Below are 72,089 nucleotides of genomic sequence, written 5' to 3'. Positions count from 1 at the left end.
TCATTCCCAACATTACAAAACGTTATAAAATCGTCATTTTGTCAACAAATAAAATTTTTCGGACAATTTTTTCCTTAAACAAAAATAAAAAAATCCTCCCCTATTATCACTATTATTCCCTGCATCATCAGTCATCACTACTACCACCACCACACCATTCTTCATCCATCAATTAATCCTAAACCCATCACAACACCAACAATAGCAACAGCAACTCAATTTTAAAATGAAAAAAAAATATTTGTGTGATGGAACAGTCATCACCTTCTTGAGCTTCCCAAAGGCATAAATTAGCCCATTATATGAATGAATATTAGGGGTCGACCCAAAATCAGATCCAATTGCGTCAAAAGTCTGGTAGACACGATCAAGGTTCCATATATTTGCACAACCTAAAATGATGCAGTTTAGAGCAGCAACAGATTTATAAGGATTCTTTGCACGACTTAAATTCTCCAATTGAAAAAAAAAACCTAAATGAAACAACATGATTACATCAAACTGTAAATGAAAACCAAAAACTTAATAAAAAAGACAATTTGAAATATATGCTATATTGATTAGCTAATATTGATGATTCAATTCAATAAAAGGCAAGACATATAGTATCTAAAGTCTCAAAACCTTTCTTGGAGCATGCAATAGAGGGGTAGTGTTGCTGCCGTCCGTCACCGTCGCGATTGAAGGAAAGAGGAGGAAGAAGCGACGGCACGGAAGCTACTGCCATCGCCGTCACTGTCGAAGCTGTGACTGAGGAGAGAACATATCGAGCGAGGAGGAAAAGCAGAGCCCCTCACCACCAAAAGCTCGACGACGGTGATGGATCCCGATGCCGACAGAATAGCTCCCCACCGTCACTCTTCCCTGCCGTCACCTCCTCCTTCTTCCTTTCCTTTCTTCTCCCTTTGTTCCTCTCTTCTCTCATTCTCTCTCTCATCTCCTTGTTTTGTCTCTCTCTCTAGTCACGACACAATGGCAACAGTAACCGCGGCGGCCGCACTCTTCCCCGCCGTCACCTCCCTTTTCTTCCTTTCATTTTTTTCTTCTTCCCCTCTATTTCTCTCTTCTTTCGTTTGTCTTTTGCTTTGTTTTTTTTGTTTTCTTTTTTAGGTAGTAATAAGGGGTGGGGTGGGGTGATTTTTTTAATATTTTTTATTTTTATTTAAAGGGTAAAATTGTCTAAAAAAATTTTGTTTATGAACAAAAGGATGATTTTATAATGTTTTGTAACGTTAAGGATAATTTTAATAACAAAAAAAGGTCAGGGACGAATTTGATTTTCACCCCAGACCTTAGGGACGAAAATAGTACTTAACCCTACTTCTGGTTATATGATAACATTTATTGGGAGAGTTGTCTCGTGGCAATCCTGATTTTAGAAATGTGTTGTTTATTCTACTACAGAGGCAGAATACATTGCTGTTGTTGAAGTTTCTAAGAAACTCTTGTGGATGAAGAAATTTCTACAAGAGTTATGTATCAATCAAGAGACATTTGTGTTATTTTGTGACAGTCAAAGTGCTATTCATCTCAGTAAGAATCCTTCATTCCACATCGAAGTACATAGAGGTGAGGTATCATTGACGTCAAGCGCTTGAGATGAAGTCATATGCCTTTGAGAAAGTCCATACTAATAATAATGGTTCAAATATGATGGCTATGAGTTTACCTACAATGAAGTTTGATTCCTGCAAAAAGAATACGGGTTTGATGGAGTAGTTTATCCTTACTTAAATTAGTAAGGAGGAGATTTGTTGGTGGGTCCCCAACTAGGTGAGCCCACAAGTTAGAAACAAAAATAAATAAATAAATAAAAGAAAAAAATTGGCTTATGAGAGAGAGAGAGTGTGCATCCATTCAAAAAGAAAGAAAACAGAGAATGAGAGAGGTAAAATTGACGAAGAAAAGAAGTAAAATTGGAGAAAAAATGCATGATATTTTGATCCGATTGAATGGTAAATTTGCTCTATTTTTTAACGAAATTTTAGTATGTTATTTCTGATGTTGAAATGAACATTATGATATAACTTACTAATTGTGTTGTCTTTTCTTTTATTCGATTTGAGATACCCACTTTGTGGAAGGTTTATGTTAATTCCATCAGTTTTAATTATATATTTTTTTATTGTTGAGATGCCCTAATGCTACTAGAAAGACTGATTGTGTACCCATTATTTTGATAGTAAAATATTTCACTAGATTTTTTGATAATAAAATTCTAATGTTTAATTATTTAATTTTTACTAATGTATTTACTGCTTAAAATATTTTTTATATTACCTATTTAATCATATAAATTATAAAAAAATTATTTTTAGTGCTTTTAATGTTAGACAAATTCTTATTAAACATCAATTTTCTCAACAAAGTTTTACTATTAAAAAGAGAAATTAAGAGAGATAGACCAAAAAAGATGAGAAGTAATTTTGTTTATTCTTTCATTGTGTATTACTGAGTGATGGAGAGGATTTTTATATTAGTTATAACCTCTCTCTTAAAATATCTCTAACTAGCACTTAGTTTAATAAGAAAACTATTGAAAAAGACTCTACTACCCTTTATATAGTTTTTATCCTTTTGATGAATTTAAAATGGTATTAAAAAGAATTTATTTGATCAATTTATATTATTTATGACAATTTATAACCCAATTGGAATATTTATTAGAAAACAATCGACAAAGTCTATTATAATTTATAAATAGTTGAGTTTCTTAAATATGTCAGAATTTTCTCCCTTATTCGATGCTATGAGTAAGAAGTATACATAATTTCTATGTGAAGAACTAATATTTCAACTTTAATTTATACTTTTTGGATTTATACTAATTTAAACATTGGAATATAGTTTCTATCTCAAGAAAAATCCTCACAGAATAATATTAATTTTTTATCCCAATTCTTAAGTAAAATACCTTTTTAGACAACTAGGTGTAAATCTAGAATTCACTTTAGAATATATAGAGTTGGCCATGACACTTAAATAACAACCCAAATAACTATCATTTGCCACTACGTTTCATGCTTTTAGAACAAACTGCTTTATTTACTATTTATGTATATATCTCTCTCACTTGGATGATCTCAAAATTTTGGAGGAAAATAAAAAACAGAATAATAAAGAAAAGACTATATATATATAGAAAAAATATAAGGAGACAATAAATTTAACAAACAATGCAGTTATACATACAGTAACCTCCCTTTTTTATTTTTTTATTTTATTGAACTAATTTTAAAGTCTATTGTTAACATTGTTTACGAAAGTCATTATCTACATGCTAACAAAACCGATATATATATATATATATATATATATATATATATATATATATATATATATACCATAGCTAAAAAGTATAATGCAATTCCAATTACTACATGATAATTTAATAGACTATGGTCCTTTTACTTATTCTCGTTGATTATTACCATAAGGAATATAGGAAGATTATTCTCTTATTTGAGGAAACGCAACATTTACCAAATATGAAGAAACAAGGGCTTGGCCACAACCAGATCCTATATCCTTCACTACTCCTTTTAACTCAGCAACTTTTGGATTCTCATTACTTGTTTTTGTTTGGCACTCCATAATGGATGCTTTCTTGAGATTTAGGTTGAGTGTGAAAATCTCAGGCTCTTAAATACACGACCCCAGACTCATCTTTGGAGATACCAATAACCCTAGTTTTGTTTCACTTCTTATTGTAGGGACCAGAAGTAGTGTAAAAATATTATTCGTACACTAAAATTAATTATCGATATATTTATGTATAAATACATGTGTAATTTAATTTATTTTCAATGTGTATTTATATTTTAATAAATATTTTATACTAATAACTAATTTTAGTATATACGTAGCATAATCGAAACTTGAAAATAGCAACCTTTACAAATAATACTTGTATATATAGATATATACAATGTGTGCATGTTCTAATAAAATTTACGGTAATATTATGAAAATATTAATCCAAAGATATTTTATTTTACATAATATTCATAATTTTATACGTATAATATTTATAATTATATATTTATTATATTTAATATAATTTAATTATTCCAATAGTATTTCTAATAAAATTTACGATAATGTTAAAAAAATAATAATTTAAAATTATTTTATTTTTTATAATATTCATAATTTTATGCATGTAACATCTATAATTATACATTTATTATATCCAGTATGATTTAGTTACTCCAATAATATTTAAGAAATATAAAATAAGATAATTTTAGACTACTTTAATTTAAGCTAATTTTTTATTATTTTTTAATTTTTTTGTAAAATTTATTTATAATCTTTAATGACAAATGCTAATGCACTCCTCAAAAAGTAAGGATGGAGTAAAATATTTTTTAAAAATTTATTTAATATTAAAAGTAGAAAAATAAAAAATAAAAAACAAAACACTCTAAATAAAAATTTAAGATTCTTTTAAATTAATAGGAAGTATAGCACTCTTTATTTAATAAAAAATGTTTAAGCATAGGCCTTATAGATTGCATAAAAAGAAATTAGATAGTAACAAATATGATGAGTATACGTAACAAATATTTCTTGAAAATAAGTCATTTAATTTTAAGTGCTATTGATTAAGATGTGGATTACACTGTTAATTGTGCACCATGCTTCATGCTTGGCTATTATATTGAGCCACAAGTGGGTGTGGTTTCTTCAGAATTAAATTTGGGCGGATATAATGACAAAATGCACAATCAAATGAAATTTATTTCTTTTTCTATATATGTACATATTCCGTAATTAATAAATTCAAAATCTATTAGCTCACCTCTATATAAATTTCATATATAATCAATTTTAAATGAATAAATTTGAGAAAATAATAAAGAAGCGAGCAGTGATTATATAAGATGCATTTTATTTAAAATGTATAGTTTTGTGGTTTTTTTTTTTTATTGTCTTTCTATTAATAAGTTGGCTTTAAAATAGAGGAAAAGATCAGAATAATATATCTTGAGAATTTATAATCTTTAAATCAGTATCTAGTGTAGTCACAAAAAAAATCAGTATCTAATCTACGGTAAATTATATTAACAGTTGCTGAAAATCGTCGCCAAATTTAATCTCCGCGCCTATAACCATAATGGTTAAGTGAGATGTCGACTTTTGATTTTGCGACGGTTTAAAACTGCTATTAATAAAAAAAATACCGCTAATATTTTGCGTCTCCTTCTAGTGCTAGTGTACTTTTGATGAAAGAGTGAAAACAAAAGATGAGTTTTTATTGTCTCATTGGCTTTTAATTGAAGAACACAAGAACAAAACAGTAGTACCTTAGTTAATGGAATGATTGAAACAAGGTAGGTAGTATGATTCACTATTAACTTAAGATGTGAGATTAATTTTGTAATTTTAGGAGTGGTTCAAAATAATGCAAGACTAGCTTATAATTCACTATATTGGGGACCCCATTATTTTTAATATAAGGTGGCTTGGGTTGTGACATGAAATGGGTACCCACATTGATGTTCAATTTCTTGGAGAATACCTACTTTACCTATCCCCAATACATTATTTACACTCCAATGAAATCTTTGAAGACCAACATACTTCTAAGATGTCCCATTCTCCAAAAACCCACGAGCACTCGTCTCAACCAAATTTAATAAGATGTTCCATAACCCAAAGCATTATTTAGATTGCTTGGTAAATGGTCCCCATTACCCTCTCTCCAAGTAGAATAAATTGATAAACAATATGAGCAACTAGAGTTAATGTTTGGAGGAAAAAAAAAAAGAGTCCATGCCCCAAAAACCAAAGGAAAAGTTAATTTGAAGTTTTTTATTTGATAAAAATATGAAAGAATCAATTTTTTAAGTCTTTTTTTTGTACATTTTTTTAAATTAGTGATGTTAATAAAACAAGTATTCTTAAGAAAAATAAAGCATAATTTACGTGCAATGCACATGATAAAACAAAAAAAATGGATTAATTATTATAGTTATTTTGATTTAAAAGATTATTAAATATATGATTTATTCTAAAATAAGGAAATTTAATATAAAAGAAGCAAAACAATTCATAAATACGTGAAGTTTGATTATAATTTTTTAATAACTCATATTAAAAAAATAAAATTTTTTGTTAATGAATTGAGTATTTTGCCGTTTTTAATTTTTATATTAGCTTTTTGTTAAAAATAATTATTAAAAGTGTTAATTCATCTTTCTAATTATTCTCCTAATAAATTATAAAAGTGCTATGGCATACAAAAAATATATTAGCAAATTAACCATTGTGTATTTGATTATAAATAAATGTATTGTTTAATTTATTTTTACTATATATTTATATTTTTTATATGAATGGTTAATTTTATTTTCTACACATAATATAGTTGAATAAACTAGCATAAAATATTTTGGGTGAAACATAATTAGATCCTTAGCTTTGAATTGGATAATTTAATCTAAAATGAAAAATTGGATCCTTTAAATTGAAGAGAGTACCAAATATTGGTAGGTCCTATAAAAGTTTATGGAGACATTCAAATTAATAATTAAAAAAAGTGCCTTTAGTCATGTAAGTTATTTTTAATCTCAAACTAAACTTATTTTGATAAAAGATTAAAAGCGATTAAGAAATCATTTTTAATGTTTTCATTTTATGGGATTATTTAATTTTTGAATATTTGTTTTCAGTTGTTAAACATTTTTATTTCTAAAATTTATAAGAATCAATTAAAGTGCAACAAGCAATATCATATATATGAAGTAAACATATAAATAATAGTTGCCATTAAAATAAAAAAAGGTAAAAAAAAAACTAAAAAATAGTTGTGGTGTCTTTAACATAAAATAAAACATTTCGTGGCCTTCAATTAGGGCCTAAAACAATCAATCAATTAAATCCATTTGGTATGGTGCACATATATATATGGGACCCAGTTGCAATACTGAGCAATCATGAAGCTGATGCAACTCAATATATTTTAATTTCTAGTTTATAATTTTAATTTTATTTTTTTTTCCCACTTACCAATATCTGTCGCTTGATGGGTAGTAAGGCCTCCTCAATCAATGGCACGGATACAAATCATTTATTTTGTTAATCGCATAAACAATACCACTCCATTCAATCCCTTATGATTCTTCATGATTTCAATTACACTTGTTAAGAAAAATACCCTTATATTCTTTTATACCAATTTCAAAGATTACATAATATATATTTTTTTGTTACCGACGAAATACGAGATTGAAACTTTCGATACCTATTTATACAGAATGAAGACTAAATCTCTATTTTGGTCTCTGAGATTCATGTAATTATTTATTTTAGTCTTTAAAATTTAAAATTATATTTATATTGGTCTTCTAGATTCAAGTTCCGGCACCAATGTGGTCCCTCGACTTTTTCCGACGATGACTAGACAAACAAAATGCTGTGATGGCACCTTCGCTGCCACGCTGAATGATGGGTAAACAACGTCGTTTATCCTTGGCATCCAAACAATCAGAAATGTCGTCGCTTTGTGTATAAAGAGAGAAGAAACGATGAAAACCCAAAATAAAGTATTCTTCTTCTTCTCTACCTCCACTATTTTTCATTTCTTACTTGTTTGGGCGCCAAGAGTAAACAACGTCGTTTACTCATCATCCAGCATAATAGGGAGGGTGCTATATCAGAACTCCGTTTGTCTAGTCATCGCTGGAAAGAGTTGAAGGACCATATTGGTGCCCGGACTTAAATCTAGAGGACTAGTATGGATAATTTTAAATTTCGAAGGCCAAATTAAGTAATCGCGTGAATGTTAGGAATCAAAATGAATATTTAGTCAATGAATGAACTAATCATTTATACAACCTAAATTGATAATGGAATATCTCTAATTAATTAATATTAATTAAAGTGTTGAAAGAGCACATATAATATGGCCTTAAAAGACTGATTTATGTAATTGTAAAAAATTATGGGAACACATAAGAACAAGCAAAATCATCATTCCATTTTCTTCCTTTTTGAAAAACCCAACAGAACAATATATATCTAGGAAAAACAAAACTTGGAGATTTCAATAGAATAGAGTTTGAACTTTGAAGAAGAGCCAGCAAATTCAGTTGCTCGAGGAAGGAATTGAGGAGAGAGCACTCAAAACAAAACTGTGAATTCATTTATCAAAAATGGCAAATAAAAACAACCCGGTCAATACGGTCAAACTTTTGCATACCCTATGAAAGTATCAATCTCATTCTTAGTAGTTAGTACTATCTTACACATTAGTTTTCATTTTCATATCTTATTCAATAATAGTATAATCGTATACTAGTAAGGTATATAAAATAAAAATGAGTATAAAACTACATGCATGTAAATAAAATATCAAATCTCCCTTTCTTGCACCCTCTTCTACGTTTTCTAGCCCCTTAATACTGCATATATATTAAATAATTAATTAACATTGAGATTAAATTTAGACTAATTTTTGTTAATAACATAGTGGTAAGAATCAGATTGGACCGATCGATTCGATTAAAAAATCGATAAATCAGATCCAACCGATTTAGTCTGATGTTATGATCGTTTAAAGATAAAAACCAGTAAGAACTAGTCAAAATTGGTAGAAAATTAGTTCAGAATTGTTCTATAAAAAATTTTAAAATTGTTAAAAATGTAATTTAAATCTAGGTCTTTCTTATTATTGCATACTCCCCATGTCACTAAATTATGTTACTCCGTGTTATTTTATATGTTATATAGTAAAAATATACAATAATTTTGTTAATATTATTTTAATTTTATACTCATTTATATTTAAATTAATTATATTTTTTATTATTCATAATTATTGATATAAATGTTATAAAACATATATAAATAAAAATATCAAATATTTTTATTAATTATAATATTATTATTTGTTATGATGATATGATATTTTATTAAATATTATTTTTAATAAATATATATAGTATATAATAATATAATAAATATAAATGAATTAGTTAGTTATTGAAATAAAAAACAGTTCCTTTAGTATAAAAATAAAATAAAAAAAATACTAAAATTTTATATACTTATTTAATAATAACTAAATGATAACTTGTTGATTATAATTTATTAAAATTTAATTGTTTTTAAATATTAATAAAAATATATATTTTAAATTTTATGATTTTAACTATTTTTTAATTTTTATTTATATAAGGCTGATTCTATTGATTTAACTAATAATTTATCAATTAAATTAATAAACTAATAACTTGACTAATTCGATTCTAATCAATACGGTCAATAAAAATCTTTGCTTAAAAGTTGACAGAAACACAAAAGAGGCAAATAGAAAACACTGAAATAAGGGGGTTTAAAGATGATTTTGTGTCATTGACCTGCCTAATCTTTCTCCTTCATTCATAATTGTCTCCATTATTATTCTTCTTATGTTCTCTCATTCAAACTTAATTATTTACAATTTCAAAATTTTCACCCCCTTTTATAATATTGAGAATTTATTTATTATTTTTACCTTTGTGCCCATTAAAGAATGAAAATGGCATATTACCAATCATCCTTTCCCCTATGTAGGAAACACCCATCATTGCCCCCAACAATCCTTTTCAACCTTAGAAACCTGAGCTTCTAAGATATTCATATTCCCCTCCCTTCTTCCATTCCATTCTTCCATTCTTTCCTTTTTCACTTTTTCATTTCCTTTTTTCTTTTTTCTTTTCTTTTCCTTCTCACTTTATTCTTCCACAGACACACACACATATCCTCTCTCTCTCTCTCTCTCTCAATTTAAATATCCCCTTCCTCTATAACCATCTCTTCCCCTTCCCCTCCCCCTCCTCCTCCTTCTTCTTCTTCTTCTTTGGTCACACTCTAACCATCCAACCAACCAACCAACCATCCTTTTTTTATTAATTAAATTATTATTATTGTTATTAATTAAAACAAAATTCTATTCCGAAAGAGGCATCTTCTATCCATAAACGGGAAACTGAAAACCGCAGCAGCTTGTTGAATTGAATGGATCCTTCATCCACGAACTCTGTGAACGGATTCTACTCGTTTCTAACACGAGGGATCGACGATCTAGAGAGAGTGTTCTTGAGCACCAACTTCATGTCAATCCAGTTTCTTCAAAGAGCGTTGTCTCTTCTCCGATCCTTCCACACGCAATTGACCCTTCTCGTTCAGAAGCTCCACCTTCCCGTCGGTGACAAGTGGCTCGACGAGTACATGGACGAGAGCTCTAAGCTCTGGGAAGCATGCCACGTCATCAAGTCAGGAATCTCCGGCATCGACAACTACTACTCCGCCGCATTGAACATCACTTCCTCTCTTGACTCTCACCGCCACATCACCCCTCAGCTCTCTCGTCAGGTCATAAACAAAACAAACAAAGCTCGATCTTTTCTCTTACCCTTTTACGACTTTTTCTTGAAAACCAAGCAAAGACACAACCTTGGCAATTGTTTATGTTTTAACTACCTACCTAACTATCTATTTACTCTCTCTGTTTCTGTTCTGTTCTTCCCCTGTTTTTGACTGATTCTGAGATTGTGTTTGATTGTGTTTTCAGGTTATGAGAGCAATCTCGGGGTGTAGAAGAGAGGCAGTGGGGTTAGAGGAAGAAAACAGGGCGTTAATGGAAACGAGGATTCAGCCTTTGTCGCTACGATTCGAAGAGAGGGTGTCGATAGAGTCGAAGCTGAACGGGTTCAATGGATTCAGGGGAGTGCTATATGCAATGAGGAACGTGAGCTCGTTACTTCTGATGATTCTACTATACGGATTGGTGTACTGCTACCCTGAATCATCATCGGATTTTGTGGTGGGAGGGTACGAAGGGTGCTTGTTTCTGGGGTCGGCGTTTATGATATCGACGGCGAGGCTGCAGCAGCGGGTGGCGGCGGAGATCGGGAGGATGAGGGGGGCGGTGGCGCCGGGGATGATGCTATATGAATTCAGGAGGTCAAAGGCGGCGATGGAGGAGCTGAGGGTGGAGCTTGAGAGGCAGCAGGGTGCGGTGGTGGAGTGGGAAGCAGAGGTTGGAATAAGGGAGAGAGTGGAGAATCTGAGAGGGTGTTTTGGTGTTCTGAGATCTGGTGCTGATAACATTGTTGGACAGCTTGATGATTTCTTTGATGAGATTGTTGAAGGAAGGAAGAAGCTTTTGGACTTTTGCAGCCATAGGTAAAAAAACAGAAAAAAGAAGAAAAAGAAAAAAAAGAAAAGAATAGAAACAACAGTGTGTTGAGTAAAAGGAAAAAAAAAATGAAACAAGAACAAGGTAGAGAGAATAGATGATGATGGGGGTGGTTGTATCTTTTTAATTTATTAACCCTTTTTTATTTTATATTCCCCCCCCCCCCCCCCCCCCCCACCTCCTCTTCTTTCTCAGTCTTTCTTATTTATTTTCGTTTTTTTTTCAAGTTACAGTTATGGTAGTTAGAACTTGAAACTTTTGGTGCTACTCTTCTATAGCTATTGTTCTGCTATGGTCTTTCCTTCTGGCAGAGACCTGTGGAGAAGAAGATTCTCAAGTTCAATGTGGTTCTGGGTGGATTAGTTCGTTTGATTGAAAGGAACATCGACAATAGGGTTGATTCAATGATTACATTCTTGCATGAGAGATAAATTTCTTTTCAAAACTTGGGTTTCTTCTCCAATTACTGTCATGGGAGAAGAAAGAGACAAATGTGTAACTGTTAAGTGAGTAACTATAATAGTAAAAAGAGAAAACAAAGGTTAAAAAGAACCCCACTATATTCCACAAAAGAAGGTAAAATACTAATGGCTAAACAGTGTCAGGTTAATTTTAAATTCCTTTTCTTGTTTTTTTCTTTAATCTTATTTTATTTTTGAAAGTTTTAAACATTGAAATGAATATGGAAGAGTGCTTAGAAAATGACTAATCATAGTCCTGAAAGAAGAATAAATGGAAAGGGAGGCTTAAGATTGAGGATGGCATTTCTGAGATTCCTGAAATGGCTTTAATGTCAAAGGTAGCTTCTTTTGCTCTTTGGAAGCTTTTGTCTGATATTGAAAGCAACAATGGAGATGATGATCATGATGATGATGATGAAAAATTCTCACCACATTCTCTCCCATATCACTGACAAGTCTCTCTCTATCTCTCTCTGAATTTTGTTCTGTTTCAAAATTCTTCAACTTCCCCTTTTTGGGGGCATTGGGATGTTTAATATATGACACTAAAATTTCAGAGGTCACTTTCCCATTTCTAACCGTATCTCATGCTTTTTGTCCCTTGCCGGAAATTCATGCCTTGCCTCCTTATAAGGGTTCCAATATGAGTGATGCTTTAAAACCAGACAATAAAATAATGCCCAAAGTGCAAGCAAACAGACAAAAGAAGAAACCAGCATTAATTATATTGGCTATATAATCCAGCATGCTTCATGACACAGTAGCAGAAATGGTGCTCAGAACCAGCCACCCTCCCATAAAGCAATGCCTTGGCTGCAACAACCATTAATTAAAAGTTACCATTGTCAATGTACCTTTAACCATAGTAAATCTATTAAACCTTGGTTGGTAAAATAGGATAGTGGTACTCCCATTTAATTCCTATGGCTTTCAAAATAACACATGTATCATTAGGCTTGGCAAATAGGAACTGGTTGGAGAAAATTTAGGTAACCTAATCTCATGCAATACTTAAAATAAACAGAGGAAATTAGTGAACAATTGACACTTTGTGAACACATATAGCTGCAAAAAATAATGGTTGAATAATTTGACAATCTCAAAGACAGAAGTAAGGGGGTTGGTTGGCAAGTGTGATGTGTAGCTATGGTACCATTTGACTTACATTTGCATGTATAATTTACAGAAGCAAGCTTCATAAAGATGAGCAAGGATAAAATTGAGAAACTGAGGGATTGAGATGCAAAATTAAATAATTAGTTGATAGGCCGAGAGGTAGTACAATGATGTGTCATGGATGAATTGGAGGCTGCCATTTTCACAACTTCAAATGAAAAAATTTTCTCTAAATGCCTCAGTCTGATTTCTGAGCTTGGAGACTTGGAGTTGTAAGACTCAGTCAAAATCATTGAACAATCATATCTTCCTTCTTGTAAAATGCTCCTGGGCATCCCACTCCGTTGAAAGAGTCACTATGATCTCAATCATCTTTTAAGCAGCCTGTTCATGTCATTGTAGGAGGAGTACCTGAATATTGATGAAATGAAAAGACCTTAGAACAAGTTCAAAAATAAAATCTATAGGGGTATGCTATAACCATGAGAAAATACAAATATATGCTTTCTTTGCATCAATTCCCTTTGGCTCCGTTTGGTTAGTGTATCTTGTGAGACATAGACACAAAATGATTGACGCAGAATATTAATGTCTACGTTTGGCAAAACAAATGCACAAGACACAAAAAATTTTAAAAAGTTTGTAATACCCTCATCATCTACCCTCACCACCACCCCTGATTTTCTATCTACCACCACCAATATCCCTTTTCCACCACCATTCATAACCAAAAACCAATAAGACAATAATCCAGATGAGAAAATTCCAATAATCAACAACAGATTCAATAAACTATACCAACACCACGATTTGGGCGGCACAATATCAGAACCTGAATTCATATTACTAGGAGGTCCTAATAAGAACAATCACATTGCTGCCTTTGTGGTAGCTTCAAAACAAGTTGCAACTTCAGACCACAAGAAAAAAGATGCAGATTGGTGGTCAATGGGATTCACAATCATCTGTCATGAGTTTGACCATAACAAAATAAAACTGTATGCTCATTTTACTTGTTAAATATTTGACCATAATAAAATTGAATGCTTCTTAATGATAGAGGCGTTGAAAAATAAAGGCTAATATTAATGATAGATACAGAAATGATAATGAGTGGAAGAAAACTAAATCAAAGCTGCAATCATCTCATAAAAGCGCGAGGAATTATCAAGATTCACAATACTGTTGAAAATAGTAAGCTTGTGAAAGTGATTGCACCCAACATTAGAAAAATTTGCGCAAGTCAAACTAGAACCTAATAATATTGGTCATAGCATACCCTCAAAATCAGAGTATTTACTTGTTCCCCTAAAATGGAACCACTTCTCCCTCTCCATGTTCGATCGGAACATTCACACGGGCTAGTTCGGAATGCACAATAGCCCGACCCGACCCGGCCGATTAAAGCATCGGGGGGGGGGGGGGGGGGAAGTTTCGGTTTTGTTTCAGAGGAATTAGGGTTTTGGGTTGGTGATAAAGGAAAAATGGGAACAGGATTACTTTCTCATTTTCAGAAGCTACGGGTGCACATGAGCATCACCACACTTAAACCTCAACTTAATATTTTACTAGTATTTAGGACCCTCACAAAACTATCTTAAATAAGTGAAATTAACGTTATATTATCTACACGTTTTAATTTTAGTATGGAGGTTAAAATGGCTAGGATCCGTTATAAAGATCAGGTGTGTTTTACTTGTATGTAATGTCAGCAAAAGAGGAATCAGGTAATGCGAGTGGGAGGAGTCTTATCGGACGGTCCGATTTACTGCCTACAACACGAACCATCCGAGTTATTAACCGTAGCTACGTGTCGCAAGCGCCTTGTTCCTCGGGACGGTGCCCTCTTAACCGACATACCTCCTTTACTCCATTTACACCTATCTTCGAGTTTTTCTCAAAATTTCATTTTCATCCTCACCAACAGCCATTCTCTCATCTTCTTCATCCTTCAACAAATTCGACTATCTTTACTTCATCCAAAACTAATTAAAATGCTAAAAAAAAAATAGAAAAATATTGATTATCCTAAATTTCATATTGTAAATTATCTCAACTATAATGATTATATACGTGTATTTATTAATTTTTTTATATTTCAGAATCATTATTATTGTTGTTAGAAATTTAATTATAATTATTATTGGAGATAGTTCAACTTATGAATATATATAGCAGCCACATTATTATTATTATTATTATTATTATTATTATTATTATTATTATTATTATTATTATTTTAAAATTATAATTATTATTGTTATAAATTTTAATTATAATTGTTGCCCGTAGTTTTAACTTAGAATATACATTATTATTATTATTATTATTATTATTATTATTATTATTATTATATTTCAAAAATATAATTATTATTGCTAGAAATTTAATTATAATTATTGTTGTTAGTAGTTCAAGTTAGGAGCATATATCAGTGACATTATTATTATTATTATTATTATTATTATTATTGTTGTTGTTGTTAGAAATTTAAGAATATATATGTTTAAATAATGGTTAGAAATATATATATATATATATATATATATATATATATATATATATATATATATATATATATATATGGTTAGAGAATATTTTAATCAATGATAATATTTGAATTAGAGTAATATGATAGATTAATAAAAAATATATGTTTAGAATTTTTTGTAATAATTTTAAAAATTATAATTAATTATTTAACTTTTATAATTAATTTTGGAAATTATAACTTTATGAATTATAGTAATTTTTCTTAACAGTAAATAAAGTAAATGGGTGCCAAATTTTTTGAAATAATGTTAATGATTTTGATTAATAATTCGTGATTTTGGCAGTATCGAACAGTACAGTTGGGGATCGGTATGACTGTACAAAATTCTAATCCTTTTTATAAATATAGTCAATTACGTACCTGCACTCATATATTTCGAAAATTTTGGAACATGCATGGCTTCCAAATCCAACACTCGCATGAAAGATGGCTCCTTAAACGGCACTTCGTTCGCGAGTGCATTTACCACGTCTGTCACATTTGGAGCCACAGTGCCGTCACCTTGATTTTTATCTCTGTCTGGACCAACAACTTCGTAATTGCTTTCGAACTCTTCTTCACTGTCACTATTGTAATCTTCTCGTACAATATTTTGGCCCGCCTCAAATTGTTTGAATTCAATGTACAACTCGATGAACGAGATTCGGCCACGACTTTCAATATACATTAAAAACATCTCTTGCATACTCACTTCGTCCGTTACATATTTGGTTTCAAATTGGATGAATCCACCAAACACCGGTATGGGATATCTATATAAAATACATGATATTTTTCTTGACATCTCAGAATCTATCTTCTCACAGATCACACCTTTGAGCTCTTCAAATGAGATTGTGAAGGGAATAACAACATCTAACAGATTTTCACAAATAAATTTCTCTCCTTCATATGTTTGTAATAAAATCTGACCAAAGTAATATACTTTTAAAAGAACTCTATCATCCATTTCTCTCATTCACCTAAATAAAAACAGAAACTTCACTACCAAAATTTTTTACTTCATATCACAGAAGAGAAAACATGGGTAGAAGAAAGGAGAAGAAGAAGCCGAGCAAGAATAAGAACACGGGATCTAAAATTTTCTTTACGAGTTACACGGGTCATATATATATATGACCCTAGAATATATATATGACCCCGCGATTACTTTCAGCTCATTCAAAAATAAATTATAATAATCAACTCGGACAATGCGATTTGATATATGAATTTCTAAAAAAAGATAAATATATATATACAACACGGACGGTCCGATTTGTTTTGTCGAAGATTCAAATTTTTTCTACTTCCAAATCGCACCCTCTTATTTGATCATCAACTTTTTCATACAAAGAACTCGCATGATCCGAGTTCTTCACACTGCAACTCAGTAAAAGCTGTCTCACACATTGATCTAGCACCCCAGGAACCCATAATCAAGCACAACACAAACGTGGTTTCCATAACCAAAAAAATGAGCCTTATATCTACGATATAAGATTCTTTTCACAAAAATATTTTACAAAATAGTTTTTCGTATTTGTTTACAAAGATAAGACACTAAAATAAAAATATTGAGATATAAAATTTTGTTTGATAACATGGATAGAAATATTATATTCTAAATTAGTATATTTTGTGTTCATTATGACAAAAAAAAAAAGACAGAGACACAACTTCTTTTTATTTTTTCTTTCATTATTTTTATTATTTTTTATAATTATATTTTTATTATTATAATTTTTTTTAATTTTTTGAATGAAAAAAATAAAAATAAATTACATTTTTATAATTTATTCTGTTTTATTCCCAAAAAATACAAGAATACTAATAGGAAGAGTTAATTATTAAAAAAAATAATATTAAAATTTTTTAGGAAAATTAATATTTATAATATTTAAAAAATTAATTTTTTATAAAAAAATAAAAAATATATTTAGTTATTTTTATTTATTTTTTATAATCATTATAAATATAACTTCTATTTTTTTTTAAATTTTGATCATCTTAATAATTATTTATTTTTCTCATTTATTTTTTTATTTATGTTATCTTTGCATCTTTTTTTCTTTTCTCATTTATTTTTTTATTTATGTAATCTTGCATTTTTTTCTGGTCTCTTCAAAAGCACAACATTCTTCCACCTTAGCTCTGTAAAATTAAATTAAATAACTGAATATAAAAACAATGATACTTTTCTCCATTAGTAAGACTTAATTAATTCTAAGGCGGCCAAACATTATTTGAGTAAAAGAGAAGAAATGTAGTTTTAATTTGGATTTGTCTACTTGAAAAACAATTTTGTAACAAATCTCTATTATAAAAATCAAAAACATTAATTCATCTTATTATGTCAATTTTAATTAAAAATTTGATGAAAATCTAAAACAATAGCAATGAATTTATCCAAAAATTTGTATCTTGAAACAAGGGATTATGATTTCAAGAATCTTTCTCTAGTAATTTGATTTTGCCTCTAAGTGGCAGTCAAGTGATTATGAAATAAGTTCACGTTGTTGACTATTAAAGAGCCTCTATCCCTTTTAATCAATAATTATGTATTGACTTTATCCTAAATTTTTAATCAATAATATTTCCAATAACTTCTTAACCTAATCAAACCAGTTCGAGATATTAATTCTTGTCAAGAAATTGTTACTATAACTACCAATTGATGTTTATATTTTGATAGGTTCTCATTCTACATATTAACCAGATTAGAATTGTTAATTAAAATATTCAATATTACTCAATTTTTTTAGTTTAATAACACCACTTAATCTGATTATAATTTTAGGGTTAAGTATGATTTTGGTTTCTAAGATAGGGGTTGAAAATTTTTTTCGTTCCTAACTTTTTTTTTTACTTACAAAATCATCCCTAAGGTTTAACTTGATTTTAAAATCGTCATTTGAACGAAAATACCCTTTTTCTTCTTCTCCAAAATTCTCATTTTCTATTCTTCCTTTTTTTTCTCCATCACAAAAATAGAACCAGAAGCAGATAAATAAAATAAGAAGCAGAAGCAGAAGCCATACACATGAATAATAGAAGCAGATAAACAAGACAACCAGAAGATAAACAAGGTAATACACATTGAGGACTAGAAGAAACAGAAGGAAACAACAACAACAATAATGGAATAAACAAAAACAAAACACATTCCTTTAAATTTGAAAAATTAAAGAAAAAAGGAATACAAAACTGAAACAACACTGCAGGGACCTCGAGGGAGAGTAGGTGATCTAAGAATCGCGAGGGGAAAGGCTGCGGCGGTGGTGGGGGAGGAGGGGTTGCGGCAATGAACTGCGAATCGCAAGAGGAGGGGAGCTGCGGTGGTGGTGACGGATCGCGTGGAAAGGGTTGCGACAGTGGTGGTGACGCCGCGAATTGTGACGAGAACGGTGCGGTGGTGGCGGGCTGAAAATCACAACGAGGAGGGCGTTGTGGTGGTCAGCAGTGCTGCGAATCGCGACGAGAACGGCTTTAGGGTGGTTGGCGGTGCTGCGAATCCCGAGGGAGGCGCTATAGCGGTGCAAATCGCGAGGGATGACGGCACTCTTGAGGGATGGCGGCAGATTTCCTTCCTCTTCCCTTCCCCACCTTCCCTTCCCCCTCTTTTTCCCTGAACACTTCCCACCCTAGCGTGATCCACTTCCCCCTTTCCCTTTAACCCGTTTTCTTTTTTCTTTTTATATTTCTTTTAGTTAGAGGTAATTTAGTAGTAAAAATTAAAATTTTTGTAAAAAGAACGATTTTAAAACTAAGTTAAACTTTAGGGACGATTTTGTAAGCAAAAAAAGGTTAGGGACAAAAAAAATTTTCAGCCCCACCTTAGGGACCAAAATCGTACTTCACCCATAATTTTATTACTGTCCTGCTATACATACAAGTCTTTCTGGTAAACAAATTCAAACAAGTTAATTCTAATCCAACAAAATCCACTTACATAACGCGCGCATGAAATCATGTTGTTCTTCTTCGTGTTTCCTCTTCTTCTTCGCTTTCCTCTTCTAACGTTTGTATTCCACGTTCCTCCGCCTCCTCCTTCTTTGCGTCCCTTCTCCTTTTTCTTTGCATTCTTTCTTCTTCTTCTTCGCATGTTTCATCCTCTTCATCATTCTTTTTATTGCTGCTGTTGTTGCTGTATTTTTTTCCTCCTTACCTTTCTATTAATTTTGCAACATTATATATATATATATATATATATATATATATATATATATATATTCTTTGTTTAATTTTTTCTTCCAAAAAAGAATTATGAGAAAATAAAATAAGAAGATGATGAAGAAGAAGTAGCAGAAGATGAGGAGGAAGAAGAGGAAGATGAAGAGTTTTGAGTTATGCAGAACTTATCAGAATAAAAATACACTGAAATTTCTTAACAATAACACATAAGTTTCTTAGTTTTTACACCAAAATTTTGCTACAAATGCACAAAAATACTTTTTAATGCATTTTTCTTTTTTTCTTATTTCTTTCTTTCTTTTAGTTGAATGAATGTAGGTTTATTCTCTTCCAAGTAATTTTACAACATTACGTGTTTCTTTTTATTCTTTGTTTATTTTTTTTAATTCTTGTCAAGAGAGTAAAACAAGAAGAAACTTGAGAAGACAAAACAAGAAGGAAAAGATGAATGAGAAAAAAAGAAAGAATAAGATGATGATGATAATGAAAAAGAAGAAGAAGTAACAAAAAATGAGGAGGAGGAAGAGGAAGAATTTTGAATTATGCAGAACTTATCAGAATACAAATACACCAAAATTCTTAACAATAACACATAAATGTCTTAGTCTTTACACTGAAATTTTGCTACAAATACACAAAAATATTTTCTTTAATGCTGCATTTTTCTTTTTCTTTTTTTTCTTATTTCTTTCTTTCTTTTAGAATGTAGGTTCATCCTCTTAGTAATTTTGCAGCATTATGTATTTCTTTTTCTTCTTTATTTGATTTTTTTTTATTCTTATTAAGAGAATAAAATAAGAAAAGATGAACAAGAAAAAAAGAAGATGATAATGATAAAGAAGGAGGAGGAAGATGAGTTTTGAGTTATCCAAAATTTATCAAAAAATAACACCAAAATTTTTTAACCGTTACATAGAAACTTCTCAATTTTGACATCGAAATTTTTTAATTGTGACACAAAGTTTTAAGAAGATTATCATTAAGTAATTTCGGTGCATTAAGGGTTATCATTAAGTAATTTTGGTGCATTCTAGATTTAAATTCGGTGCATATAAGGTGCACTTTTGGTCTGAATTTGTTTTCGGAATGCACCTCAATTAACTTTGAAATTAGAATAAAAATACACCAAAATTTTTTAATAATAACACATAATTTTTTTAGTTTTTACATCAAAATTTTGCTACAAAAGTACAAAAGTATTTTTTTAATGCTGCATTTTTTTTCTTTTTTTTCTTATTTCTTTATTTCTTTTACTTGAATGAATGTAGGTTCATCCTCTTCCAAGTAATTTTACATCATTATGTATTTCTTTTTCTTCTTCTTCTTTGTTTGATTTTGTTATTTTTATTCTTGTTAAAAGAGTAAAACAAAAAGATACTTAAGAAGGTAAAATAAAAAAAAAGATGAATAAGAAAAAAGAAGAAGATGACGATGATAACGAAAATGAAGAAGAAATAACAAAAGATGAGGAGGAGGAAGAGGAAGAGTTTTGAATTATGCAAAACTTATCAGAATAAAAATATACCAAAATTTCTTAACAATAACACATAAATTTCTTAGCTTTTACACTGAAATTTTGCTACAAACCTTAATTAACTCAGAAATACACCAAAATTACTTAATGATTACAACACACAAACTCGGTTTGAAAACAACACACAAAATAACCGAATTATCAACAAACAATACAACAATTCTGGCAGATAGTGGCGGAATTAACCGCCGTGAAACGACAAATTGCGGCGCATAGAGCGGCGGTTAGGGGTTGGTGTTGCAATTATGCCTAAATTTAGCGGCGGTTTTTTTTCTCAAACCGCCGCTATATTTCAATCAGGTTTGCATTTAACAGCGTTTTTTTCGAAAACCGCCGCTATATTTAGCATCGGGTGAGTTATTGTTTTACATTTTGCGGCGGTTTGTTTAAATCGCTGCAAAATACGTATTACCACATATTCCAATATTTTCTTTAGTAATAACCATCTGGGTATAATGTAGTTAAGTAAAGACTACTATCTTAAGCTACATATGTTTAAATCATTGTTACTTAAACTCATAACACTTTTTCTACATTCGTTTTACGTAAAAAAAATTCACAAGTTAAATAAGCTATATATATGTTAACTCATGTGAACAAATTTACCAATAAGATTTTCTTGTTTACTTTATTGGCATTTAAATTTGCCTTCAAACATGGATGTAAAAGAAGAAAATAAAATCATACTCTGAATTTATAAAATTAAAATAAAGTTCTTGAGAGCATAAATCAAAGTTACTCCTCTTTGAAGTTATGCCTTACTAAACCTAAACCAAGAAACTCTAAAAGTAGATAAACACATGTACAACTGCGACCCAAATCATTAAATTAAGGGAATCAATGTAACTCTTATAATAAAAGAACAAAATTTCTCTCAAACATCGTATTGACCTGGCGAAAAATACTCTGTCAAGAATCTATGGGCTTCACGTTTTACAGGATCTGATATTTCATCTCCATACCATGGCCTTTTGTTCTAATCAAAGCACCTTTTCTTAACATGTATATCATCTTGTCTTTGTTGGTCTTCTAAAGTTTCATTGTCTTCTTCTAGAACCTTATTAAGATCAAACTACATGGATCTGTCAACTGCAACAGAGAAGATATCATCTAAATTGTCTTCTAAATAAGACTCTTCTCCATCTAGATTGTCAGGAAATATTTCTCCAGAATATTCAGGTAAGACTGAAAATATCAACATGCACATAACAAAATGAGTATACAAAGAAGAAACTGAGAACTCTGAAGTCATTAAATACTGACTTAGAAAAAAAACTAAACGACAATATGCTAAGACAATTTTAAAACTAAACGTAAATTTTTTATAATTACCATCTTTCTTGTTAACAGTTTGCACAAATTTCTTAAACAGAAGCTCTATAGCAATTGTTTTGCTTGCAGATGATGACAAAAAGTCCTCAGTTTTCATTGGTCCTGTTCCACCGTCATGTTATGTTCACTAGTGTTTTCAAAACGTAACACTAGTGAAATTATATTGAATAATAGATAGCAAGATTATAAAAAATACAACCCTAAAAAAAAACATAAACTGAAACAGCATTAAGAATTTAACGTAAACTAACTTTTTCGTATTAAAATCATTGAAAGAAACAAAAAATATGCTTTTACTCATGAAAATTCACAATAACATAAATATTTAACTGCAAATAAAAACTACACAAGTATAAAGTAACCAAAGAAAATAACGTACAACGTTGAGTTTATTTAACTTAGTTTATGACAAAAAGATCCTTTTTAAATTACATTAAAATGCTTCATATAAGCATTACGTGACATCATCCAAATTCTCTGAAGCATTTTCTATGATGTCTTCTATATCATCCTCCATTGTCAACAGTAAATCTCCAATGTCAACTTCCACTGCCATGTTCAACCCTGGTTGTGGAGAAAAACTAACTTTAGCTTCTTCATTCTCTTCTCTCAGGTCATACAAATCCCGTGATTTCACATGAACCACAACACTCCATTCCTTAGCTACTTCATCATCCACATAGTATACAAGTTAAGCTTCTGATGCCAATATATACGGTTCATCTTCTTCTCGATTACCAGTGTGTATCGAACGAGAGAAATTAACGCTGGTAAGCCCCAAATGGTCTTGTTTGATGCCTCTACTGGTAGTGGTATCAGTCCAAACACATTTGAACAATACCACTGTGAAGTAACAACTATAATTCAATTCAATTATGTCTACACTTTTTCCGTAATACGGAACACCACCAACAACCACTCTATTATCACGCATGCTTGCATAACTTCTTGTATTAGATGATACATATACTCCATTATTTTGTGTTTTCAGCGCATTTTCCTTTATGATAGTTCTAAACTTGTACCCGTTAACATTATACATCCCAAAACGTCTTGCCTGAATCATAGGACTGAACGCAAGCAACTTCAAGTCTTTCAAATGAAGCGTACTTTCCATAGGAACCTGGAACCACATAACATTCATGCTTTATATTAAAATCGGTTTTAATATAGTACTAATTCCAGGCTAAAAACACATTGGTCAAGTTAGTATTTTGTCAACCTCATGCTTGAACCACCAAGGAAATTTTGGATGGACGACACTATCTATCTTAGCTTGCGACCTTGTCTGATGACGTAAGCTTCGCTTTGTCATTTCCCTAAATGTACTTTATGGGAGAAAAGAAAATTAGTCCAACTAGTCACTGGGAGAAAAGAGTTATATTGGTGTTTTAGAAATACATGTGTATACTTACTCAACAAACGGAACCACGGAATTGCAGTTGACTAGCACATGACGATGAGCTTGATGTTTTTTCATTGGAGTGAGTTCGAAATGCGAAACAACCCATAATGCCTTTCCAATAGCTGGGAACATACTTTCCCCTGAATTATGAAGAAAATCAATGGGCTCATCATCAACTCGCCCTGGTCGGTTGATTCTAGTCTCAATATTATCCAAATATCTAGAACAGAAAGTTAGGATTTCCTCGGATAAATAGCCTTCTGCAATTGAGCCTTCTAGTTGTTCCCTATTACGAACATATTGCTTCAGACGTCCTAAATACCTTTTTTATAAATACAAAAAAATGCTCAGTATATACACAATTAATTCAACTGAGTGTCCTAAAGGGGTTTATCAGCAAGCTAACCTTTCTATTGGATACATCCACCAATAATGTACTGGTCCACCAAGAGTAACCTTATCAACGAGATGCATCGTGAGGTGAACCATGATTCTGAAGCTCAGCAAGTTGCATAGGATTTATGGCTTTCCCACAAAGTTCTCGAAAAAATGATGACAAATTTACAATCACATTGGACACCAGACTCGGAAGTGCATTCTTCACCAAAATTGGGAGTAATTGTTCCATCAGAATAAGGCAGTCATGACTTTTCAACCCAGATAACTTGCGTTGTCGCAAATCAACACAACGAGCAACATTGCTAGAGTAACCATCTGAAAAGACCACATTCTACAAAGTCTTCAGGAATACATCCCTCTGTGAATTCGACATCACAAATATTGCCGAAGGATATTTACCACATTCCCCCGATCATAATTCAGGCCTTATGCCCATGCATTGTAAATCTCTGTGAGCTTTAAGATTGTCTTTTGATTTGCCGCTATCGTTTAAGATAGTAAAGACCATATTGTCATACACATTTTTTTTCTATATGCATCACATCAAGGTTATGACGCAACATCTGATCCTCCCAGTACGGGAGGTCAAAGATAACACTCTTTTTTTCCAATGCGAGTCATCTTCATCCGCATCCTGACCATTGCGTCTTTTTTTGGATGTCACAGTTGAATTGTTCCCAAATAAAACGTGCACATTAGACTGTTGCCTCAATACATCTGTTTCGGATAACTTCTTTGGTGGATCTCTATCTTTGACCTGCCCTTCAAATCTATTCCGGTCTAGTCTGTATTTGTGTCCCTGCTTCAAAAAGCAACGATGGCCCATGAAACACCATTTTTGACTGTCTTTCAGCTGATGTGGCTTAGCATCCAAGTTACAAGTAGGACAGGCTAACCCACTGTGCGTATTTCAGCCAGATAGGTTTCCCAATCCTGGAAAGTCACTGATAGTCCACATCAGTGCCGCACACGTCTTGAAAGTGTTTCCCTCTTTGGCATCATACGTTTCAACACCATCCCATAATTGCTTCAACTCATCTATCAAAGGCTGCAAGTAAACATCTATGTCGTTACCTGGCATTTTCGGCCCAGGAATAATCGTGGATAGAATGAAAGATGTCTGTTTCATGCAAATCCAAAGTGGAAGATTATACGAAATAAGAATCACAAGCCAGATAGAATACTTTGTGCTCATATTCCCAAAGGGATTAAATCCATCGCTCGCCAAGGCTAGACGAACATTGCGCGGATCCGTCGAAAAATTAGTATACTTTGCATCAAACTTTTTCCATGCTTCAGTGTCCCTTGGATGCCTAAGGAAACCATCATTATTACATGCCTGTTTATGCCATAACATATCACTGATGTCTTGCTGCACATGAATAACCGTTGCAGTTGTGGTATGAGAGGAAAGTAAAGAAGAGTCTTGGCTGCTATAGGTTTTCCATTTCTCTTCACAGGTATGTTGAGCCTAACAATATAGCCCTTTTTAGTCTTCTGCTTCCATCTTGAACACCCACATTTCTTGCACCTAGTCAAGTTCTCATCATCACCTCAGTACAACATATAATCATTTGGACAAGCATCTATATTGGTGTATTCAATACCCAACTTTCTTATTATCTTTCTGGCTTCATACACTGTCCTTTGGAGGTTTTGCTTGTTCGAATGTGTCCCGCAGAAGTCAAGAATCATGGATATTTCCTTGTCACTCACACCGCACATACACTTGATATGATAAAGCTTCACTAAGAATGATAATTTGGAAAACTTTGAGCATCCGAGATATAACTCATGCTCTCCATCTGACAGTAGATCGTTAAAATCCCGCGCCGCGCGACTTGGACCTTCATATAAGTACGGTAACACGTCTTCATCATCTTCTGCATGTTCGATTATTGTTATGTCCTCACTCCCACGTTGCATCGTGAAATTGAATGCCTCCTTGACCATTTGGTGCATTTGATTCACTTGGGATATCAGATTTTCATCTACTCGTCCCAATCCAGATCTCTCTTCAACCGGCTTCTCACCATGACGCAGCCAAATAGTATATCCAAGGGAAATGGTCATAACAACAGATGATCGTATGCATCCTCTTTTGTTTGCATTAGTTGAAACCCACATTTAGAACATGGACACTTTATCATGCCATCGGAGGATGCATTTGCAAACGTAAAGTCTAAAAACTTGTTTAATCTTTGCCTATATTCCACACTATTCCGTGACTTTAAAATCCACGTTTTATCAATATCTAGTATAATATCAAAATATATCGAACTAATTAATAGTGGCATAAGAAAAGTGAGAAAATAAGCTTGTAAAAATTTTCGTACATCAGAATTATGACGATTTAGTTTTAGCTAGCAACTTAGGTTTAGCGAATTACAGTTGATATGAAATTTAGTGAGGTTTGCACAATATAAAAATATCTTTCCTTCACTTACTACTATCACTACAAGAAATTTTGTATCAAATTTAAAATTGTTACAAAAAAGAATTTTTTGTAATAATAATTGGTGATTGTTACAAAAAAAACTATGTTTTGTAACAACATTACAAGTTGTTACAAAACATTCAAATATTTTGTAACAATCTATTTTTTTTGTTACAAATTATGTTAGTTTTTATAACGCGCTGGTGTATTGTTACAAAATATTATAATATTTTATAACAAAAAGTAAAGTAGTTGCAAAAATTTGAAGTATTTTGTAACAAAATAGTTTTTTGTTTCAAAAACTCCAAATATTTTGTAACAAAATATCTTTTTGTCTGAAAGACTCAAATTATTTTGTAACAAAAAATTAATTTATCACAAAATTTAACATTATTTGTAACAAGTTATTTTTGTGTCACAAAATATATATTTTATAAAAAAATTTTTCAAAATGTTAAATACTTTAAGAATAAAAAAAATTGTTTATATAATTTTTTAAAATAATTTTATTGTTTCATAAATTAAAAAAATTGTTCATATAATTCTTTTAAAATATATTTTACATATTATTTTTTACATATTCATTAATTTTAAATGATGTAAATATTAATTTATATGCCTTTAGAAAATTAGTATATAATTTTAATTAATAATCTAATTTTTTAAAGTAACTAAAAACTAATTTGTGAAATTTTAAATTTTTTTATTAATTTATAAATATAAATAACAATAATTAAATATATTCCAAAAAAAATTAAATTCTAAAGACAAATCTGTAAAAATCAAAAGGTGATAGTGAATGTAAAGCTGTGAAAAAATCCTAAGTCCCCACCCCTCACTCTAAGCCTCACTCAGTCACTCTCAACCCTCATCGCGCCGTCTACTCTATCTGCAAGGGAAAATGCAGCTGCTGCCGGAAGAAGAATCACAGGTGTAGCCCTTGGAAAACGTTTGTGGCGGCGTTGTGGTCCTCCTTAGTGTTTGTTCCGTCGCAAGCGCCTCCAGTCGCTCCTCGAATCTGCTTCGTCTGCGGCACTGCTCACCTCTGTCTGTGTCGTCCTGGCCGTCTTGGCTTTGCCGTGTTCTGCCTTCTCTGCCTCCGCGTCGTGCCTCCTCTATATCTGCTACCTCTGTTTCTGTCGTCCTCTTGTTGGTTCACTCCTCTGCTGGCTCTGCTCTGTTCGTGCCAAAACTCTGCTCGTGCGGTCACCTCTCCTTGCCGGTGGCCTGCATCTTGATGGTGGAACGGCCCCAACCCGTCGCTGAGTGCTGACTTTGGTTCTGCTTCTGACATTCTGCAGTGTAAAGGTGGGTTTTTTTAATATATAATTATTCTATATTAATTTTGTGGACTTTATTTTTGCTGTTTTATTGTAGGTTTAGAAGAGAAAAATTGATGCTAATTCCTAATTGTATTTGTATGTAAAACTAAATGATTTAATTTGTTGTTCTCTTTGTTCTTTTTGCTTTCTTGAGGCTTGTATACTAAAGTTGGAAAAACTGAGTGAGATAATAAAGCAGAAGGCATTTTTTTTAGCACTACAAAGTTTGTCTCCTAGCTTGATAGTGAAATGATGAAGATTTAATAAAAGGGTCTTCTTATGGTGTTGTGTAGCACTCTTTAATTTCTTCTGGTTCAGCCGTGCTTCGTTCGTCTGTTGCCGGTCTACTCCAATCGTCTCCTCTGCTGAAGGTAAGTGCAGTTTAATTTAGTATTGAACTTTGATTCTGCTGATGTTGTGACTAAAAATATTAGTTTTATATCTGGTTGAAAATATTAGTGTTATTAGATTTTGCTTTGTTTTTAGTGATTTCGATTCTTTTTTTTATTTTTGTGTTTGTGAATTGAGTAAAGTAGGTAACTACATTATCCTTATTAACTATGTTGTTAGTTGATTATCTTAGTTGAAATATTGAACCTTGATTCTGCTGATATTGTGGTTGAAAATATTAGTGTTATATCTGGTAGATAATCTTATTTAGCTTATTAGGAGAGTTGATATTTGATTCTAGTTTTTGTTTTTGTGTTTTATTATTTTGATTCAAGTTTTTGCTTTCTTTTTCTGTAATTTTGATTCAGTTTTTTTTATATTTTTGAGTTTGTGAATTGAGGGTTATATCTCTGAAGAAGCAATGACCCTTGTGGGGAGATATTTGGATGAAAATTCTAAGATTTCTGACCATGGCGAGAATGAACCTATGCGAGGCATAGCTGTGTTCAAAGTACTTGGCAAGTTTAGTTGTAAAGGGGCATACAAGGAACTTAGTATCTTAGATCATAGAGAAGCTCAATTCTATGCGCTGAAGAATTGTGAAGAAGTTCAACCATGGGTTGATGAACATATGGCAGATTTAACAAGAGAAAATCCAAGAAATCTGCAGAAAAGGCACAAGGATCAATTTATGACATGGTTTGAAAGGAAGGTAAATGAGTAAACTTTGATAATTGTAGAATTGAAGAGTCTCTTGGTAGTATTTAGTTTTAATCGCTATTCATTAATGTAGATTTCAGATCTACACAAAGTAGGGAGTGCACGGGTGAATAATCAACTACTTTCTCTAGAAAGAGGTCTTGATTGTCGTGCACATTTCTGCAAAAATATGTGCTATCAACGGTTTTACATTTCGTAGCAAAAACCATAAAGCATCTTTGAAGACTCAAAATAGTGGAGTAGTTATGAAGGGAGATGACTTGACTGGGGGTGTGGATTATTATGGCATGTTAACTGATATTATTGAGTTAGATTATGTCAGAAAACATAAAGTGATATTATTTAAGTGTGAGTGGTTTGATGTTCCTCCAGTAGGATGAAATCAAAGTAGGGGATATTGTAAAAATGAGTATGGATTCATAAATATGGATGTCACATATGTTAGATATAAGGATGAGACTTTCATTTTAGCATGTCAAGCTGAGCAAGTATACTATGTAAAAGAAATTAAAAGGCCTAATTGGTGTACTGTGGTCCGAGTAAAGCCTCGCAATACATATGATGTGCCTGAGCAAGATATCATGCAAGAAGAGGCATACCAACAAGCTAAAATGGGAAGCTTTAATCAAGTACCATCTTCGGGTGATATCAATTTGTTGATGGAATTGAGCAGAGGTGACATAGAGGGATCAAGTGTGGACGTGCCTATATCTATAGAAGAAGAAGAAGAAGAAGAAGAAGAAGAAGAAGAAGAAGAAGAAGAAGAAGAAGAAGAAGAAGAAGATTCAAATGATAGTGATTGACTTCTTAGGATGGTGATTGACTTTATCCACGTTTTGTATAGGATGGTGATTGACTTTAAAGTAGTTAAACTTTAGGAATTCACATCATATTTGCAATTGCTAAGTTATTCACTCTTTGTTCCATTTGTTTAACTTTTTTGAAAAGTATAATATATTTTGAATCATGTCGAACTTTTATTGATGTGCTTTCCTTTGTGTAATTGTGTATTAAATGATGTAGATATTTTATTATTTCATTTCTTTAATGTTATCTCTGTTAACTTTATTGTAGATTGTGTAACATAATGGCTACACGGAGATTGACAAGGGCTACTGCATCTACTTCTACACCACCAACACCTGTCCCAGCCCCGGCAGCCCCTGCCCCATCCCCTGCAGCCCCTGCCCCAGCCCCTGCCCCAGCCCCGACAGACCCTACTTCAGCACCAGCCACTGTCCTTGTTGATAGGCGTATTGGTAAAAAGGAACCTTTGCATGGGATTGCAATAAATAGGGTTATCAAAACAAAGACAAATGGAAAATTGGAATTGCCAATCTCTTTAGAGAACTTAGCTCCTAATGGCATCCGTGCTGATCTGTTTGCATCTGAAATGGGTATTGTTACAAGACAAAATGCTCCTTTGGATGTAGAGAAATGGAGCCTAGTTAGAGATGATGTCAAGCAAAAAATATGCGACCTTGTTTTGGTAATACATATTTATATTTTCTGCTATTATGTATATTATAGGGTTTATTTCTGCTAACTAATTTTGACAAATCTTATGTAGAAAAAGTTTGATATAGCAGATACGCAAGTAATGCGCAAAATGATTTTAGATAAGGCTAATATATGTTATTGAAGTTGACACTCAAGATTGCGTGAGCACTATGAGTTGTATCAAACTGATGAGGAGCGCCTTCAAAATCCACCAAACAATGTTCTGCCAGAGACATGGGAAAATTTGGTGTCCTACTTTGGAAGTCCTTCTTTTCAGATTTGAATTTTTCATTGTGACAACCATTGAGGTGTTCTTATGTTGTTTTGCTATTTTAGGTCAATGAAATAATTATAACTTAACTCCTTTTGTCTTTTGTGAGTTTGGTCTTCTATAGGAAAAAAAGTTTAAGAAACAAAGATAATAGAAAGCATCATGTTGTACCACATATTGTTGGTCGAAGAATATTTCAAGTTGTTAGACGTGATCGGGTAAATAGTCTTAAAGTTTTAATTTAGTCTTATATTTTTTGCTATGTCACGTTTGCACTTAACTACATGTTATATTTTAAACTTTCAAAAAATTTGCAGCACCATCCTAGAACCGGTGTTGAGCCTGACATTCAAGAATTGTGGCAAATTACTCATCAAAAGAATAATGAAGAATGGGTCAATGAAAAAGCTAAACAAATTGATGTAACATTACTAACCTTTTTCCTTTTTCTATTGCATGGAAGTTAAATTTTATCTTCATTTTCAAATCACAAATTGGATTATGCAGGATGATATTAGCTGTATGCTCGATGAATCCTATGATTCGAAAAATCCTCTCACTCCATATGAAGCTTTTCTACTTGTGAGAGGTGAGAAAAGTGGTGCAAGTTATGGCATAAAGGCTCCAAAGTCTAAGTTAAGGATTCAAGCATAACTTCAATCGGCAATGCAAGACCGTGAGGAGCTAACAAAGGAAATAGATGTGCTCAAAGAAAAACTTGAAGAGTAACGAACACGGCAAGAGGAATTAGCTCAAATGAAAGCTCAATTGGAAGCTCAACAAGCTGTTGTGAACTCTCTCATAGCGCGCTTTGACAATGAAACAAACTAGACCCTAAAGGTACTCCTAAAATTGCTCATGGTATTAATATATTTTCGTAGATGATTTCCATTTTATATTAGTATACTTTAATTTGTATATGGATCTATTTATCACATTTTACTTGTGTCATGGTTAAAAAATGACAAATGTCCTATTATTTGGTTTGATAAATTTGGTTGGGTATTGGCTGAGACATAAGTTGTGAATTGGTTGTTTTTGTTGGAATCGTAGACGGTGGAAATATCCAAGTTTTAGGGGAGGTTCTGCCAAAATTTTTCTAAACATTTTGGATAAAACTTAGTGGAAAAATTATAATTAGTGTTATATCTTGTTTCTAATTTTTTGTTTCGGTTTTTCTTATTTACAGGAGTGCAGAAATGGTGACCATATGCTACCTTGAGGGTTCAAGAATATTTTGATGTATAGAGACACTAATCTATGTTAGAATTTTTATGTTTTGGTTGAACTTATGCAAGACATATAACTTGTAGAACTAATCAATGTAGTCACTAATGTTATTTTGTTTGAAAACAATTTTAGCTAAAAGGATCTTGTTTGACTTATGTATGTTTTTGCATATTATATAGATGTAAACTTGCTTATTAAAATAGTTAATATATTAGTTAATTTAAAAAATAATTTTGTAAATTATGCATGCAATTTGTATTGAAAAAAAGTTGTTACAAAATAATTAATTTGCTTTTGTAACTAAAGAAAAAAAATGTTATAAAATCATATTACATTTTATAACAAAATTTTTTGATAGAAAAAAATAAATTGTCACGAAAAATATCTTGAAGATCAAAATTTGTTACCACTTTTGTAACGGCTTCTATGTTTTGTAATAATTTTTTTGGTTACAAATACGCCTTTTTTTGTAGTGTATTTTCATAAGAGAAATTGTGATGAATAATACTTAAATAAAATACAACCACATACTATCTTATTAGCACTTTCTATAGTTTTGGCATTGTTATTATTTAAAATTTTTGTTAATGTACTTTAAAGTAAAGAATGTGTAACTAATGTCTTTATTAAATATTTTATTAGTTCAACTTGTTTTAACTAAATTATTGTTTAGGTGTCATGCAACTTGGTTGAACTTGTTTTTATTTTATGTTAACTAATATTGGAAAAATTAAATATTAAAATCCAATAATTCTATTGTCATTTTAAAATAAATTATAAATTCAAATCAATAAATTATATTTTATTGTCAGCTACTTTCTAATTTAAAATAAAAGATCTCCTACGATTTTAATTTAGATTTCTCAATTATTAGTTGATCTTTAGACATGATATATTTTTTTATTCTATACCATTTTCAAATATACTTTAACATATGATAAATAACATAAAAAAAAGGTGATTCGTCTCCATCAATATATATAACGTGTATTTCAAATAAGTTACTACTTAAAGAATTTTACTATAAAACTAAAAAAATATAAAAAAAACTTAAATTAATATAAATATAATAAAATTCTTGCCCACAAAACAAAAAATATAACCACTACTAAAAAAAATAATTATAGAAGATTGGAAACCAAACGTGTTGTCTTGCGTGAATTTCATTTCAACTTTAGATCGTTTAATCATCATGATATCTATTTTGGTTGAAAATGATTACTAAATTTGCGAGTTGATAAAAAAACAAATGAGTATAATTACTATTTTGACCTTTGTTTTGTTATATTTTTTATGATTTCCTCCGTTTGAAATAATCATTAAAATTTAGCGGTTAAAAAATTAATGTTTTTATTTATATTTTCAAATTAGAAAGCTAAATTTAACAGTTGAAATTAAATAAAAAAATAAATCAGCTTAGACTAACTAACATGTAAAAGTAAAGTGAGAGTACTACGTGTACTCCGTAGAAAAAAATCGATAATAACATGAGTAAAAGTTATGTGTAAACAAAAACGGTGTAAAAAAACAAAAAAAATTGATTGATAATTATATTTTTGACCAAATTTTTGTATGACAGTTATAGTTATCATTGTTTAGTAATTGGAATAAGATGAAAAAGTGAAAATTGGACACGAAACTCTCTTATTCCCTTTATATATTGTTATAGAAATTGTTTGAGAAAGAAAAAATTGAACAAAGTCAATATTTAATGGATTTTTATAATTTGCAAAAATTATTATACCATAATTAGTTGTAGTTGGTTTTATATTAAATAAAAAGATAAACTTAACTATGAGAAACCACTTCAATGCATCATTAAAATTTTTACACATGTAATAAAACATAACTTATTCTTTAGAAAAAGTGTGAATTATTGTTGCAGATAATTTTTTTATTTAGATATATTTTTAAAACATAAAAGTAAAATAGTTCATCAGAAATACTATTTTTTTAAAATTAAATTTACGCATAATTCATTTCTCTTTAAATTATTATCATATTATTTTAATCATAGTTATGAAAATCGAATCGGACCGATCGGTTCAATTAAGTTAACCAAAAATCGATCACTAGAACGGTTCGATTCGTCTGAAAAACTATATAACAAAAAATCGGTAAACAAATCGGTCGAACCGGTGAACCGATCAATTTTTTAGGTTTTTCGGTTTGATAAATCCCCCAAAACGGCACCGTTTTTATTTTTATAAAAAAAAAACCCTAAACCTAGTGGACTACCCGAAAGCTTCCCACTCCTCCCAAGCCACCACTCATCTCCTCTCCTTTCTGAAAAGTAAAAGGAAAAATGCAAAAAAACCTAGCCCCACATCCCCGTACCGCAGCCACCGCCCACCAAAACCACCGCAGCACCCATACCCCTGCAGCACCACGTCGTTGTCATCGCAGAGCTCTCTCTCTCTCTCTCTCTCTCTCTCTCTGTGTGTTTGTCGGCATCGTCTGCTCATCGGAAGCAGGGTTGAAGATTCTTCACCGTCACCGTTTTCGAGCTCAAACTTCCCCTCGCCGTCGCTGCCGAGTTCTCTCTTTTCCTCGCCGTCGCCGTCGACTCCCCCTTCTCCTCGCCGTTGCCATCGAGCTCTCTCTTTGTCGCCGTCAAGCTCGTTCTCTGTCTTTCTGTCCCTTCCTCTGGTTAGCTTAAACACTGCTTGTTGAGTTTGTTTTTTTCTTGTTTTGTTGATCTGTTGTTAATAATACTGAATTATTGATTGAGTTACTGAGGTAGTTCACTGATATTGAATTGCTGAGATTACCATAATAATATTGTTGATTGTTTTTCTGATGTCTCTCTGTTCCTTCCGATGGTCAGCATCAAACATTAAGCACTATTTGTTGAATTTGATTTTGACTTTTTGGTTGTTTTGTTCTATTGATTTGTTGTGAATAATACTATTTGAGTTGCTGGGTTAGGTTATTGATTTTGAATGGTTGAGATTTTGTTAATTTTGTTAATTTTTATATGCTATTGTGAACATGTTTTTAGTTGTATAGTTTTTTTGGTTAAAAATTTAATTTATCAAGGGGCATTTTTTATGATTTAGACTGAAATTAGACAAAGTATAAAACGAGGTTTCAAATAGAACATACATGAGACGCAGAAAAATAATATTACTTACCTGGTTGAAGATCCATATAACTGGCTATTGGTGTGAAAATTAAGGCCTTCGAAAAACTGAAAAACAAAAAAACAGATTCATCGTGTGAAATCAAAACAATTTAATTTGAAACAATTCAAAGTAGCATATAAATAAATCTTTAGAGAGAAACATAAAAAAAGGAGAACCAGATAGGTGAGTGATGCTGCAGAAATAATGTGCTGAACTTGTGTAAACTGATTTTATTGCTTATTAGTAAAGTTTGTTTAATTGAAATGGCACGTTTATATACCTTTGAGAAGCATAGATTTTTATAACTGATTAGTTCAACAAACATTTGAAAATAAACCGATATTCTCTATTTTTTTGTTAACCTAACAGTTTAAGTCCATATAAATTATGCAGGTGGTTCAATTTGATTTTTAAAAGAAGCAATAGTTAACTCGGTTAAGTTAATCTCGTAACTTCATAACAGATTTGGGGCAACAATAAAGGAACATGGATACATTGCATAATTCAAATTTAAAATGATTCGAAAATACAAAAAAAAAATTTGAAACGATTAATGTTAAATCCATAGGTCAAATATGTTGTGATCTCCTCCTAATTCTAAGCATTTTTTGTTTTCTCCATACTCCCCAATATTTCTATAACTCTCAAACTCTCACATAAGCTGCACGTCATTCTCATTAGGTGATAGACTTCTCCCTTTCAAACTACTTACGTGAGTTCAACCCTTTCTCTTCGAGAGTTTTTTCTGTTGCATGTTAAATATAAGATTGTCTTTCTATATGTTCTCAAGCTTCAGGCATTTTGGTACACAATACAACTAAGGAGTCAGAGATCCCTTTCAATGTGCTGCACAAAACATCCACTTCTTATAACTTGTCTACATCCATCAATAGGAAAATTAGATATCCTTCAATAGTATCATTGAGCCATGTTGTAAATTTTTCTCCCAGCAAAATTACTAGTTTATGAATTAAATTAATTCTCAATATTAATTCTTTCTGTAAAATATAACTCTAAATGCTTTCATATTGCCTTAAGGTTTGGTCCATGACTAGAGGAGCTCAGACATCACGCGAGCAATCACGTGATAGAGCTCTTCCAATTTCGTCCTCAGCTAATAGAGCTCCGGCATCCCATATCAATGAACCGTTTTGTGCACCGCGCACGATCATAGGCTTGTGCAGTCAAGCAGTGCTGATGACCCTCAAACTCCCACAGAACGCATAGAGACTCGGCATCGTACGGAAGTGGCTGATCATGAATTAGAGAATGAGGATTACGACCCAGAGGCGAATGAAGTACCATCGTTTGATGACCACATCGACGACTTGTTTGCTGCCCAAGAAGTCGAAGGTCAGCACAACAACCAGAAACGCAAAATACAGATTTCTGGTAAGTTACTATTATCGGTAAATTTTTTCCTCCTATTTTTGTAAACAGTTATCTTTAAAGTCCTCTACTTCTATTTTCCTCTTTTATGCAATGATTACATAGTAATTTTGTTTCCCACACACTTCTTAGAGGACGGTATGAGAAAAGTTTTTAGGCTGAGCGTCAAGGTGGCTATAGCACTTCCTTCCAACACAAAGATAGTACCCCTATTTAACAGAGTTGCAATCGATTGGTCAGGAAGCTGGATTATTCAGTGGTTTTTTAGTGAGTTTGGGTGCGGATAATTCCCAATTTCCCATATATGCAGAGAGTTGGAAGCATGTGAACAAAACTAAGAAGGAACATGCATACGACATGATTAAGGCGCATCTTTAAGCATCAACAATTTAAGCAATTTTGGTATTCCATTTTTTTTTGTAAGATCTTTTGCATGGATAAATTATATGGTTGGTAAAATTTTTAAATTTTGTTTTTCACATATTTATTTAAGCACTTCTCATGTATACGTAATTACGACTGCTTGTACTGGATTTGAGTGTCATACTTTATCAATTTAAATTAGCCTGTAATGGTTGTGGAATTTCTTCAAATTATCAATCTTATGCTTGTTAGTTGGTCTTGGTTAATGACAATGTCAACTAATTGCAGCGAGTCTTTCACTATGAGAACGATGCCGGAGGAAAAATAAAGCGCGAAATTATGAAGAGGATAGGAATGAACTGGAAGGATACAAGGCACAACTTGTATCATAAGTGTTACAAAGAAATAATGACTTATAAGGAAAATCTTGAGCATCGCCCGAAAGGAATAGAAGAAAATGAATGGAAAAAGTTCCTTGGCTATCGCCAGTCAGAAGAAACAAAGGTAAGCCTTAGTATTTTTTATTATTTCCATAAAAACATACATGTGTATACATATTACACCCCTTACATTTTATATTCAACATCTCTTTCTCATTTATATTTGTTCTGTTATTTATTCATAGAAAAAGTGTAAAGAGAAAGCTTTAAATCGGAGCAAGTAACTTTACACACATACTGGGGGCTCCAAAATATTGGCGAAAAAAAAGACGATGTGGTAATAAGTAATTATTTGTATTAAGATTTTGATTAATCTTCCTGAGTATGTTGTTGTTTACATAATTGTGTTGATATCAATGATATAGGAAAAAGAGCAAGGAAGACCCGTTGGTAGAGGAGAGTTGTTTATCATGACTCATAAGAAAAAAATGGCTCGTATATCCATCCCGATGCACGTGTTGTTAGTGTAAGTCATGTCTGAAAATTTCAAGCAACTTAGTTTACTGTATATATCGTGCTACTGTTAACTCATGCCTTTCTAATGTGTTGTATATTTGTAGGAAACAATTGCGAATGCTGAGAGGCAGGATGAATCCTCTAAGCACCTTTCACAAAATGATTCACTAGCACAAGTTCTCGAAAAGGAGCACCCAGAACGAGTTCGTACCTTAGGTGCTGGACCATGTCCCACCCAAGTTTTTGGTAACGCTGCTGGACAACCGTCGGGTTCTGTAGAGCCCAATGAAGAGTACGAGAGGAGGATTGCAGAATTGACGGCTAAGTTAGAAGAAGTGCAGGCGAAGAGATAGTCGATACATAAGGTCTTGGGATATCTAGTCCAACAGCAAGGAGGCAATTTGCCCGCTGAGGTTGCTGCAGAGCTGGCTTTTTGGGCAGTACACTGGACTCGTCCCGCGCAGGGCCATTTCTGGCAATCACGACCCACAATAAAAATTTTGAATTCCAAACAATGTTCTTAGATACATTTGCATTTAAGTTGGTTTAGTACTTTATGCTTATTTTCTTCAAGTTAAAACATACTTACTTTATTTTGGATGATGTTATGACAATCTCATCATATATGTTATGTTTGCATATATTTAGTTTGGTTTGTTATGTTATTTAACTATTTTACTTGCTTGCAATTTCTTTAAATTAATTGAAAAAAATTAAAACTTAATAAACAGACGTTTTTAAAAGAGGCAAAATAATTAAAAAATCTAAAATTTTAATGGGAATTTTGAATTTGGCGGCGGTTAAAAACTGCCGCAAAACAGTTATATTGTCCATTTTTTTTATATTTAGCGGCAGTTATCAGCCACCACAAAACGGTTTTGTTTTCAAATCACTAGCATTTAGTGGAGGTTGCAAACCACCGCAAAATTGGAAATATCATTTTTCACCCTCATACTGCGGCAGGTAATAACCGCCGCGAAACCAATTCCTATTTTGCGACGGTTTTACTTGCGGTTGAAAAAAACCGCCGCTAACTGCTTGCCTGTGCCCCATCTTCTGGCGTTTAATTAATCGCCGCGAAATATTTTGCGGCGGTTCAAAACTACCACAAAACGGCTCCAGAAACCGCCGCTATCTACCGGAATTGTTGTAGTGAAAAACACATCCAAATCAATTTTGGATCAGAAGTTCTACGATAATATATGAGGATAACGATAACAATAATAACGATAACGATGACAATAACGATGATAATGATAACGACGAACATATAAGAAGACGATGATGACTATAACGATGATGATCATGATGATGAAGATAATGAAGAAGAAGGAGAAAAAATGAAGGAGAAGAAGAAATTCCAATGAGAAAACAAGGAGAAAGTGGTATTGGTGACGACGATAACGAAAGAGAAAAATAACAAAAAAGAAGAAGAAGAAGAAGAATGTGCACGCGTGAGTGTAAATTACTTGTTTTATTAAATGACTTATATGTAAAAATTAATTATAAATATTAATCATCAATGAAAGGAAGCCTCAGTAAATCAGAATTTGACACCAAGGATAATAATTTTCACTAAATTAAAATTGGTTTACACTTTAAATTTTCAGAAATCCATTTCAAATCACACACACAACATGGGACAAATTAACTTATGACACAAAAACAGTGAATTTTTCGAAAAAACATCCGCATAAATGAGAAAAATAAATAATTATAAAGATGATCAAAATTTTAGGAAGAATAAAAATCATATTTATAAAGATTATGAAAAATAAATGAGAAAATAATTAAGGATATATATTTGCCTCTTTATAAAAAAATTTAGTCCTTCTTCTTAAATATTATAAATACTAATCCTTCTTAATAATGTTAGTATTAAAAGTCTTTTTTAATAATTAAATTTTTCTAACGGTCTTTTAGAATAATTTTTTCAATTTTTTTAAATTATAGTTTTGTTGACTTCTTTAAAAAAGTATCAAAATTTCTCAAATTACTCCTATACCTCTCATTATCTTTAACTTTCGCCTCCTTATCTTCCAAAGCCACCAGACATTATTATTAGGAATAACAACACTATTCGAATATGTGTGTATCTACTTCATTCCTATCGGATTAAGGCAGATAATTACCCATCTCAGTGCAACTATATATATATATATATATATATATATATATATATATATATATATATATATATATATATATCAAATTATTAATAATATTGTATCATATTTAATTTTTTATTTAAATTTATGTTATATATGTAACGATAGTTATATTGAATTTTGAATTTAATTTTATTTGTTGGATTTTAATAATTATAGGGGTAGAGTAGGTACCTGCAAAAACAGGTTATGGTTTAACTTTTTACTACCTGTGGGTAGAAATGAGACAGGTTCTATGAGAATTATTGTAAGACAGGACAAAATTGGGTAAAGCAAAAATTTGCCCCTATCTGTCCCATTGCTATACATCATCCTCCCTCCACTTCTATGGTCACATCTATCTCCATTCTCCACCTTCGAGCTCGACAGTCGCCAGATATGACTCTGCCACTATCATGCCATTCTTTCTCTGCCTCTTTCCACATCCACTTTTAATGTCACTTTTCAGTTTTTTCTCTGCCACTTTTTGCACTTCTACCTTCATAATCTTATACCATTTTCTTGAATCTCTAATACACTGAATGCTTTCCATTCCTCCATCTTTACCTCTTTCCTTCTATGATGTCGTTATGTGTGTCCCTCTCTTCTGTTGTTGTCTACCACGAATTTTTCTCTCATCCGTACATCAACCACTGTTGTGTCCCCTCTTTTTTCATTTTTCACTCTTGTGATGTTTATCTATCTGCTCTCCACAGTCACATTGTCCACCTCTGCACTACACCGCCAAGACGCTGACTCCTGCTATACACCGTTGTGTTATCTGTAACACCTTACCACACAGAACTTTATGCTTAAGTCATAAAATAGGAGTGATGTGGTATTACGACATTTAAAACAAGATATATCTACGTATAATAATTGAAAGAATGTAATATACAAGGAGCCTTGAAGGATAAGTAAAACAAAATAGGAAAATTAAAAGCACAACGCTCAGGAATAGAGTTTACTTGCGTACGAAGAAAGCATAAGCATATGTAAATATACATAAACAATAAGATCAGGAGGTCAAGAGTACGAAATAATCAAGCTCCGAACTCAACCTACGAAGCTAAGGATGGTCGGAGAATATTTACATACATACATATAAAGTCCATAACCCAATATACACAAAAGAAACCCTAGTTCTCCATAAACCTCTATGAGATGCAAAAGTAAATCAAGTTTATAAGGAGAGTTCTACATACATGGATATATCAAAAAAAAAAAAGTAATATCCCAAAAGTCCCACTTCGCTGCAGAAAACTCCAGACACCTAGTGAGGTGCCTCTCGACTTGCATCTAAAAAATACAAATATCCGTATGGAATGAGAACCGGAGGTTCTCAGCATGATAATGGTGCCGCAAACATAAGATATAAGGTCTTGGAAAAGTCAGATGCAATCCTAGAACTCTGACACTCAGATTCGAAACTTAAAATAATACTTAAACCATAAGTTAGGGTAAGTCATCTAAGGCATCTAGATTCTAACTCAACTCTAATCTTAATCCCTCAATTTTTGCCTTCCTCCAATCCTCCAAAATCTGGTGAATCCATACAAACAAATGAACAGACAAAGACAAGCACAAGTAGAGTACAATTAATGCAGATAGCAAGTATGAAAATTAAACATGGTGATTCACAAAGGCAAGCCCAATTAATGCACAATCAAACAAAATAAACATATGCATATGATGTATGCCTACCCTATGGCTGTTGATATCAACTGTCGGTTGCATAGCCAGTCCGACATGTCCTGGTAGCTAACCGTGGATAGTCCCTCTGTACGCGCATCCCCAAGCTCAAAAACCAACCATGGGAAGAATCCCAAGCTGACATGGGGGGGACAACACCCCAAGCTCAATAATATCCAGGGGAAGAATCCCAAGCTAACATGGGGGAGATAACACCCCATGCTCAAATTATATATATGCATACCCATAGGAGAACCTAGGGAGTTAAAGTGCCCAGTCACATCTTACGTACAGGGGGTCAACGAATGTCTCAATAATAATCAATCATAATTATGTTTCATCATTTATTCATTCATTAGCTTATATATGCATCTCCGGAATACTTGCAACATTACCGCACATTCTCAATAAATCGTAATCATTTAATAATCAATCATATTTTATTCTTCTCCATATTGCCTTATTCTCTTAATGGGCTCATATATTACTTTCATCATCTCATCAACTCAGGTACCATCTTTTCTAACCACAAATTATATTTTTAAAATCTTTCTTTAATTCCAAATTAACTACTTCTCCATAGCTTAACTTCTTCACTACACTTACAACTAAGGTTTAGGATCTTAGAGAGTAAAAATAGAGGTTTAGAGGTTCGACATTAGCTTCTAAAATATAAAATTCACTTTGATGAAAACAGGAGTCCCGCGTACGTATGCACCTGCTCGTGTACGCGAGACACCAAACCCGAAAGAAATGGTCGCATCGCGTGCAGGTGGTCGCGTACGTGAATTTTACAAATTGGCTAAGTGTTGTAGAATTTCAGTTTTGCATACCAAACTTCCGACGTGCATGACTTTTTTGTTTTAAAATAATTTTCATCCGTTTTTTGAACGGTGTAAACTTCATGGACCCAGTTTTCATATGAAATAGGTTTGAAAAATTTTGGGGTTCGAAAGCTAAGTTATGGCTTGCCGAAGTTCGGCCAAAAATCAGATTTTCACAAAATCCATCAAACCTCTATTTTCACAAAAGAATAACTCATTAACCATATTAACACAACAATACCTTGCACCAAAACATACCAAAACACAGCCAACATAACTCCCCACTCTACCACCACCAATCATACCTCATTTTAAATATTCTCAATTCCAAAAATTCTCAAATTATAACAACACAATCATCAACATCACATGCCGACATATAATATTCTTATCCATTACCATCAATCTTAGTATTCATCAGTCTTTCTTACCAAACCAACAATCCACACCCAACATGACATTATACATCAATGAAACATCAACAATGATTCATGTTCATAATTTTCACTACATCATCAACTATCAACCCATTATCATACTAATTCAACATCCTTCATAAACTTTACTAAGCATTTAACACAACCATACAATTTTAACCTATCCTACAATTCCAACCTATCATATGGTCACCTAACCTAAGTTTTCACAAGACATTATATATTAAATACGAGAAACCAAAACCATACCTTGACGGATTTCTCTCTTAAGTCAAAGGCACCACAAGTTGGCATAAAACCCAACCCCAGGGTTCTCAATCCTCAAGCTAACAGGACCCAAGGCTCCACCAAGCATCCGAAATTCACAATTAAGCTCCAATTCACATATATGCACTACCTAATTCACATTGTCACATCCAAGTATACCAATTTAATACTCAATCACAATAAACAAAGAAATCTACTAGGGTTCAAGATTTCTCACCTTACCCAAGCACCAATGGGACAAGATTAAACGTTTTTCTCAAGCTATCTTGACCATAAACACCAAAATCGTCAAATTTCAATACCTCAAAGGCTCTAACTTTCGAAAATTAGAAGAAGGTGAGGTTGAGAGTAAAATGAGAGTTCCTTACCAAATTATGCACTAGACTTTATAGAGCTTGACACTGCAGTTGCGTAGCCGTAGACGGTACGGCGATCGAAACTCGGAGTGAGAAGTTATGGGAATTTGAATGGAGGACAAGGGTTTTAGTTTCTTCCCCAAGCTCTTCCCCTTTTTTGCTGAATTTCAGCTTTTCTTGCATGAATGGGGAGAGAGAATGAGCTGAGCTAATTAAGTGGAATGGGTTGGTTGGGTCCACGGATCCGGTTTGGACTCGGTTTGATCGATTAGGCTCATTCGACCTAATTTTGGACCAAATTTTTTAAAATTAATATCAAAATTTTTATTTTAATTAGCTCTATCTCATAAAATTATAAAATTCATATTTTTAATTTCTTTTATTAAAAATTAATTTATTGACTAATTATTTACTAATTTTACGAAATTTACATTATCTACCTCTGCAACTTTTTTTTTTGCTTGGTGCTTTTTGTTCTTTTATTTTATTGGTTTTTCTATTTTTTAATTTATATGGAGATTTTATTTTAGTGCTGAATAATTAGAGTAAGGTATTATTGATGCTGAATGATTATGTAGTTTGTAGAAGAACATCATTTAATTTTTTTAAGTTTAAAATTGATCCATTTATTTATAATTAATTAGTTGATGTTATTGATGGTGAGGAATTATGAAAATTGGGACGATGTGTTTCAAATGTGATTTGGGGTTGATAGGGTTGGTTGTTGTGGGTGGAGATGAATGTAAAGGGAATAAGGGATAGTGGTGATGAATGGTGGTTATGTGGTGGGGTGGGGTTGCGTTGGGTTAGGGTGGCGGTAATATAGTGGATTGGATGAGGTGGAGGTAGAGTTTGAAAATGATAGAAAAGATAAGGGGTAGTTTTGAAATTTTGAGTGATTTTAAAATAAAATTAACGAAAATTTAGTGTTTAAATATTTTTGTTAAAAGAACTTCATCTTTTATTAGTATAACGTGAGTTTCATTTTTTATGGATAGTATTATTAGTTGTTTGAACATTCATAAATAAAAATAGTAGTTTATCCTATACAAAAATATATATAAAAAAAACTTGTTGAATCGTATCAACAGTCAAAGTATTCAATCGACAATCTCTTTGAGCTAAGTTTTTTAAATAAAAACATACATAGTACTCATTGTTAATATTAAAATAATAAAATCAATGAGTAACAATTTTATTGTTTTTAAAGTATAACAACTATTCAATAATAGTAATAGCTTATAATATATTAAATTAAAATATTTATATTAAAATTTTATCTTTTTAAAATGTTTTATTTAAACAATATTAACAGTTAAATTTATAGATATTTTTTTATAATATATAAGTAAAATTTTTAAATTCTCTTACTCTTATATTAAAACTGATTTGAATAAGTACAATTTTAACATTAAATAAAATTTATCTTTGAATATCATTTTTATTATCATAACAAAAGAAACAATTATGTAGAATTCTTTTTGTTAAAATTTACTTAAAAATTTTTATATTATAGCATCATATTTATTATTAAAATCAAAATAATATGACTAACATTGTTATCTGTTAAAACTTATAATTAATATATTTTTGTCTATTTTTAAATTAAAATAGATGCATTTAATTTGTACCATAAAACAGTTTTATATTTTTTTGGTAGTTTAAACACCAATTAAATCGCTAAAGATAAGATGAATATATAATTGATACATAATATCTTATTTTAATTCTTGTGAAATAATAGAAAAAATTTATATTTAAAGTCTTAAATTATCTATACGCATGATAATATAACAAAAGTTTTTCTTCTTTCAAACCAAAAAAAACTTTTGTTATATAGACACAAGTAGTTTTAAATTGAATTTTCAAAACTGAAAGCAAACAAATAAAAATAATTTTAGAATTCCTTCCTATCTTAATTTAATTAGTCAATTATAATTGAATTTTTAAAACTTTTTTCATGTTTCTTTAATTTGATTTGCATATAAAGGTGTTTTAATATGTATTATAACTAATTTTAAAAAAAATTAAATATTTAAATTAATCCGAAATCTTGATTCTATGAGTTATCATACGAAATTATATAATGAATAGACATCTCATTAAATTAATTATAAAAATGTAACTAGAAATACAATCATTATTCCATACTTTAAATTACAAAAATTAATTATATCTCATCATAATTTTATTAACCCAAATAACTCTTTATATCTAATCTACTGTATTTATGCCTAAATAAATGCACAAATAAATGTATAAAATTATACATGTAATTTACTCTAATTAAAATAAAAAAGAAAAGTAAAGGAAAAAGCTCGCCTACAAACAAAAGGAATTAGTGATTGAAAAGCAAAAAAGTTTTATAGAAAAGAACGGTATAAATAATAGAAATGATAACAATTAATTATACATCAATAATGTTAACATTAGTTTAGTTTAAATATAGTCAATAATATAATAACATAAACACATACTTAAAATAAAAGAATGAATTAATGAATATAAGATATCATAAGTGGTAGCAAAAAAATTAACATTTTTTTCTTTTGTATTTTGGTTGAATATAAAAGTAAAATAATAATATAATATTAGAGTTTATGTTATTCTCTTTGTCGTAGTTTCATTTTTTTACATTATAGGGTCAAAGTCAAATAAAAAACTGTTTTAGGAAAGAGTAGAATTAGATTAAAAGTAAATATTTTTACTAAATTAAGAATGGTCATGTGCATTGCACATAATAAGTTTTTATTGGTAATTTTTTTTATTATAAAAGAAATTTTTATTTACTATTCACCAAAACATCATTCTTTCCCTTAATATTATTTGTCAAATAATATTTTTTGGTTTCGTATCTATGCTTGGTTGATATGGATAAGTCACAGATGTGATTTGATTGGTGGTAGAAAAAAAAATCAAAAAAATCAAAGAAAAAACCATTAAAAAGAGCCATAAAATTGTTGAAATATTGTAAATATACTAATTTAATTTTTTATCAAAATAAAACACATTTCTATACATGTGGAAACTTAAAATTTCTCAAAATTTTATAAAAGAGAACAAATCTAATAATTATTGCTTTAGTTGATTGACATTCTATTTTCGATATTATTCTCAATATGATAATAAATAAATGACTTAATTTAACAACATAAATTATGGAATAAAAAATTCAAATAAATCAAACTGAGAAGTTTATTATCCAAATCAGTCAAAACAAAAATTTTTTTGGCAATCCACCAATGACCATTTAAATATAATTCGAATCAACATGATTCGAACTACAAATGCATGTAATTCGAAACAAACTTGCTTCGAATTACGTATGAATGAATATGCATGTAATTCGAATCAAGTAGAATCGAATTAGAGAAGAGTAAATCGAATTGACTCGATTCGAATTAGTAGGCTCACGTGACTCTATGGAGTTCGAATCAAATTGATTTGAATTATTCAATGGTGGTGACACTAGGTAGTTCGAATTAAGTTGATTCGAATTACTAGTAAGTTGCCTATATAAGGAGTTCGAATCAAGCTCATTCAAATCAGTTACCCTTCCTCATACCCCCACCAAATCCCAAAGAAAACGACCCAAAATCTGTTCGACAAAGACTCGAGAGGCAGATTGACGCCATGGGGGACGATCCGGGAAGGCTGTATCGTTTGGATGGAGTCGCTCACATCACCGGGGTGATCAACGACGAGGTTAGTGGTTTTTAATAGTGGTATATGTTTAGTGGTTTTTGTTGTTACCATATGTTAGTAGTTTATTAAAGTGGTATTGCTAGTGGTTTATTAAAGTGGTATTTCTAGTGGTTTATATAAGAGGTTTTGCATGCGGTTTTGTATAGTGGTTTTCTATGCAGTTTTGTTGATGGTTTTTGTTAACGGTTTACGTAGGTGGTTTTTGTAGTTGTTAATTTGAGTGGTTTTGGACGGAAGTTTATGTAAGTGGAGTTTCTCCTGGTTTATGAGAGATAAGGATTGAAATACAAATAAAAATTTAATTTAATTTACACAAAAAATAAAATTGAAATTAATTAATTAAAATATAGGTACTTTAAGTGTAAAATATTATTAAAATTTCAGTATCTCAAAACAAATGCTACCTAATATATCTTCATTTTTAACTAGTGCTGATAGAGGTGGGAGAGAAAGAATGACCACGACTCAACATTCTCACCCTCGACTAGTGCGAATGCAACAGGGAGTATATTGGAGTTCCCGTCCTGTGCAATCGCAACAAGCAGAGTACCCCCATACTTGCCATATAGATGGGTCCCATCAATACTCACCAATGGCTTGCAATGACAAAATGCCTCGATACACGGTGGGAAAGTCCAGAACACTCTATGAAAATAAGCCTGAGGTTCGTCCAGCTGTCCCCCAACACGAACAGGGCTAGTCCGAAGAACTGCAATATAACCAGGCATGGTCAGCTGCACTCCTAACACCCACCTTGGGATTTTGTTGTAAGACTCATCCCAGTCACCATAAATGAGCGCAACAGCCTTCTGCTTCGCCATCCAGACCCTCCTGTACGTAAGCCTGAACCCATAGTATGAGGCAGTCGCATTTAGGAGCACCTTGATGCTGACGGATGCATCGGCTCTAACCATGGGCATAATGAATGCCGATATCACATGATAATCCAAACTCCTGTGATCGCTGGAGATAGAGCTGGCCAGACAAGTATGTGGTCCATTGTACCGTTTGACCTCCCAAATGCCCTTGCGCTGCCGGAGACTCAGCCGAATCAACCATGTGCACCCATTCTCGAACTGAGAACACTTGCCAACATAACGGCGATAATCAGACTCCACTACCTTGTACTGTACACCTCGGCGGATGCTGTAAGTCTTCACACTTAACAGTGCATCCTCCTTATCCTGAAATTGCTGACCAACCTGGAACTCTGTCATACCAGTTGACCCTTCTGCATCTCTAGCACCAAATCCAGCAGGCTCCCCAGGTACCCCAGCCAGCCTCATGGCCTCCAGGTCCAAAGATGAAAAATATGGAGGGTACTGCTGTGTGCCAGAGCTAGAACCACCACCCGCACCGGCAGACTCACTCGCTCCAATATCATCACCACTATCATCAGCAATCATATTTGGCTCGACATCATCGTCCTCTAGATCATCAAACAATCCATCTCTAGCCCCAGCCGCTGCAGCACAGTGTACAGAGGTAGGTAGAAGTTCCGCTGTTCCAACCTCGTCGCCAACACTGCCGTTGAGATCAATAGCGAACGAAGGGGAGGCGACAGGCGGGGCGGGTGGCTCATACGCAGGGACTGAGGAAGATGCAACGGCAGGTCTTGAGCTAGAACCAGCAACCGTCTCTAAATTGTTGATATTCCGGTTCGAACCCCTCGAGCTGGACACCACATCAACCAGCTTTGCCAACAGCTCCGGTGTCCGCACTTCGGGAAACTGCCGTCGACAAAGAAACATGACCTGCAAGTCCTCATCACTCCCGATCGTGAAACAATCATATTTCACGCTATCTTGGAGCATCGTGATTGGAATGCGATAGAAAAACTTCTTAACCCTTTTCACACCATCCAGACCAAGTTTCAGTAGTACCGACCTAGCAAGGTCATCATAGCTCGTCGTAGAACTCACGATAATACAGAGAGGATCCTTATCGGTGAACTTCACACCGGACCGAGTTTTTCTCTTAATCGATCCCCTGTGGTGAACCAACACTATAAAACTGTCCTCACCAGCCATGTGACCCCTCAATAATGAGAGCAAATCACGTTCATCACATATATATACAGGTCTGGAACACACTAATTCGAAACAACATAATTCGCACTATATATACATAATTCGAATCAACTCAACTCGAATTAAAGTTTGGTTCTTGTTCCTTAGTAATTCGAATCGACCTAATTCGAATTGTGTATATGTCATTTTTCCTACTAGTTCGAATCGAGTAGATTTGATTTAGCTATGCATAATTCGAACCATGTTCATTCGAATTACATGCATATCCGTTCAAAGATAATTCGAAGCAAGTTGTTTCGAATTACATGCATTTGTAGTTCGAATCATGTTGATTCGAATTATATTAAAATTGTCATTGGTGGATTGCTGAAAAATTTTTTGTTTTGACTGATTTGAGTAATAAACTTCTCAACTTGGTTTATTTGGGTTTTTTACCCTAAATTATGTTACAAATTATTATATTAATACTAAAAATAATTAATTTAGATAGTTTGATATTTATCCTAATTAAATTAAGTAACTGATATAAAACAAATTATACTTAATTTAGTTTAATAAAATCATCTGTATGTATTTACACAATTTTAAAATTTAGAGTTATTTTCAAAGTTAATTTATCCTTATCAAAATTAAAAATTCTAACATAACTTTATATATTGATAAAATTCAAATTTATTTTTATATTTATGTTTATTGTATTTTTAAAATCTTAAAAATTATTTTACTAAACAAAATTTTTATTTCTTGTATTTATTAAAAATCATTTATTTTTACTTTAATTTATCAAACATATGTGCTATAATTTTTAAAAAGATGTTTTTAGAAAGTAAAATTTAATAAGGTATTTTTGATAATTAAAAGTATTAACAAATGAATAATTAAAATTTTCTAATAATATTAATACAGACATGTGAATAATTATTGAATTTTAAAAAGCAACATCATTATTAAATTATATATTTTATAATATATAATTTTAATATAAAATAAAAATAGTGAAAATCAATTTATATTAGAGTTATTATTAAATACTTTTAGAGTAAAACAAAATAATCTACTCTGATCTTTTTAACAATCAATTTATGCCACATATAACTTTGTTATAGATACTCATCAATAATTTGCTATTTAATCAGTATATTAGTGTAAGAATTATAATTTGCACTGACAACACCTAATAATTTTTTCTAATACTATATCTTAACATTTTATATATGTGTAACATCAATTGTATTTCATCACTCGAGTAAAAAAAATAAGAAATATTACATAGTTGAAATATCATATAACTCATTTCACTATTATTTTTAAATTATTAATTAAAAAAAGCAAGTCTCAATTTTTTGTGTAGAGTAGAGTACAATAAAATATATAAATCAAATAGATATAAACATGGAGATTCTAAATTTTTATTAACAATTTTTTTGTACAAAGTTACTATTTATAAGAATATATTAACCATCCAAATTAATTTAGTACCATAAAACTTATTTCAGTACCTATTTTAATATAATTGTTGACTTTACATTCTTATAATTATTAACAATCCAAATAAATCAATATCATATCACTTATTTCATTACGAACATTCTATTTTTTAATTATTTTTTAGTTTTCATTCATTTTCAATCAATTATATTAATGTGCAATAAATTAAATTAAATTAAATACGATAATACTTATATTAATTAATATAACTTTTTAATTTGGGATTAACTTATGTTTAATTTAGTATTATTTTCTATAAAAAATAATTATTAGATCAAAAACCAAATATATTATACTAAAATAAACTATTGACAATTAATTTTTTAAAAAATTTAGAATTCAGTAAAAATTTTATAAGGTCAACCTTAAACACAAGCAATTAATTTTTAATTGTCAAGTATTATTGCTAAATTGATCTTAAACTTTTTAAAATTTAGTTTTCAAATATAAAATTAAAACAAAATAAAACTTAGGATTATTTTTAACAAATTTTACTGATAAAAAATATATTTTATCCTAATTTTTATCATGTGTATATCTTACTATCTTAGTTTAAAAGTAAAATAAATCACTCATTTTTTACATTAGTATTTTTTTCACTTTAAAAGAGTTTAATCTATCAAGAGCATTCGGTATTTTTCTTGGATTTTTGAGATCGTATAGACTTACTAGGATTTAGGGTTTTATTATGATCAGAATTTTGCTCTCATGTATATGTTACAACAACATTTATTTAACAATTAAATTTTATTTATAAACTTACCAAAAGAGTATAAACATTAAAACAGATAATAAATAGTGAAGATTTAAAAAAAAATTCAAATTTGGAGGTACTTCTGACTTCTGAGGTACTCTAATTAAAATGAACGAGGAAGGAGTGAGTGATGAGAGTCGGATGGAATGTCCGAGGGCAGAATACGGTGAGGTTTTCCTGATCAAAAAGATTATGGGGGAGAGTGCGGAAAGGGCTGCATCAGGTGATAAGGAGGGTTTCCAACAGAGTAGTTTTAGGGCGGCTCGAAAGGTTTCATTCCGTGATAAGGTGGTCGGTTCCTCTACTTACTAAGGTTGATGCCTTATATGGGGATTCAATGATGGTTGTCACAGAGAAACAAGGCGACCCAATGCCTCCAAAAGTTAGTTTTTCTAAAGAGGCTAGAAACGCTCTATCTGAACCCTACAAAGAGGCCATCGTGATTAAGGTCCTTGGGAATCATTTCAGTTATATAGTCTTGGTGCATAAATTGAAAGGCGTATGGAAGCTTAAAGGAGGCTATGAAAGTTTCGATTATTTCTTAGTCAAATTTAATCTCAAGAAGGAAAAGGAGAATGTGTTATTAAGGGTCCATAGATGATGTTAGGGCATATTACATTGCGGTCAAGCCATGGACTCTGAATTATAAACCATGTGAGGCATCATTTGGGGACTCGATGGTTTGGATACAGATTGCAAGGTTGAGCCCATGGTATTATCATGAAAAGTCCATGATGTGGATTGCTTCGGTTATTGGCAAACTCGTCAAGGTGGATCTTGTAACCAGGTCGGCAGAGAGGGAGAAGTTTGCTAGGGCTTGTGTACAAGTGAATCTGGGACTGCCAATTGTTCGACAAGTGGTTGTCAACGACTTTGAATATAGTGTGGAGTATGAATGTATGCCATTGAATATAGTAGAGAAATGTAGCACACCCATGGTTCCTTTAGTGGCTATGGATGTACATACAGGACCAGTTATTCATGAGATCCATCCGGTTAACCAGAATCAGTAAATTTTTTAATTTGGAATTGCACCCATTAATATGACAGCAGTAACGGATTCTGCGAAGAAGATGCAGGCAACTATGTTGCATGAGAAAGTTGATATGAAGGAGCCATTAGACAGAGAATGGGGCTAGACCAAAGTTGTTAGAAGGGGTATAGGGAAATTGGGCCAGAAAGCTAAGGCCCAAGCGGTGGCTAAAAGCTTGACACCCCTTTTTTGGACACTAGTTGGGCCGGGTGGATGGCTCGAAGGAGGGGAGAGAGACTCGTGAGAAGGCTGGGTTGAGTAACGGGTTGCCTTTTTCTTCTGGCCAAGCTCCATCGAAGTCAAGGGAAAAGCTCAACAGCGTGTCTGCAGCTGGGTCTTCGACTACCCTCCATGCTCAAGAATGGCCACAAGAGACGAAAACTGGCATCGCTGCAAGACTCACTAGTGCACCAGAACACTGACGGCGCGCCAAAATAGCAGTTGCAGGATAACACGCCGACGGTGGCTTCCATTGCGGTGGGGACTGGGGAGCATTCCTGAGCAGCCATTTGTGTCGGGAAGGCAAGGAACACGGGAGGTTGCTGGTCCTTCATCGATTCACTAAGGGTCTGCTACTGAGGTTAGTTCCATTTATGCCCATTTATTTTTATGGATCATTTATATATGAATTTCTTATCTTGGAACATTAGAAGGGCTTCTAACAAAATGGTTCGGGTGTATTGCAAAGAGTTAGTTCGTAAATTTAGTCCAACTTTTTTTATTCTTTATGAAACTCATGTGCCTTTTGAACGAATGAAACTCTTTTGGAGTAAACTTGGTTATCATGATATTGGGATTGTGGAGGCTAGAGGTCACAGTGGGAGAATCTGGGTGTTGTGCTCTAATTCTATGCTGATTGTCAAAATAGTAGATATGGCTGACCAATGTATTAGTTTTAAAATCTATGTGGCCAGTGTTTCTGGTTATTGTAGTGCTATATATGCTAATCCGTATGTTCTTAGGCGAATGGGTCTGTGGAATAATTTGATCAGAATTTCAAATATGATTTAGGGTCCCTAGATTATGTTAGGAGGCTTTAATGAGATTTTGATACAGAGTGAGGTTAGAGGGGTACTTTCAGTCAGGCTAGGGCAAAAATTTTTGCGAAAACTCTGGCAAACTACCATCTGTTTGATATGGGGGCTATTGGAGGAAGTTTTACTTAGTACAGGAAGGTTAGAGGAGATTTGCAGGTTGCGAAAAAACTGGATAGAGCTGTTGTTAATCAAGAGTGACGATTGCTGTTTCCTAAGGCTTATAATGAGGTTTTGACGCGTCTTCATTCTGATCACTATCCTTTGCTCGTTAGATGTGCACCGACTATGAAAGCCAAGAAATGTTTGGGACCATTTAGATTCCAAGCTGCCTAAATGACTTATCCGCTTTTTAGCAATATTGTTCGTACACCTTGGAATAAAAGGGCCATTGATATTGTTAGAAGTTTGATCGAGGTGTAGAATGATGCTCTTCTTTTCAAGAAGAAAATCTTTGGTAATATGTTCGTTAAAAAGAAGGAGTTGGAGAGACAATTGAATGATGTTCAGATTTTTTTTAGAGTATGAAGGATCTGGGGTTAAAGGTGAAAGAACAAGGTATTCATAATGAGTTAAATAGTATCCTTCTCCAAGAAGAGCTTATATGGTATCAGAAATTGAGAGTAATGGGTTTGGTGTGGTGACAGGAGCACTAAGTTCTTTCACTTGCAAACGATCATTAGGCGAAAGCGGAATAAGATTCATGAACTATTTCTGGAAGATGAAACTTAGGCTACTGAGTCACAGGAGCTAGAGAAAAAAACAAACTCCTTCTTCCAAAAGCTTTTTTCGACAAGAGAGAATATTGATCTAAATACTATGGGAGAATTCCCTAGTCCTTCCCTTAGTAACGAGGCCTGTCAAAGGTTGGTTTAACCGGTGGCATTGGAAGAGGTGAAAAGAGCTGTAACGACCATGAATTCTTTCAAAGCTCCGAGACCAGATGGTTTTTAGGTCCTGTTTCATAAGGATTTTTGGAACTCTTTGAGCTATGATGTGTGGGGTTTAGTCAAGAGAGCTTTTGAGAGAGAGATTCTAAATGCTGTAATTTTCGAGTCATATATTGTTCTGAATCCTAAAGTTGAAGTTCCTACTTCTTTAAGAGATTTTTTTCCTATCAGTTTATGTAATGTTCTTTATAAAATCATTACAAAAGTACCGGTGAACAAGGTTAGATCCCTTTTTTGTTGGAGATCATTGGCTCACTTCAAGGTGGTTTTATTCTGGGAAGAGGTACAACGAAGAACATCATCATTGTGCAGGAAATTATAAGTTTCATGAAGAACACTAAGTCCAGGAAAGGGACTATGACCTTTAAGATTGATTTGGAGAAGATGTATGACAGAGTAGTCTGGAGATTTCTTGAAACTTCTTTGGTTCGGTTTGGCTTTCCGAGGGTTACTATTCATCTTATTATGGCTTGTGTGACATCATCTTCTTTGTCTATTTTGTGGAATGGTGATAAACTCCAAAGCTTTAACCCCCTAGAGGGGTTTGAGATAAGGGAATCTCATGTCCCCTTATCTCTTTGTGCTTTGTATGGAGTGTCTTGCTTGTTTTATTGTCCATTGAGTTTCTCAAGGCTCATGGATACCAGTGTCAATTTCTAGACATGGTCCAAAAATATCCCGTTTGATGTTCACTATTGCTGTTCTGTAAAGCTACGAAAGCTCAAGTAGAGAAGGTTATGAAGTGCATAGATTTATTCTCCAAAGCATCAGGTCTGCGGGTGAATCTTAGTAAGTCTAGGGCTCAATGTTCAAAGAATATTTCTGTGAAAAGAAAGGAAATGCTCTTGGGAGTCTCTAGTATTCATTTTTGTTAGGACTTGAAAAGGTACCTAAGGGTTAATATTGGGCATGAAAGATCTGCTCAAGAAGTTATTGAGAAAATTTAGAACAATCTTGCTAGTTGGAAGGGGTGTCTACTGAATAAGGTAGGAAGGCTTTGTTTGGTTAAGTCGGTAATGGCGTCTATTCTGATCTACAACATGCAGATTACTTTCCTTCCGAAGTATGCATGTGAAAATATTGATTCATTAATGCGACGGTTCTTTTGGAAAGGCCATAATAATGGGAAAGGGTTGTCATTGGTTAAGTGGAAAGTAGCATTACTCCCAAAAAGGCAGGTGGTTTGGGTATAAGAGATACATACTGTGCTAATCTGGTACTTCTTGGCAAGTTGGTTTGGGATTGCTTCAATAATAAAAACAAACTGTGGGTGTAGATTGTGATGCAAAAACACCTTCGAAATTGGAATTGTTTTAGTGGTAATCTTGGATAGAATGCGTCGGCCATTTGGAAGAACATTCTTAAAACATATGAGGTTCTTAAAGATGGGTTTAAGTAGAATGTAGGGGATGTGCAGCAATCCGTGTGGTATGATGAATAGACCCCGTTTGAAAGACTTTGTGATCTTGTTCCCTGTGTTCACATATTTGAGTCGGAATTCGTAGTGGCTGATTTGTGGCGTGATATATCTTGGGTGGTAGATACGCTTGCTACGACAATTCTTCTTACAGTTAAACAATTCATTTGCAGCCCTCCCTACCCAAATTTGGCAGACTTGGATCCGGAGTGGAGTTGGTGGCCTACAAGGGCAAAAGGGTACAATGCAAGAGAATGTTACAGTTGGTTGTTGAAGCATAAAGTGAATTGGAATGAAAATTGTGATTGGAGCTGGCTTTGGAATTTAAATTTTTCGGAGAAGATCAAATTCACTATGTGGCTTGGGTTTCATAACGCTCTCCCGACGGAGGCTTTCCGATTCAGGCGGCATCTAGCTAGTTCGAATTTGTGCCAGAGATGCAATGCGGCTCAAGAGACAATTGAACATTACCTATGGGACCGTGTTAAATCCAAGAGCCTTTGGCAAATGTTATATATTCACTTTATTGACTCGTTTGAAGGCATCTCCATTGAGACTTAGTTTAGAAAGGTCATGCCTAATAATGAAGTTCTTTTTGGGGCCAGAGTGTGGTGGTTGTGGAGACATAGATGTAATGATGTTCTCAACGTTGAGAATCTTGGGACGGATCACAAGGTGGTTGCGCCAATCAGAAGCACTGTCATGGACCTGACACTTTATATGCACCGATGTTCTTCCTTCAGCACCTTCAAGAATCGTTGGCGTTGGGAACCCCCTGTAGGTAATAGTTTTAAAGTTAATTTTGATGTAAAGTTTATTCTCTGATTTGAGTTTGCCTAGTTTTAGTTGTATTATTAGAGACTCTAATGGGAGTTGGATCTTGGGCTGTTCTGGTAGTTCTCCTCCTTGGTCTATCACTAGATATAAGCTTTTTATAGTCTAGATGGGGCTTATCTTAGCCTCAGACTACAGTTTGAGAGACATTGTGTGTGAAACGGATTATTTGAAAGTTCTGCACCTTTTGCATGATTCTGGTGATGGGTACACGTCTAAAGTTGATTTAGTTCACAAAATTCAAGATCCTTTATCAAGATCTTAGATGGCTAGATATAAAACAAGAAGTAATCCCAATAATGTGATTTGGTTAGAGTCTAGTGATGTTCTCCAGCAAATTATACAGATCTGATTTATCAAGATCTTAGATGGCTAGATATAAAGCAAGAAGTAATCCCAATAATGTGATTTGGTCAGAATCTAGTGATGTTCTCCAGCAAATTATACAGATCTGATTTAGGATAGATGTTTGCTTTGGTCTTTTCTTTTGTTTAGGCACGAAGGGGAAAAAAAGTAAAACAGATATATAAATTCACATATTTATGAAAATAGTTATCACATCCACGATCCATTACATAGGACAATTCTTTGGGCCTTCTTTTCTTTGGTGTGGTATATGAAAACTTGAAATATTTTTCACTGATCCGTGTAAAATGGCACCAGAGGAGTGAAGGGCTTCGGAAAAATTGTTTAGGAGAATAGTAGAAATAGCATGCACACTTGAACTAACATATTCTATTTCCTGTTATTGCAGTGAGGTGTAGTTACTAATTACTGCAATTGCTTCATAAACAAAGATAGCCACAAAAATTGGGAATGAATAATTTGTGCACTCTCAAAGTGAGTAGCAAGCAAACAATTCCTATGTGTGATGTATAAGGTGTGGTATGAATATCTGACTTAATTTCCTCTTCTGCATATGTCTAATTTACAGGAGCAAAATTATTCGACACTCTTCACAGCTTCGAATCAGAAATCAAATCCTGGCATAGCAAACCGGGAACTAAATGCCTCGACCTGATTTCTGAGATTGGAAATATCTTTGTTGATCTGAAGATTCTTGACGAAATCCTTGAACGGTTTGGCATGTTCCCGCTGTACAATGCTGCTGGTAATCTGAGCTGCCTTCAAAAGGAACTCAGCTATGGTCTCAAAATCTTCCTCTACACACCCTCTTGATGTCATTGCAGGGGTACCTGAACACACATGAAATTAAGGGATCTGAAACAATAGAAAACAACATAACATGGATCATCTGTGCTTTCCTAGAATATGATGTTTTGAAGGCAAAAGAGAATCATATGATAAGCATGGAGAAATAGTACAAACATATTGAGCCAAAAAGAATGAGATAACTGAAACTATACCAATATACTGTAATATTTTAAGATCTACAATACTCACCAATTCTCACTCCTCCAGGAGAAGTAGAACCATAAATGGCGCATTTGTTTAGAGTGATGTGACATGCCTCGCAGACCTTCTCATAATTTCTGTCTGCATTACATAATATAATTGTTTAGAGAGGATGATCATGCCAACATAAGAGAAGGGAAAATCTTAACAGAAATCAAGAGTAATACACCAAAGAATGAAATAACCACAAAAGCAAATAGATTAGAACATTAATCAAAATAGTGAACTAATTTCACATATATATGCTAAAAATAGCAGATTGAGGAGTTACCATTCAAGCCAAGTGCAGTTAGATCCCAAAGCAACAGATGATTGTCGGTTCCATCAGTCACTAATCTGCATTTTCTTTTCAACAAAGCAGAAGCTAATGCCTGCGCATTTTTCTTCACCTGCTGCATGTATGCTTTGTACTCTGGAGTTGCAACTTGTTTCAAAGCCACGGCAAGAGCAGCGATGTGGTTATTATGAGGACCTCCCTGTAACGATGGATACAAAGCAAAGTTTATCTTCTCCTCCAAATCATAATTAACATCATCTCCATGATAATGAACATGGCCTGGTTTCCTTGGTTTCGGCCCTCTTCTGTAAAAAACAATGCCTCCCCTTGGACCCCGAAGGCTTTTGTGGGTTGTTGAGGTAACAATATCACAGTAATCAAATGGACTAGCCACTTCCTGTAAATAACAGCTCTTAATATACATAAAAGCACATTCAACAAACAAGCACTTTCTAAAATTGATGGAGTTCCGAAACTCCAACACAGTTTAAAGTTGAAATACATATAGCATTTCTTCAATTAACAATATTTTATACAGAAAGCCATGACTAGACTAAAATTAGAAATAAAACCATAGACAATCGGCAGCAAACTTCCTAATCCACTATCAATCTTTGATGAGAAAAACAAGTGCAGATTATATGTGTAGTTATAATGTAGTTTTATCTTATTAGATATCAACCTTGATTTTCTTTTCAGATGTGCAATTACCTTTCTAAAATGCAACCTACACAAAGCCAAAATCCTAAAATAATAGGTCATATAAGTAGAACAGTAATAAAAAGGATCATATAGAGAAGATAGATCACCTTAGCCGCCACAAGACCACTAATATGAGCCATGTCACACATCAACACTGCACCACATTTATCAGCAATCATCCTGAACTTCCCATAATCCCATTCTCGAGGGTAAGAACTCCCACCACAAATAAGTATCTTTGGCCTAAAGTCCATAGCTTTCTCCTCAAGCTTCTCATAATCAATGTACCCAGTTAAGTGATTCACCTTGTAAGGCATTGTCTCGAAGAAAATCGAAGCAGCAGAAACCTTCTTCCCACTCATAGTGTAATAGCCATGACTCAAGTGTCCCCCAGAAGCAGAATCCATTCCCATGATTCTATCTCCAGGATGCAAAAGACCAGTGTAAACAGCAAAATTCGCAGAAGTGCAGGAATATGGCTGAACATTCACACCCCATTTGTTAGGATCAAGATCAAAAGCAACCAAAGCACGCTCGCAGCATAGAAACTCAAGCTGATCAATGTGCTGATTCCCAGTGTAGTACTTGTTACCGGGCATTCCCTCAGAATACTTATTGGTCAAATGGCTTCCCAATGCTTCCATCACTGCCTTGCACACAAAATTCTCCGAAGCGATCAATTCGATTCCTTTGAACTGTCTTTTCTTCTCCTTCTCCATGATCTCGAAGATTTCGGGGTCTGCGATTCCAAGTGGCTGGTTCCCCCATGACAGCACCGAAGCTTTGCGCCCCTCAACCGTTGAATTTGAATTTGAATTCGAATTCGAGTCCGCGGCGAAACGCTTTGAAGGGAAGTACGATTCAGAACCCTCTATGTGCCTTCTCTTCACCGGAAAAGAACCACCCCCCATGAAGTTAATCGTTTGGTGCTGCTTCATCTCCTCTTCCTTTTGTTCCTGTGCTTCTTCTTCGTCTATGATTCCCCCTTCTTCTTCTTCTTCATCATCATCTTCTTCTTCTTCTTGATCAACATCATCATCATCATCATCGTCTTCTTCTTCTTCTTCCTCGTGTTTGAGTTTATCAAGAGGCTTGTAGTCTTCGTCGACGAGTAATTGCTGCCACGGAACGGAAGGATTTGGAATGGGGAACGAGAAAGAGTTATCAGTGAGCGTAGCAGAGTGAGAAGAAACAGGGGATGAGATATGCGCGTTCAAACCGAGAGATAAACCTGGTTGAGCATCCATGGTGATAGAAAGAGAAAAAAAAAAGTTTATATTTTGAACGGAATTAGGTTTATGGCTAGCTTCTTCAGGAACAATCGGAACAACAGAGAAAACAGGGCATAGAAGAGAGACACCGAAAACAAAGCAACGATGGTGACGAAGAAGAAAAAAGTATTGTTGTTTGCATGGAAATGGAGGTCATGGAAAGAAAGAGAGAAAGAATGCGAAGATAAAATGTTGAAGAAGAAAGGGGAATGAACCTGGATGAGAAATAGGGAGAAGGAAGAGTGAGAGAGCTATGAAGATGGAAAATGGGGATACATTAAGAAGACGTAATTCAACTTAAACGGAAAATTGAAAACTCGTACGCAGTCCATAAATCAAAAAATAAAAGGAAGGAAAGGGAAATATGATGCGTGGAGTGGAAACTTGTGATTTTAGGGGGTTTTAAAGACTTTTAATGTGGATGGGATCATGTCTAGGTTCACACCTTCTACTTGTAGAGTTGTAGGGGTTAGTTTATGTGGGTCAACAATCCCCGGGTTTTTTATTTTTTATTTTTTTTAGACTGGACCGTAATGTGGTCTTCGTCTTTCAAATTGACCTTGTACATCAAGATAAAAAAATTGAGTGATTAATTTTTTTTATTTGATTTTTTATTTGTTAATTTTTTATTATTTTATAGAGTTTAATTTTAATATACTCATATTGAAAAAGTATATAGTCGTGTAATTATATCTTTTTTTTTTCTAAATTATTTATACTGTTAATATAAAAAGTAGTTATTTTTATTAATATCATATTATATAATTAGATACATGTATAAAATTATTTTTATATTGACAGTGTATCAAAATTAAATTTTTATTTTATAATAAATGTTTTTTTAACTTTTTTTATTAAAATTGTTTTAAATATTTTATTTGTATAAAAAGAATCCTTGAAATTGGCAAAGATGAATCTCTTTAGTTCAAGTTTATTTTATGTTTAAATATGTGATATCATAATGTAGATCTTTAGTGTCAGGTGTTACAAAATAATTTGATTACATGTAAGAATGATAATATATCAACGAATAATCACTTTAGTTCCATTTTATCATATGATTTGCTTATGCGTCGTATGACATGTCACGCTGTAGAAAATTAATTCTTTAATTTATATTAGGCGACTCATTTTAATTTTTTTAAATGAAAGGGTGTGAATCAAATGAGTTTTTAAATTAATTTTGTCTTTATTTTTTATTTTTATAATAATTTAATATGATATTTTAATAAAAACTATATGATTGATTAAAAATATGTTTTTGTTATTTTATTCCAAAAAAAAACACATATCTTATAAAAAGGAAAAATTTTATTTGAATCTTCTTTTTTATTAAAAATTAATAAATAACAAGACAACATTTTATTCTATCAATAAAATTTAAAAAATTATTTACAAGTATAAAATATAACTATGTATAAAGACATAAAACGATTCCTTTAAAGATAAAAAGGGTATCATAAAAAGCATTCATATCATTTTTTAAATATCTTTTATTATATAAGTTATGTCATATTTTATAGGTTTTTGATAGTTTTTATAAATAACTAATTTAATTCAAGTTTTTTAATTTCAGAAACTAAAATGGATTATTTAGTGCAAATTTATCAATTTGATCCACTTACAATAATATGAGTATGACGAAGGAAATATGAACAAATGATGTTGTGACATGTGATATTACTGTTTGTCATTATACCTGTAATTAATTGCCACATCATAGTAATTGTCCACGTAGTCAAGCTACATTAGCATAATATTGGCTACATTGGCATAATATTGGCCAATCTCAAAGGACATTTTCTGTGTAATTGAAAACTTTGGATATCATCTTGGTGCACAAATCTAAACTAATATGAGGACCATTTTAAGACTTTAATAACTTTTTCCTTATCTTTCTCTTTTTGCATTTTACTATAAATTTAACTTAAGATTTATATATCACATGCTTCTGTTAAATTCCTTTTAACTATAAGGGCAAGTTATCCATTTCAAATGTCCAGAAGTGCAACAAAGTGTACGTGCCACTATCGCTTTTCACCTTCCAACTAAGCAAATGTCACAATGGTAATGATTATAGTCTTAATTTATTATCCTAATTATTTTGTTAATGTTTTTAAAATATCAAAGAATAAAATTTCAAAACTCTTTTATTTAAAAATTAAGAAAAAGACAAGTTAAGACTCCTGATTATATTTCATGCAATAATATAGATAGAAAGATCATCTCAATTGGAATCCTCGTTGCTGTCGTTTTCAACTTCTCTTTCGTTTTAGATTTCATCGTTGCCCTCCTTTTGTCATGTGGACAAATTTGCCTTTCCATTATTCTCTCCAAAGTGGATCACATTGAATTTTAAATGCATCCAATTCCCTTGACGTGCCTTAGGGAAAAGACCTTTCACAATCCAAACGAATTAAATGAAATTCAGCACCCTTCATCTCACCTAAGGATATAAACGTCCCTAAGTTCAATTGGAATTTAAATACAAAATCAATCATCTACCAGAAGACAACATTGTGTGGTTGTCCTAATATTTCCGAAGTAAATACAAGTAACATGCTGACACTATAAGAAGCTTCCCCTGTTGATTTAATTGGCAGTAGGCAACAATTCTCATGATCTTTTAATTGTTCAAACAAAAGTGTACAAAGAAGTTGAACCCAGAAGAAAATGTTGCAAGAAGAACCATTTCTAGCTCTAGGTAAAAAATTTAAAATAGATTGTGCAAGAGCACCATTTTTCCCCTACTCGAATGTATTCATTTTTCCATTATGAAACAAAAATTGCAGAGCAGTAGGACACATGTTAAAAACTTGGGAAAGTCCATACTACAAGGGTTTACAATTACACTCACCTGGGAAAAATTTTCCCAAATAATGAAATTTAGATGCATTTTGAGTTGAACATTGACAAGATAACCAGTAATGAGCAGAACCTCTTAAAGAGGCTATCTTTCATCTACTCCAGCAGCTGCTGAAGGCTGCTCCAAGGATTTGTCAGAAGCTACCATAGATTTTTTATTTCCAGGCCCTGAGGAAACCTTGACAAGTGCTGGTCTTAGAACCCGGTCTCCGAGAAAGAAACCACGCCGGGTTTCTTTAATTATGATCCCTTCCTTGAACTCTTGGGACTCCTCGCGTGCAACAGCTTCATGTAGCTACAACAAAAGAGATCCGAAAACAAATTAACCAGCAGCATCAAGCAAGGATTTCATGGTGGAGGACCCCCTTTAAGTTAAGACAGGCAAAACTAGCAGCATTGTGGTGATGAGAATAAGAAAAGAAAAATTACATTTGACATAAAAAATGATGCATGAAAAATATTCAAAACTGTAATTAGGATTTTCGTTTGCAGAAACAACAGACAGAAAGCAAAATACTGAAGAGTCCTTATTATTTAAGGAATAAGACTTCATGCTTTTCTTTATTGGCAGTTCAAACTAAAGGTGATTTCCGCTAAGATGCCCAAACAAGAAGAACCCCCATTCACATCACTGGTAAAAGAAATCTCCACAAAAAACTGATTTCATTCTTCCAAAACTATTTCTCTTCAAAGTCTAGATATGCAGAAACTCCAAACACAGATGATCTCATTCAACATTTTCTAATTCCAATTTTTCATTTTTAAAAAATATTTCCAGCAAGATAAACTGTGATATGTCACTTATGTGTACCACAATAAATCCACAATCATAAAGGAAGTAGTAGACACTTCAAATATTAACTTGACCTATAACTCCTTAAAAAACACAACCAATGAACATATTATTCAATAACAAGAAATCAAAGATGATATTCATAAAATTCATGTCCATCTCTTCCTTTTTGTGGTATTTGGGAGAAATGAATGTCTAATATATCACATTGAAAATGAAATGGATCTTATGTTGGTAAGAAATTGTTCCAGATGCCAATCAGAAGGAAAAAAAAGAAGAAATTAGACCAGTGTTCAATTTTCAAAATTCACTTACCAATGGATTAAATGGTTTACCAACTGTTGGTACCACAGAAACATTTAGGCTCCTCATAACTTCTACAAATTGCTTGTAAATACCTTGATAGCTTGCATCGATCTTTTTCTCTTTCTCTGTTTCCGCTATATTTTGTTGTTTGGTTCTCTCAAAATTGTCCACCATCAACAGAAGTTTTTCAATGACTTCTTCTTGGGCATCATTCTGGATAACTAGTTTTTCTTTGTCATATTTTTTCCTAAAATTATCAAAATCTGCTTGTAGCCGTAGACATTTCTCCTTAGAAGCAACTTTTTCTGCTGATAGAGTTGACAATTCTTTAATCAATTCAGTTTTTTTAGTTTCAATCAACTTTATTCTCACTTCAATCCAAGAAATAGCTTTTTCATCTCTATTGAGAATGGCTTCCTTGTATGCCTCAATGAGGGCTGCTAAACTCGGTAAAGATTGTATATCTCCATCATCTTCTGTCACTCTTCTATCATTCGGACTATCCTCCGTTTCATCACTTATCTGTGGGAGATACGACAGAGGGGTTTAGCTAGGGATATAAAACAGGAACAAAATGAAATGCATAAACAAGTTGAGCTTAAAATAAACAAATATAATGAGAATTTCAAGACAATCAGAATAACAGAGTTGAGAATGAAGGACAAGAACAAATGATCAAAAGGAAATGAATATGTATAGTTTAGTTGATATCATCATAACACAGGCACAAGAATTTGAGGATCCAATACAGCATTACTAATTTACTACTATATTCTTCCATTGTAGCTATAAACTTCCTGACAATCTAAGACAGAATCCCCTTTTCTGAACCCACTTAGCTATTCATCACAGCATCATCACCATGGTTCATTAATTTCTATCAGAATTAAAAAATCAATGAACAAATTCAGGCTCTTAAGAACTTGGTCCCTAGTGGAAAACTACAATTTACAACCCAGTAAATCTAAAAGGATCACACAAACAATAAACATACTAATAAAATATTATATTTTGTAGCTAATTGTTCATCTTCATCATGACAATCTGCAATTCAGAAATTTCTGCTATCAATCTAGTTATTAACACATCATGCCAGAGAATCAAAACAAAGATTATATCTTTAATTAGGGCGGTTTTAGGGGCACTGGAAGCTGTATCATAACAGGTGCAAAAACTATAAAATGAAAACAATTAAACAACAATTAAGGAGAAAGAAGCATACAGTTGGAAAGGAATCTGGCGAAGCGAGATAAGATTTGAGGAGGGGCCTTCGACTTCGATGAAGAAGGGTAGGGTTGGTGGTTCTAGTTAAGTTGTTAGAGCGAGGAAGGTGAGGAGAGTAAGATACGGTTTTAGATTTAGGAAAGGGATTTGAAGAGAAGGAAGAAGAACATGGACACGAAACTAACATAGATTGGTTACACAGAAAAGAAGCCATTTGTGCTCCAAAAGAAGAACAACTTCTCGTGTTTGTGTGGGTGAGAAATTGATTAGGGGAAATGTTCACAAAATGTAGGAAATGCTGCCGTTGAAATTTTTTATGATTTTCTTTTTCAGAAATATTTGGTTTAATTACTCCGTTGATCTTTATAATTTCGCAAAATTTTTAATTTGGTCCCTATATTTTTTTTCTTTTTAATTGAGTCTTTACACCAAAATTTTTTTTAATTGGATCTCTACACTTTTTTTCCCTTTTATATAGGTCTCTGTACCAATTCTTTTTTTTTAGTTGGGTCCCTATAAAATTAAGCCAATTACTACTAAAAGGGACTTAATTGAAAAAAAATTTAGTGCAGAGACCCAATTAAAAAAAAAAGTATAGGGACCTAATTAAAAATTTCACGAAACTATAGATACTAACAAAGTAATTAAATCGAAATATTTTTATGAATTTAATTTGAGTTGATTAATTAGTATAAATATTCTTTTTAATCAAATATAAATATATGACTCAATAAGAAAATATATGAATGAATTATTACAGTAATTAATTAAACATGCAAAGATTTTGAATTATCCAATAAGCGAAAGTATTTGTACTTTCGTAAAAAATAAAATAAAATACTGTCAGCTGAGTGGAGAAGAAAGGAATGGAAAACGAAGAAGAGAGATAGATTTTGAGTTTTCTAAAATGGTATTTGTTATTGTATACTGATAAATTTATATGTATCGATACATTTAAAATATAAACAAATAATAATTAGTTATATAAAATTTATTTTTTATATCAGCATGTATTTTTAAAATATATATATATATATTATATCACTATTTTTATTAAAATATTTTTTTAATTAAATAAAAATTAAAAAAATATTTTTAATTTAATTTTATAAAAAAATTTAAATATCCTTTTCTTTATGTCAGACAAAATGTATCTCTTTAAATTAATTAAATTTTAAAATTGAGTTAATTTATATTTATAAATTTAAATAATCTAAAATAAAACAATATTTAATTGATTATTCATGTACAGTCAATCATATTTATACTCTTCTATAAATCATATTTTCTGATGTTTATTCATTTAAAAAAAAAGAATACATCTAAAAAACAAAAAATATTCAAAACAACTGTTCTAGTATTCTTCATCTTTTTTGGGTTTTCTTATCTCTCTCTCTCTCAAAACGTCTTTTTCTCAATTGTCAGACTGAAACTCTCTCTTCTTTCTCACACTAGCTTACTACAGTCTCTTTCAATCTCACTCGAATATCGTCTCAGTCACACTCGCTGGCATCTTCAAGTGTCACGACCTTCCCTGGATCCTCGTCGCTGGCGATAGAAGAAACTCGTTGGGTCGTCGTCGCTCGTCGTCTTCTGTTTTTGGGATCTCGCCGTCGCCGAGTAACCATAGACCGTAGTTAGTTGGTGAGTCTCAAAAATTTATCGTTTGGAAAAGAGGAGGAAGAAGAAGAAGAAACCCTTTTCCAGGGGAGCTTTCACGGCACCTGCCAAATTTTTTGATGCTTTCACATAATTCAATTGCAATACCGTATCTAATGCGTTTGTTTGTTGTGTTTCACGTATTTGTAGAAATTCTTTGCACAAGAGGCGCACCACTAGTGGAAAGAAGAAGGTTTGTGGTTTGGAGGAAGAAGAGAAAGTATGCTTTTACTCTCTTTTTCAATTCTCTGTTTTTCTTATTTTTTTTTCGAAGTGCCTTAGTTTCAAAACCAAATCCTTCCAAATTTCAACCCTGGTCTGAATTTCAACCCAAATTTTCTGTCCATATTCAATACCAAGATGAGGGCACCAAACTTTGTAGTTGATTTGAATAAGCCCTTGTTGATCGATGATTCTAATATTTACTTGGATCACTGATTTCATGTTATTGCTTTTGAATATGGACAGAGGATTTGTGTTTAAATTCATACCAGAGTTGAAATTTGGAAGGATTTAGTTTTGAAACTAAGAGAAACAAAGGCATTTTAGAAAAAAAAATTTAAAAGAAACAGAGAATTAAAAAAGAGAGTGAAAGCATAGTTTCTCTTCTTTCTCCAAACCACAAACCTTCTTCTTTCCACGAGTATGCACCTCTTGGGTAAAGAATTTCTACAAATACCTGAAACACAACAAACAAACGCATTAGATACAGTATTGCAATTGAATTCTGTGAAAGCATCAAAAAATTTGGCAGGTATCGTGGAAGCTCTCCTGGGAAAGGGCTTCTTCTTCTTCCTCTTTTCCAAAAGATAAATTTTTGGGACTCACCAAGTGCCTACGGTCTACGGCGATTCGGCGACGGCGAGGTCCCAAAAGTAGAAGATGACGAGCGACGACGACCCGACGAGTTGCTTCTGCTGCCGACGACGAGGATCCCAGGGAAGGCCGCGACACGTGGAGACACCGGCGAGTGTAATTGAGACGAGATTCGAGTGAGACTGACAGAGACTGTAGTGGGCTAGTGTGAGAAAGAAGAGAGAATTTCAGTCTAACAATTGAGAGAGAGACGTTCTTTGAGAGACATGTAAAAAAACCCAGGAAAGATGAAGAATACTAGAACAGTTCTTTTGAATATTGAAGGTTGTGGTAGGCTTAGAGAAGGGGGGTTGAATCTATGCCTTGCTGTTTTGACCCTTTTTAATCAAAGTTACAAATCTGATTCTGTTTGAACTCAGCAGCGAAAATTTATGAGACAATTTATTTTTGTCTCATGAATATCGGAAAACAGAACATAACAGAGAAGAAAAAGCTAACACCAGCATATATCCTGGTTCGGTTGCTTTGTGCTATGCAACCTACATCCAGTCTCCTCCACAAATGTGGAAGAATTTCACTATAGTTAACAGTATTACATACACCAATTTCACACTCAAGTTCTAGCCTAACTTGACATTGGCTATGCTAACACCTAACTATTTTCTCTTAGTGCTAACCCAACTAAGAAAGGGATACCAAACAAGTACAAGATACAAGACACTTAACCAACCTAAAGAAATCTGAAAATAACTCTAGGCTTTTCTCTCAAGTGTATCTCTCAGCCTTTTTCCACTCATGGCTTTTTCTCAAGCTTTCTCACAATGCCTTTTCTCTCAAGAAATTACAGAAAGATAAGCTTAGAAAAGTACATTACAATCAGAAAAACATGAAGGAGATTGACTTCATCAACAGCCTCTGTGCTATGCGAAAAACCAGATTAGCAAGCCTCTGATTCAGTTCTTCATACTGGCGGAATGCACCTTTGATTTAGGTTACACTGTCCAGTTAGTTGAACTTCTTCAAAGAGCTCTTCTCAGAACAAAACTTTCAAACTCTGGTTTTCTCTCCTTCCTTCAGAATGAACAACAAGCTTCTTTTTATCTCCTTGCATGTTCCTTGGTTCTTCCTCCAAGGTCAACATCTTGAGCCTTGAGCTTCACCAACCACAGATCCACTTTTTCTTTTTAATCCTCAGAGTAGAAACTTTCCTTCTGACTTTTCCAACTTGACCGAAAGCCACAAAGGAGTAACCGAAATTGTTTTCCAATGGTCAACCAAATCTGAACCCTTGAACACCAACTTGGTCCCCAAGTTTTGATTAAGACCGTAGATACACAGCAGAATAGGGCAGAGAACAACTTTCCCTTCAAAGCCATTTTTAGATAGAGCAGAGAGTAGGGAAGAAAGGATGAAGATATGATGCATGCAAGATGATATGGTTTACCTTTCTTAAGCTTGATTTAGCTTCTGTGCTACAAGCTTCAACTCTCTCTCTCTTGCTTCTTTGGTTAATGGCTTATGGAAGAAGCTTTTCTTCTCTTTCTCTTTCTTGCTTTTTCTGAAATCTTGATGTGACTTGATTAGAAGGAAGAAGAACGTTGCTTTTAGTTAAGCAAGAGAGAGGGAATTTCAATTCTGAAACCAGTTCGGGCTTGGATCGGGTATTAGTATGCATAGCCCGATTTAATTTCTTTGGTTTCTTCCTTTGCTTTTGCTTGGGCTCTTTATTTTGCTTTCAGCCCAATATTCTTTGCTGAATGCCTTTTATTCCATTTGGGCTATTAACATTTGGCCTGCAACAATAAACAATTAGTTAATAAGTAGATATAATTAATCAACACTAATTATTTATTTTGCTCAAAAATAATGTTTGTCATCATTAATTAATTTAGTTAATTTCTTAACTCAACAATCTCCCCCTTGATGACAAACATGATTTAAGCAATAATCAAAAGGAAATAAATTTGAGTTAGGTTTAGAAAGCCCCCTTTGATTTTATGTTGCTCCCCCTATCCTTTTCAACAATAGCTCCCCCTGAATCTGTGCTTTCCTCTTTATCCCTGTTTCACATTGTTCTTAAAGAAGGCACGATAAAGAGTTATGTACAATATATCTTGTACAAGGGATATCAAATGAGCAACATCACATAATCAGCCCAACATCAAGCTATTATCAGCAAACAAATTCAGCATGTGAAAACAAGTATTAATGCAGCATGAATAAGTAAGAGGTACTAGGATCTACTATCCTATCCTATCCTATCCTATTGCTAATTTTACTCCCCCTTTTGTCAGCAAGGGCGGATAAGAGCAACAAAAACAAAGTCTTGTATCCTGCAGAAAAGAGTTAGAGCACAGACCAAAGTACCAATTAAGCTGTCTAAAGTGCACCAATATTAAGAGTTATTACAGTCATCCAAAATGAAATAGTTCAAAAGTAGCAAAAGAAGCAGAAATCCTGAGACAAAAAGAGAGCAGCAGCAGTTTTTTATGAGACAAATCCTAGGCATCAGAACCATTCCCCTCCGAAACAGCATCCTCTTCAACATCAGTGGCAACATCTTCATCATTTTGAAGGTTATCAATGAAGGTCATCAATACAGCCACCCTATCCCTTGATTTCTTCAGGAAGTTCTCATGCTTGCTAGCCAGCTTCCTTTTCTCTTTGCTCAATTCAATCAAGTGGTTCGATTGGGAGACAAACTCTTGAGCAACATCCCTGACCACATTCAGCAGAGTGGATTTCTTCCCAGTGGAAATGGAAGTACCCTCAGTGGAAGGAGCAGTAGAATCCTCAGGGACAAAATCCTCATCTTCATCATCTAGGACAACTCGATCAGATCGAGTGGGTCCTTTGTTCTGTTTCACTGAACCACCCCCTTTTAGGTATGAATGTCTGTTCTCATATTTCTCATTGGTCAAGTCAACACCAAAATACTCAAAGATACAAGTTAGAAACATGCCATAAGGTAGAGCTTTGTCCTTTTCACTTCTAACAGAATCAAACATGTATCTAACCATCAAATATGCAAATGAAATTTCAGTTTTGATGAGAATGGCATATAAAACAAGAGTGTCAGTGTATGAAACCCTTTGATATGAACCACTTTGAGGAAGTATAATGTGGTTGACCATTCGGTGCAACTGAGCGCGTTCATATCCTAGGGCTTTGTGTGTGGGTGTAATGCCATCTATTAAGGAAACATGTTCACAAATACTAGCCAGGGCATCATTGTAAGAAACACCAACTCCTTCATCCCACTTAACTGACGTGTATGCACAGGGCCCAACATCAGTATATTTCAAAGCTTCACTGATGGTCTCATTGTTTAAAATGATATCTCGGCCCTTGACATACGAATGAGCAGTGCCTTCATGATAAGTCATGTTTGCATAAAACTCTTTGACCAATAATAGATAAACAGGTTTTTTGATGTCAAAAAGGTGATTCCAGTCCAGAAAAATTAAGTTGTCAACAAAAGGAAAACTTTTTCTTTTCAAAGATGGCAGATCAGCGAGAAATGAAGAGCATAGGGTACGGTACTGGATGACTCCCTCATAAAAATCATTATTCATGGCAGATTTGAATCTATAGGGGTTATAGTTTGAATGAGAGGTCATAAAATGGGCTTTGTGATCAAATGGTCCAATTTCTGGTTCTTTAACATTTTTGAGAGAGACTCGAGTGTTACCTCTCTGTGAACACACAGGAACTGACCTTGCCCTGTGTTGTTGTGGCTCAGGAACAGGTTCCTCCGTCGCCGGACGCTTCCCTTTGGATGAGGGTGGCTTTGAAGAGCCAGGTTTTGAAGATGCAGGTTTGGAAGGCGTTGCCTTTGGTGATGGAGTTGGTTTGGTAGAGGCAGGGAACCTTGGAGTGTTCTTGGTTCGAGCCATGGGGTCACACCGAGGAGGAGAGGTAGGAGGAGAAGGAGAAGGGGGTAAAGGTTCGGTCTTGAGAGCGAGTGGAAGGCTTTGTGGGCAGTTT

At 32.8% G+C, this 72,089-nt stretch overlaps 4 protein-coding genes across 4 annotated transcripts; 1 reads left to right on the top strand and 3 right to left on the bottom strand.

The window, feature by feature from the left end:
* Positions 1–9,681: 9,681 nt before the first annotated feature.
* Positions 9,682–11,343, top strand: LOC130943769 (uncharacterized). Its single transcript, XM_057871783.1, has 2 exons — positions 9,682–10,362; positions 10,562–11,343. The coding sequence occupies exons 1-2, from the start codon at positions 10,006–10,008 to the stop codon at positions 11,177–11,179; spliced, it is 975 nt and encodes a 324-aa protein (XP_057727766.1). The 5' UTR covers positions 9,682–10,005; the 3' UTR covers positions 11,180–11,343.
* A 36,315-nt stretch (positions 11,344–47,658) lies between these two features.
* Positions 47,659–49,263, bottom strand: LOC130945434 (uncharacterized). The gene has a single exon (XM_057874152.1). It carries the CDS (start codon positions 49,261–49,263, stop codon positions 47,659–47,661), a length of 1,605 nt encoding a protein of 534 aa, XP_057730135.1.
* An 8,074-nt stretch (positions 49,264–57,337) lies between these two features.
* Positions 57,338–60,744, bottom strand: LOC130944474 (serine hydroxymethyltransferase 7-like). The gene is made up of 4 exons (XM_057872808.1): positions 59,276–60,744; positions 58,461–58,863; positions 58,178–58,270; positions 57,338–57,969 (listed from the first exon to the last, which is right to left on the bottom strand). Exons 1-4 carry the CDS (start codon positions 60,413–60,415, stop codon positions 57,743–57,745), a joined length of 1,863 nt encoding a protein of 620 aa, XP_057728791.1. The 5' UTR covers positions 60,416–60,744; the 3' UTR covers positions 57,338–57,742.
* A 2,254-nt stretch (positions 60,745–62,998) lies between these two features.
* Positions 62,999–65,913, bottom strand: LOC130944475 (uncharacterized). The gene is made up of 3 exons (XM_057872809.1): positions 65,626–65,913; positions 64,413–64,925; positions 62,999–63,599 (listed from the first exon to the last, which is right to left on the bottom strand). Exons 1-3 carry the CDS (start codon positions 65,839–65,841, stop codon positions 63,390–63,392), a joined length of 939 nt encoding a protein of 312 aa, XP_057728792.1. The 5' UTR covers positions 65,842–65,913; the 3' UTR covers positions 62,999–63,389.
* Between the last annotated feature and the right edge of the window lie 6,176 nt (positions 65,914–72,089).

This window comes from Arachis stenosperma, chromosome 8, assembly GCF_014773155.1.
Source record: "Arachis stenosperma cultivar V10309 chromosome 8, arast.V10309.gnm1.PFL2, whole genome shotgun sequence".
Taxonomy (NCBI): Eukaryota; Viridiplantae; Streptophyta; class Magnoliopsida; order Fabales; family Fabaceae; genus Arachis; species Arachis stenosperma.
The sequence above is the reverse complement of the archived record's forward strand: the minus strand, read 5'-3'. Positions and strand labels throughout refer to the sequence as shown.

Excerpts from the sequence above, each read along its gene's own strand:
- LOC130943769 (XM_057871783.1), top strand. The coding sequence starts at position 10,006 with ATGGATCCTTCATCCACGAACTCTGTGAACGGATTCTACTCGTTTCTA. Across the intron at positions 10,363-10,561 it reads CCCCTCAGCTCTCTCGTCAG|GTTATGAGAGCAATCTCGGG; the intron begins GTCATAAACAAA and ends TTGTGTTTTCAG.
- LOC130945434 (XM_057874152.1), bottom strand. The coding sequence starts at position 49,263 with ATGGCTGGTGAGGACAGTTTTATAGTGTTGGTTCACCACAGGGGATCG.
- LOC130944474 (XM_057872808.1), bottom strand. The coding sequence starts at position 60,415 with ATGGATGCTCAACCAGGTTTATCTCTCGGTTTGAACGCGCATATCTCA. Across the intron at positions 58,271-58,460 it reads AACTGCACTTGGCTTGAATG|ACAGAAATTATGAGAAGGTC; the intron begins GTAACTCCTCAA and ends TATGTAATGCAG. Across the intron at positions 57,970-58,177 it reads TCCTGGAGGAGTGAGAATTG|GTACCCCTGCAATGACATCA; the intron begins GTGAGTATTGTA and ends ATGTGTGTTCAG.
- LOC130944475 (XM_057872809.1), bottom strand. The coding sequence starts at position 65,841 with ATGGCTTCTTTTCTGTGTAACCAATCTATGTTAGTTTCGTGTCCATGT. Across the intron at positions 64,926-65,625 it reads CGCCAGATTCCTTTCCAACT|ATAAGTGATGAAACGGAGGA; the intron begins GTATGCTTCTTT and ends TATCTCCCACAG. Across the intron at positions 63,600-64,412 it reads GTAAACCATTTAATCCATTG|CTACATGAAGCTGTTGCACG; the intron begins GTAAGTGAATTT and ends CTTTTGTTGTAG.